The sequence below is a fragment of the Terrapene carolina genome, unplaced genomic scaffold, assembly GCF_002925995.2.
Source record: "Terrapene carolina triunguis isolate 2854851 unplaced genomic scaffold, T_m_triunguis-2.0 Scaffold838, whole genome shotgun sequence".
Taxonomy (NCBI): Eukaryota; Metazoa; Chordata; order Testudines; family Emydidae; genus Terrapene; species Terrapene triunguis.
In genome coordinates this window covers 2,372,892-2,440,249 of record NW_020665189.1, presented here as the reverse complement: position 1 = coordinate 2,440,249, position 67,358 = coordinate 2,372,892, and the positions used below count along the sequence as shown (strand labels likewise).

Genomic DNA, 67,358 nt, shown 5'->3' with positions numbered 1-67,358 from the left:
CAAGCCCAGATTAATGGTGTTAAATTTGCAAATGAATTTTAGTTCTGTTGTTTCTCTTTGAAGTCTGTTTCTGAAGTTTTTTTGTTCAATGATAGTGACTTTTAAATCTGTAATAGAATGACTAGGGAGATTGAAGTGTTCACTTACTGGCTTATGTATGTTACCATTCCTGATGTCCGATTTGTGTCCATTTATTCTTTTGCGGAGGGACTGTCCAGTTTGGCCAATGTACATGGCAGAGGGGCATTGCTGGCACATGATGGCATATATAACATTAGTGGATGTGCAGGTGAATGAGCCCTTGATGGTGTGGCTGATGTGGTTGGGTCCTCTGATGGTGTCACCAGAGTAGATATGGGGACAGAGTAGGCAACGAGGTTTGCTACAGGGATTGGTTCCTGGGTTGGTGTTTCTGTGGTGTGGTGTGTAGTTGCTGGTGAGTATTTGCTTCAGGTTGGGGGGTTGTCTGTAAGCGAGGACTGGCCTGCCTCCCAAGGTCTGTGAGAGTGAAGGATCATTTTCCAGGATAGGTTGTAGATCGTGGATAATGCGCTGGAGAGGTTTTAGCTGGGGGCTGTATGTGATGGCCAGTGGTGTTCTGTTATTGTCTTTGTTGGGCCTGTCCTGTAGTAGATGATTTCTGGGTACTTGTCTTGCTCTGTCAATCTGTTTCCTCACTTCCCCAGGTGGGTATTGTAGTTTTACGAATGCTTGATAAAGATCTTGTAGGTGTTTGTCTCTGTCTGAGGGGTTGGAGCAAATTCGGTTGTATCTCAGGGCTTGGCTGTAGACAATGGATAGTGTGATGTGTCTTGGATGGAAGCTGAAGGTATGTAGGTACGTATAGCGGTCAGTAGGTTTCCGGTATAGGGTGGTGTTTATGTGACCATCACTTATTTGCACTGTAGTGTCCAGGAAGTGGATCTCTTGTGTGGACTGGTCCAGGCTGAGGTTGATGGTGGGGTGGAAATTGTTGAAGTCCAGGTGGAATTCTTCAAGGGCCTCCTTTCCGTGGGTCCATATGATGAAGATGTCATCAATGTAGCACAAGTAGAGGAGGGGCACTAGGGGACGAGAGCTGAGGAAGCGTTGTTCTAAGTCAGCCATAAAAATGTTGGCATACTGTGGGGCCATGCGGGTACCCATAGCAGTGCCACTGACTTGAAGGAATAAGTTGTCCCCAAATCTGAAGTGATTGTGGGTGAGGACAAAGTCACAAAGATCAGCCACCAGGCGTGCTGTGGCCTCATCAGGGATACTGTTCCTGACAGCTTGTAGTCCATCCTCATGTGGAATATTGGTGTAAAGTGCTTCTACATCCATGGTGGCCAGGATGGTGTTTTCAAGAAGAACACCAATGCAGAGGCTCTGCTAAAACCAGGAAACAATGCTGACTGTGCCTGTGTCATATACACGACCTGGCACTGTCACAAACCAACTATACATCAGTCTTGCAAAACTCTGCTCACCCTTAGTGGGGCTGGAGATTCTCATGCTAGTTTTGCAGAGCTGATACATACACATACAGAGACCATGTGTGTGTTTGGTGTCTGAGTGCTTCTAGGGACCCTGTCACCATAGTCCTTCTGCGCTCCCGGTCGTCGTCGGCAATTCTGCGGTGGGGGGGTCCTTCCGCGCTCCTGGTCTTCGGGGCACTTCGGCGGTGGGTCCCGGAGCGAGTGAAGGATCCGCCGCAGAATTGCCGCCGAAGATCCGGAGCAAGGAAGGACCCTCCGCCGCCGAATTGCCGCCAAGGGCGGCAAAATGCCGCCCCCCCCAAATCCTGGTGCCCTAGGCAACCGCCTAGGTCGCCTAAATGGAAGTGCCGGCCCTGTTGCCAAGTATTTAAAAAACAGACATGATGACACATTTTTCTCTATCTTCCAGGTCTGTATGAGAAATAGCTTAATTAGGGAGTGTTCATGCTTGCTGTAGGGAGTGGGTGGGTGTGTTTGCTGCATGTGAACAACTTATTCATGAGAAGCTAAGTAGAAGAAATGAGTTTTGCATTCATTTTGAGTGCAATGTGGCCTATAGTCATTCTTCTCACTTGTGGGAGTGAATTTCAGGTCCAGCTCCTGTGAAAGTTCTGTCCCTGGCACTCACAAGTCTCTCTTAGGCTCCCCAATACTCACAGATCTGCTGGCTGACACTTGCATTGTTTGGCTGGAATGCAGCTGTTGTGGGAGGGTGGGGAGGTTTTTTAGGTAGTGAGGGCACGTGCATGGAGGGCTTTGACCATGACAGCAGAAATCCTGAGCTGGACTCTGTATTCCATAGGGAGCCAGTGCACAGTGTGGAGTGCTGGGGAGATATACTCCTGGCAGCCTGTGCTGCTGTGTTCTGTACTAGTTGGAGCCATTTCAGGGTGTGAGGCTTCATTCCTAGGTAGAATGAGCTGCAGTAATCAAGTCTGGAGATCATGAATTCATGGGTTATTATGGCCAGTTCTGTATCTGATAGGATGAGGCACATTCTTCTGGTCCGTTGCAGATGGGAATGGGCACTTTTGCCATTGTGGTATTCGGGTACTAATAGCATTAAGTCCCAAAGGACCCCAAGGGGGCAAAATCACACAACAATGAACAGGCAGATGCCTTTGATAGTGGGGAATGTTTGAAAGGAGGCCAGGTGTGATGCTGGCGGACCAGGTGCCAAAGCCCCAGGTCTCACTGAACACCATGGCTGGAAGCCATGCCAATTCCCTTCTGTATTAGTATAGCTCAAAGAGATTGTTAAATATATGAGAATGTATTTGGTGTTTAAACTTCATGAAAATTAATGGATGCTGCATGCATTGTTTTTCCTTATCTGTATCCCGTTATAAAGTAATAGCAAACATTTACATTGCATATATCCTGTAACTAAATAACCCATCAAATGAGAAAGAAGCCTTGGGTAATGCAAATGAAGAACTTTAACAGAAAAGTGCTAATTCTTGCACATTTCAAAGATCCCCGGAGTTATTCAGGGAAGCCCTAAGAGACTTTTGGGAAACTGGCAGATAACTACCTTTCTGCTACCATTTGGGAATTAGAGACTGTGACTCACCTGCACATATATTTTACCTATTGTAACCTCTCAATAACTCCCATTTATTCTTCCTAGCTAATAAACCTTTAGTTAGTTTACTATAGAATCGGTGACCAGCATTGTCTTTGATGGGAGATCTAGAATACAAATCGATCTGGGTCAGTGACTGGTCTCTTGGGACTGGGGGTAACCTGAATATTTGTGATTTTTGGTATAAGTGACCATTTATCATATAGTCCAGCTTGCCTGGGTAGCAAGATAGACTGGAATGTCTAAGGGGACTGTCTGTGACTCCATTATAATATTACTGCAGTACTTTAGGAGTTCACATTTGTTACTGGCTTGGAGAAATCTAATTATAGAACCAGGTTGGGATGTTTGCCCTGCTTCTGACAGTGTGCCCTGAGGTGGGTACGCATGGTTGTGAGCCCTCCAGACAGCGGGACACCAGGTCTTCCAAGTGCTTCCCTATTTGCCCCCTCTTGGCCAGGCTCAGCTCTAGACAGCTGCTGTTCACTTGGACACTGGATGTGTAGGAGATGTGGAGTTCGATGTCCACTGTGAGCTGCTGGCATTCACCTAGGTTGTCTCACCAGCTCTCTTGGTGGCTTCTTATATCATGTTAAATACCATGGTGGGGAGGGCTGGGCCCTGGGGGACTCTGGGGACAGGACCAGTTCCCAGGACAACCTTCTGGGTTCGGTCTGAGAGGAAGGACCCAGAACTGCTTCAGAATGTTCCCAATCACGAGTGCAGCCTTGGCAGATGGGACAAGAGTGTTTGGTGACCAACAGTATCACAAGCTGCTGAGAGTTCAGCTGGGTGAGTCTGTGGCTGGAGTTCCTTGTCTAGGGGCAGTGAGAGTCATCTCTGTACTGGGCTTTGACTTAAGGCCTGTCTGAGAGGGAACCAGGATTCTCACATCTAAGGGTGTGTCTACACTACGAGAGTAGTTCGATTTTACTTAAATCGAATTAGTGGAACCGATATTACAAAGTCGAATGTGTGTATCCACACTAAGAACAGTAATTCAACTTTGTGAGTCCACACTAACGGGGCAAGCGTTGACATTGGAAGCGGTGCACTGTGGGCAGCTATCCCACAGTTCCCGCAGTCCCCGCTGCCCATTGGAATTCTGGGTCGAGCCCCGAATGCCTGCTGGGGAAAAAAATGTGTCGAGGGTGGTTTTGGGTAACTGTCGTCATTCAACCGTCACTCCCGCCCTCCCTCCCTGAAAGCGCCGGCGGGCAATCAGTTCGCGCACTTTTCTGGTGAGTGACAGCGGACTGCGAGCATGGAGCCCGCTGCGACCATCGCTGCAGTTATGGCCATTGTCAACACCTCACACCTTATCATCCACCTTTTTCAGAGGCAGATGCTGAGAAATCGGGCGAGGAGGCTACGGCAGCGTGGTGAGGGCATTAAGTCTGAGAGTGGCACAGACCTCTCGCAAAGTACGGGACCCCGCGCCGTGGACATCATGGTGGCAATGGGTCATGTTGATGCTGTGGAACGGCGATTCTGGGCCCGGGAAACAAGCACGGACTGGTGGGACCGCATAGTGCTGCAGGTCTGGGATGAATCACAGTGGCTGCGAAACTTTCGCATGCGTAAGGGAACTTTCCTTGAACTTTGTGAGTTGCTGTCCCCTGCCCTGAAGTGCAAGGACACCCGGATGCGAGCAGCCCTGACTGTCCAGAAGCGAGTAGCCATAGCTCTCTGGAAGCTTGCAATGTCAGACAGCTACCGGTCAGTCGCGAACCACTTTGGCGTGGGCAAATCTACCGTGGGGGTTGCTGTGATGCAAGTAGCTAACGCAATCGTTGAGCTACTGCTCTCAAAGGTAGTGACCCTGGGAAACGTGCAGGTCATCATAGATGGCTTCGCCGCGATGGGATTCCCAAACTGCGGTGGGGCTATAGATGGAACTCACATCCCTGTCCTGGGACCGGAGCACCAGGCCAGCCAGTACATTAACAGAAAGGGCTACTTTTCAATGGTGCTGCAAGCACTGGTGGATCATAGGGGACGTTTTACCAACATCAACGTCGGATGGCCGGGCAAGGTTCATGACGCTCGTGTTTTCAGGAACTCTGGTCTGTTTAGACGGCTGCCGGAAGGTATTTACTTCCCGGACCACAAAATAACTGTTGGGGATGTGGAGATGCCTATAATGATCCTCGGGGACCCAGCCTACCCACTAATGCCCTGGCTCATGAAGCCCTATACAGGCGCCCTGGACAGTGAAAAAGAACTCTTCAACTACCGGCTGAGCAAGTGCAGAATGGTGGTGGAGTGTGCTTTTGGACGTCTCAAGGGGAGATGGAGAAGCTTACTGACTCGCTCTGATCTCAGCGAAACCAATATCCCCATTGTTATTGCAGCTTACTGTGTGCTCCACAATCTCTGTGAGAGCAAGGGGGAGACGTTTATGGCGGGGTGGGAGGTTGAGGCACATCGCCTGGCTGCTGATTACGCCCAGCCAGACAGCCGGGCGATTAGAAGAGCCCAGCGGGACGCGCTGTGCATCCGGGAGGCTTTGAAAGCTAGGTTCCACAGTGAGCAGGGTAACCTGTGACTATTAAGTTTGTTTAAAGAGAAGCTGAACCTGACCCCGTTTCTTTACCCACTTAATGTTGACTATCCTCTCCAGTTACATACCCCCTTCACCCTGTTGCCCCCCTTCCAACACACCTTTAAAAATAAAATAAATGGAACTTTGTTCATTAACACCATTTTCTTTATTAAGGGTTTCGTGGTAAAGGGTTGAAACTGGGACGCAGACTGTGGTGGGGAGCGGGTGTAGTGATGGAAAGGACGCTTCTAAACTCGAGGAATGACAGGCTCCTGCTCCTAGAGCTGTCCGCAGTGGTGGACTGGTTGTTTCAACTGAGCCTGCCACCCCTCCTTTTCGGGACTCTGTGTGTGGGGGCTATGTGACTTTGTGGCGGGGGAGGACGGTTACAGATCCCCTGCTGCGTGGCTCTGTCATCCAGGCTAAGGACCGGTGCATAAGATCTGTAACCGCCCTCCCCCGCCACAAACTCACATAGCCCCTCCCCCCCCCGAACATGAAAACCACCTCCCAGACTGACCAGGGTGCCTAGTGACTGCAATGTGTGTGTGACCTGCTGCTGAACCTGCCCCCATGTCTGTACTCTGGTAAAGGTGACTGTCCTCTCCAATTACCAACCCCCTTTCCCTCCTTCAGACACAGTCTCCTCTAAAAGAACCTGACGGAAAAAGTAATTAACAGAAACGTATTTTTTATTAACAACTACACAGTTAGGGGATGACACTGGGACGGGGGTTTGGGTGAGGTGCTTTTGGAGTGAAGGAAAGGACTTATCAAAACTTTGGGAGTGAGAGCCGTCTGGTACTTGAGCAGTCTGCAGGGGTGGAGTGACTGTTTTCACGGCCCCTGCCGCCCCTCCTTCTTGGGACTTTGGGTGAGGGGGGGATGGGACTTTGTGGCGGGGGAGGGCAGTTAGAGATAGACTGCAGCGGGGCTCTGTCCTCCTGCCTCCGGTCCTGCAGAACATCTACAAGGCGCTGGAGCGTGTCCGTTTGCTCCCTCATTAGTCCAAGCAGCGTTTGAATCGCCTGCTTGTCTTCCTGCCACCACCTGTCCTCCCGTTCGCTGTGTGATCGCTGGTATTGCGACATGTTCTCCCTCCACTGGGTCTGCTGTGCCGCCTCGGCTCAGGAGCAGCCCATAAGTTTGGAGAACATCTCGTCCCGTGTCCTTCTCTTTCGGCGCCTAATCTGCGCCAGCCTCTGGGAGGGGGATGCTGGGGTAGGTCGGGAGACACTCGCAGCTGTGGGATGGGAAAAAGGGAGTGAATTCCTCACAAAGATACATTTTTGTGAACAATAAACATAGTCTTTCTCTGTGAACAAGACCATGCACAGCACCTATCACATGCGCACTCAGGACAAGGTCGAATTTTCGGCCTTCCCATTCAGTGCCTGGGGTCTTGGAGTACAGATCACAGAAGCGGGGCAGGACAGCGGAATTCGGGTAGCAGGCAGACATGGTAAGCCGTAGACTTTTGGCTGCTGAAAGCTTAATTTATAGCAGTGCCCTCCTTTCACGTTCAAAGCAATGCCCCTAGAATTGGCCAGTTCCTGCTGCCGGCAATCCAGACAGCATGAATTCTGCCCCTGTCCCACCCCCCTCGCGGCTGTCCCCGGGAAAGATCCTGTATGCTGCCCCTGTCCCGCCTCCATCGTGTGGCTGTAAACCGCCGGTCACACTTATGTAAAGGAACAGGCAATCAGTCCCAATACTAACATTCCCCTAATTTAAAGCAGGTCACCATGAGTGATATCACTCTGATGAGGATCTCGGACACAGAGAAAGACCGCATGCTGCGTGAATGCCAGCAAAAACCAGGGCCGTATGTGGCCATGCTGTGCGAGGCACTGATCCCGGAATACTTGCTGCTAGCCTGGCACGGAAAAGTTTCCTACCATGGAGGACGCAATAAGGCCGCTCTCCCCAGGAACCTAATGCAAAGGCTTTCAAATTACCTCCAGGAGAGCTTTGTGGAGATGTCCCAGGAGGATTTCTGCTCTATCCCCGGACATATTGACACAATTTTCCAGTAGCTGCACTGGCAAGGACTAAAAAGTAAAGCGCCTAGGGCAAAGTAATCATGAAAAACCCATTGTTAATATTCCATTCCTGTTCTGATCAAAATAAATGTTAACATGTTTAAAACACTTACGGACTGATCCTTCCCCTGATTCAGGGTCAGGGTTAACGCCTTGGGAGGGTTGGTAAGGGATCTCCGTGAGGGTGATGAAGAGATCCTGGCTGTCGGGGAAATCAGCGTTGTATGCGCTGTCGACTGCCTCATCCTCCTCATCTCCTTCCTCATCTTCCCCGTCCGCGAACATCTCCGAGGAAGCGGCCGTCGACAATACCCCATCGTCAGAGTCCACGGTCAGTGGCGGGGTAGTGGTGGCGGCCGCACCTAGAATGGAATGCAGTGCCTCGTAGAAACGGCATGTCTGGGGCTGGGATCCGGAGCGTCCGTTTGCCGCTTTGGTCTTCTGGTAGCCTTGTCTCAGGTTCTTGATTTTCACGCAGCACTGCGTTGCATCCCGGCTGTATCCTCTCTCCGTCATGGCTTTGGAGATCTTCTCGTAGATCTTCGCATTCCGTTTTTTCGATCGCAGCTCCGAAAGCACGGACTCATCGCCCCACACAGCGATCATATCCAAGACTTCCCGATCAGTCCATGCTGGGGCCCTCTTTCTATTCTGCGATTGCATGGTCACCTCTGCTGGAGAGCTCTGCATCGTTGCCAGTGTTGCTGAGCTCGCCACGATGTCCAAACAGGAAATGAGATTCAAACTGGCCAGACAGGAAAAGGAATTCAAATTTTCCCGGGGCTTTTCTTGTGTGGCTGGTCAGAGCATCCGAGCTCGGACTGCTGTCTAGAGCGTCAACAGAGTGGTGCACTGTGGGATAGCTCCCGGAGCTATTAGCGTCGAATTCCATCCACACCTACCCTAATTCGACATGGCCATGTCGACTTTAGCGCTACTCCCCTCGTCGGGGAGGAGTACAGAAATCGATTTAAAGAGACCTCTATGTCGAACTAAATAGCTTCGTTGTGTGGACGGGTGCAGGGTTAATTCGATTTAACGCTGCTAAATTCGACATAACCTCCTTGTGTAGACCAGGCCTAAGAAGTTGTTTTTATTAGGCTAGACACCAGGCAGTAATTTGTGAAATCTCTGCCATCAAAAGAGCACATTACTGCTGTCATAATCCTGCACACACACACACCCCATGAACATGCACACATGCAGGCGTGCACACATGCACTGACAGACACAATCTGGTGCTATTTGCTGTCATAAATATACCCGCTAGTGCAGATAAACTCATGTGTCTCCTCAACCCCCTCCCCACCCTACCCGCTGCAGGTACTGCCACCCTCTTGCTAACTAGTATTTGCAGCATTGTCCTTTCAAAATGTCTCTCTAGATGGAGAAGTGCTGCTGTGGAAGGACAGGGGCTGTAGACATGGAGGCGATCGCTATTGTTTCGGCGATGTTACACGGCGTACCTGCCTCCCCACCCCATAGATGTGTGCAGCCTGCAAATCCAGGCTCTCTCTTATATGCTCCTGCCAGCTGCTGCTGGCTTTGTCCTGGGGGGAGCTCCCTGACTCCCCACCCCCTGAACTTCAGTGGTTTTCTGGGTGTCCGAGAACAGGCAGGTGCCCCCTGGGAGTCGGGACAGACAGCAGAAGGCTGCTCAGAGGGACAGAAGCAGCCCGGAGCCTGTTTGGGTTGTTCCTTCCCGAGAAGGAGAAGGATGCTCCCGGCCGTAGCCAGCGGCAGGGATGCTGGGTTGCTAGGAGACAGGTGAAGAGAGAGGACCGATGTGCAGAGGCGGGAAGCTCAGGTACCTGCTGCCCTCTGGCAAACGCTGCCCAGGAATGGCAGGAGGGACAGTGGCGGCTGCGCCCGGGCTGCTGAGGCGGCCTGGAGCCCGAAAGCAGCCGGTTGCAGGTCGGGGATTCCGGGGCAGGCCCGGGGCGGGGAGCTGCGGCGGATGCTGAAGCCCAAGCAGAGCCCCGCCAGGCTGCGGGAGGCTCCGGGTCAGGCAGACGATGCTTGAGCTGCCGGCTCCCTTTGCTGCTCCCGAGCCCTGCCGGTGCTAACCCCACTCCCCGGGGCTGACAGTCCCCTCTGAGCCCCGCCGCTGTAAGTACCTGCCGCGGCCCGCGCTGGGAGCGCCAGGGCGGCTGCTGCAGGGCTGCGGGGCGGCGAAGGGGCCGAGGAGAGAGCGAGGCACAGCGAGCGCTGCTCTCCGAGCTGCAGAGCCTGAGCGCGGAACCGGTGCCCTTGGGGCCCCGCAGCTGCGGCCGGAAAGGGCAGCCGGAGCGGGGGGAACGAACCCGCCAGGAAAGCCGCAGCAGGGCCCCGAGGGAGAGACACACCTGGGAGGGCTGAGTGCGGGGCTGCTCGAGCCCGAGGGACGGAGCCTGCGGCTGCTCGGAGGGGGGATGGAGCGAGGCGTGCAGGGCTCGCGGTGTCCTTGGGAAACCCGCAGCAGCGCAGGGAGCGAGGAAATGCAGAGAGACTCGGACAGGTAAACAAAACAAGAGGCAGAGGCTCCCCGGGGTTCCTCTTACTCCTGCCCTTGTGTCTGACCTTTCCCAGAGCAGCCGCGAGGAGCGCTCCGTGTTCAGGAGACCCGTGGGGCATGGGGTGGGGGGAGGTTCCAGACTGAGGCTTCCACCCCTGGCCAGTTACTGATGCTGCTGAACCCTGAGAAATGCCAAGCTGCTTCTCAGGAGGGGACTCTGTACTGATGGTGGCACCAGCCAGAAGGAGAACTGAAAACCAAGTGGGAAAAAGGAAAGGCCGTCCCATCCCAGTACCTGTACAGCGAGGCGGTATGGCATGGCAGAGGGCAGTGTGCCAATAGCGGTATGGCGAGGCGTGATGGAATGGCAGAGCACAGTGTGTCGGTAGCAGTACAGCACGGGGGTACGGAATGGCAGAGGGCAGTTTGATGGTAGCAGTAAGGCGAGGAGGTATGGAATGGCAGAGGGCAGTGTACTGGAAGCGGTATGGCTAGGCAGTATGGAATGGTAGAGGGCAGTGTGCTGGTAGCAGTGCAGTGAGGTGGTATGGAATGACAGAGGGCAGTGTGGCGCTAGTGGTATGGTGAGGTGATATGGCGTGGCACAGGGCAGTGCACCGGTAGCAGTAGGGTGAGGCGGTATGGAACAACAGAGGGCAGTGTTCCAGTAACGGTACAGCGATATGGTGTGGAATGGCAGAGGGCAGTGCAGGTAGCGGTATAGCAAGGTGGTATGGCATGGGCGAGGGCAGTATGCCAGTAGCAGTTCAGCGGTACGGAAATGCAGAGGGCAGTGTGCTGGTAGCAGTATGGCGAGGCGGTATGGCATGGCAGAGGACAGTGTGCCAGTTGAGGTACAGCGAGGTGGTATGGCATGGGCGAGGGCAAGGTGGCGGTATGGCGTGTTGGTATGGAATGGCAGAGGGCAAGGTGCCGGTAGCAGTATGGCAATGCGTTATGGAATGGCAGAGGGCAGTGTGCCAGTAGCGGCACAGTGAGGCAGTATAGAATGACAGAGGGCAGTCCCAGTGGTTGTACGGTGAGGTGTTATGGAATGGCAGACGGCAGTGCCAATGGCTGTACGGCAAGGTGGTATGACATGGCAGAGGGCAGTGTGCCAGTAGTGGTACGATGAGGCTGTATTGAACGACAGAGGCCAGTGTGCCAGTAGCGGTATGGCATATCGGTATGGAATGGCAGAGGGCAATGTACCAGTAGTGGTATGGCAAGGCGGTATGGCGTGGTAGAGGGCATGTTGCCGGTAGTGGTAAGGTGAGGCTGTATGGAACGGAAGAAGGCAGTTTGCTAGTAGCTGTTTGGCGAGGCTGTATGGAATGGCAGACTGCATGGTGCCGGTAGCGGTATGGCAATGAGTTTTGGAATGGCAGAGGGCAGTTTGCCAGTAGCGGCATGGTGAGGTGGTATGGTATGACAGAGGGCAGTCCCGCTGTCTGTATGGTGAGGTGGTATGGCATGGCAGAGGGCAGTGTGCTGGTAGTGGTATGGCCAGGGCCGGCTCCAGTCACCAGCATTCCAAGCAGGTGCTTGGGGTGGCAATCTGCAAGGGGCGGCAGTCCGTGTGTTTTTGCCGCCCCAAGCAGCGCGCCGAATTGCCGGGGGCAGTCCATGTGCCATTAGGGCGGCACGCATGCGGGGGCGGCGGCAATTCAGCGGCAGCTTTTATGTTCAGCTGCCTGCGGCTGCAATTCAGCAGCTTCTGTCTTCCGGATGAAGACAGAAGCTGCCGCCGAATTGCCGCCACCGCGGAAACGCGCGTGCCGCCCTAACGGCACACGGACTGCCCCCGCCGTCCGTGATGGCAATTCGGCGCACTGCTTGGGGCGGCAAAAACAGTAGAGCCGGCCCTAGGTATGGTGAGGCGGTATATCATGGCAGAGGGCAGTGTGCCGGTAGCGGTATGGTGATTCGGTATGGAATGGCAGAGGGCAAGGTGCCAATAGCGGTACGGCAATGCATTATGGAATGGCAGAGGGCAGTGTGGCAGTAGCAGCACAGTGAGGTGGTATGTAATGACAGAGGGCAGTGCCAGTGGCTGTATGGCGAGGCGGTATGTAATGACAGAGGGCAGTGCCGGTGGCTGAATGGCGAGGCGGTATGGAATGGCAGAGGGCAGTGCCTGTGGCTGTACAACAAGGCTGTATGGTATGGCAGAAGGCAGTGTGCCAGTAGTGGTACGGTGAGGTGCCATGGAATGGCAGTGGGCAGTTTACTGGTAGAGGTACGGTGAGGCAGTATGGAATGGTAGAGGGCAGTGTTCCAGTAGTGGTACGGAAAGGCAGTATGGATCAGCAGAGGACAGTGTTCCAGTTACAGCATGGTGAGATGATGTGGAATGGCAGAGGGCAGTGCTGGTAGCGGTATGGCGAGGCGGTATGGCCTGGGCAAGGGCAGTATGGCAGTAGTGGTACGGCGAGGAGGTATGGCATGGCAGAGGGCAGTGTGCTGATAGTGGTACGGTGTGTCGGTATGGAATGGCAGAGGGTAATATGCCAATAGCGGTAAGGTGAGGCGGTATGGAATGGAAGAGGGCAGTTTGCCAGTTGCGGTACGGCTAGGCGGTATGGAATGGCAGAGGTCAGTGTGCCGGTAGCGGTACGGTGAGGCGGTATGGCACAGCAGAGGGGAGTGTGCCGGTAGTGGTACGGCAAGCCAGTATTGCACAGCAGAGGGCAGTGTACCAGTAGTGGTATGGCGAGGTGGTTTGGAATGGCAGAGGACAGTTTGCCCGTAGCTGTATGGCTAAGCGAGATGGCAGTTTGCCAATAGTGGTACGGCTAGGCAGTATGGAATGGCAGAGGGCAGTGTGCCAGGTGTGGTACGGTGAGGCGGTACCGCATTGGCAAGGGCAGTATGCCGGTAGTGGTACTGTGAGGTGGTATGGTATGACAGAGGGCAGGGTGGCGGTATGGCGAGTTGTTATGGAATGGCAGAGGGGAGTGTGTCAGTAGCGGTATAGCGACGCGGTATGGCATGGCAGAGGGGAGTGTGTCAGTAGCGGTATGGCAAGGCGGTAAGGCATGGCAGAGGGCAGTGTGCTGGTAGCGGTAAGGTGAGGCACTATGGAACAGAAGAGGGCGGTTTGCCAGTTGTGGTACGGCTAGGCAGTATGGAATGGCAGAGGGCAGCGTGCCGATAATGGTACGGTGGTATGGCATGGCAGAGGGGAGTGTGTCAGTAGCGGTACAGCAAGGCGGTATGGCATGGCAGAAGGCAGTGTGCTGCTAGGGGTATGGTGAGGCAGTATGGAATGGAAGAGGGCGGTTTGCCAGTTGAGGTACGGCTAGGCGGTATGGAATGGCAGAGGGCAGTGTGCCGGTAGTGGTATGGAGAGGTGGTACCACATTGGTGAGGGTAGGGTGGCGGTATGGCGAGTTGTTATGGAATGGCCGAGGGCAGTTTGGCAGTTGCGGTACAGCAAGGCGGTATGGAATGGCAGAGGGCAGTGTGCCAGTAGCAGTACAGAGACGTGCTACCTAAATGCAGAGGGCATTGTGCTGCTAGCGGTATGGTGAGGTGGTGTGGAATAGCGGAGGGCAGTGCCAGTTGTGGTACAGTGAAGTGATATGGCATGGCAGAGGTCAGTGTGCCAGTAGTGGTAGGGCAAGGTGGTATGGAATGGCAGAGGACAGTTTGCCCATAGCTGTATGGCTAAGTGGAATGGCATGGCAGATGGCAGTATGCCAGTAGTGGTATGGCGAGGCGGAATGGAATGGAAGAGGTCGTGGTACAGTGAGGTGGTATGGCATGACAGAGGGCAGGGTGGCGGTAGAGCAAGGTGCTATGGAATGGCAGAGGGCAGTATTCCAGTAGCGTAATGGGACGGTGGTATGGATCGGCAGATGGCAGTATTCCAGTAATGGTATGGTGAGGCAGTATGGCATGGCAGAGGGTAGTGCCAGTAGCGGCATGGTGAGGCAGTATGGAATGGCAGAGGGCAGTACTGGTGGCTGTACGGTGGGGCATTATGGAATGGCAGAAGGCAGTGTGCCGGTAGTAGTACGGCGAGGTACTATGGAATGACAGAGGGCGGTGTTCCGGTAGCGGTACAGGAAGGCAGTATGGATCAGCAGAGGGCAGTGTTCCAGTAACGGTATGGCAAGGCGGTGTGGCGTGGCAGAGGGTAGTGCTGGTAGCAGTATGGCGAGGTGGTATGGCACGGCAGAGGGCAGTGTTCCAGTAGTGGTACGGGAAGGCGGTATGGATCAGCAGAGGGCAGTGTTCCTGTAACGGTACGGTGAGGCGGTGTGGCATGGCAGAGGGTAGTGCCGGTAGCGGTATGGCGAGGAGGTATGGCACGGCAGAGGGGAGTGTGTTAGTAGTGGTATGGCGAGTCTGTATGGCATGGCAGAGGGGAGTGTGCCTGTAGTGGTACGGCTAGGCGGTATTGCATGGCAGAGGGCAGTGTGCTGGTAGTGGTATGGCGAGGCGGAATTGAATGGTAGAAGGGAGTGTGATGGTAGCAATACGGCGAGGTGGTATGGCATGGCAGGGAGCAGTATGCCCGTAGTGGTACGGTGAGGCAGTATGAAATGGCACGGGGGGTGTCTCAGTAGCGGTACAGCATGGCGGTATGGCGCAGCAGAGGGCAGTGTGTCGCCAGCGGTATGGCATGGCAGAGGGCAGTGTCTTGGTAGCGGTACCGTGCGGCAATATGGAATGGCAGAGGGCAGTTTGCCTGTAGATGTATGGCTAGGCAATATGGCAGTGTGCCGGTAGTGGTACGGAGAGAGGGACTGGAATGGCAGAGGGGAGTGTGCCGGTAGCAGTACGGCGAGTCAGTATGGAATGGCAGAGGGGAGTGTGCCTGTAATGGTATGGCGAGGCACTATGGCATGGCAGAGGGCAGTGTGCCGGTAGCGGTCTGGTGAGGTGGTATAGAATGGCAGAGGGCAGTGTGCCAGTAGTGGTATGGCGAGGCGGTATGGAATGGCAGAGGGCAGTGTGCCAGTAGCGGTATGGTGAGGTGGTATAGAATGGCAGAGGGCAGTGTGCCAGTAGCAGTATGGCAAGGTGGTATGGCATGGCAGAGGGCAGTGTGCTGGTAGTGGTATGCTGAGATGGAATGGCAGGGGGCAGTATGCCGGTAGCAGTACGGCGAGTCGGTATGGAATGGCAGAGGGCTGTGTACCGGTACCGGTACGGCGGAGTGGTATGGCATGGCAGAGGGGAGTATGCCAAGGGGTGAATGTCAGGGCTCTGAGTCGTCTTCCCTGCTTTCTCCTAGATCCCTATGTCGGAGCAGAACAGCACCAGTGATGGGGATGCGGATCCCCATCACAGCATGTCTATGCTCTTGCTACTTGTGCTGGTCTTCTTCATCATGGGACTTGTGGGGTTCCTGATCTGCCATGTCCTGAAGAAAAAGGGCTATCGCTGCCGGACCTTTCGCGATGAGCTAGACCTGGAGCACAAGGAGGTGCTGACGGAGCTGCAGGCCAGTGAGTAATGGGGCAGCAGGGTGTGGGAGGGGCTTTCAGCTGGACCCGTTCTGCATGTCTTGGCAGCCCCAGCTCACTGACAGACTGGAGTGTTGAACCTGGGGAGCCTATGGACGCCACTGGTGGGATAAGCTATACAGCGAGTGTGAGTGGGTCATAGTGCGTAAATGGCAGTTTAGTAAATGGCAAGAAGCATGTGCACCATACATGTCACATGAGTGGGAGGGGCCGGGGGAGCAGAAGAAGCAGCCAATATCAGGGTGGAAGATAAAGGGCCCTCATTTTAACATGTCACCAGTAGGGTAAGTTCAGCCCTGGTGTAACTGAGTACGAGTCCCACTGATTTAATCACGCCTGCTTTCGCTAAGGGCTGAATGTGTAATTTACACTCCTTTTCCACTCACACTGACTGCCAGATCGTGGCAGTTCCACTTAACGTTCACAGCAGCCGTGTAACTTACACCATCATTATGTCACCACTGACTTTGGCCCTGAGAGTAGAACTCTCTTTGACTGTGTCTGGCTCAGAGATACAGCAGTGACATGCCTGGGGGATTAACAGGGCCAAGATCACGAGGGAACGAAAAGCAGGGGTGCATTGCCTATGGGCCCGTCTCTGTTTGGCCATTCCAACCCTGCCACAGGAAAGGGAGAGCCACACACCTCCACTATCTTAACTGAGAGAGATCTCTCGGCATATCTGAGGCCACCAGCACTGGTAACAAATGAGTGCCTGCATCTAGAGCCTGCTGGGCGCTGGGTCAGGATGACAGCACAAGGTTGCTTTCATAATATAATCCCACACACACTTTGTAAAGGCAGAGCTGCTGCAGAGTGTGTTGCTCTGTAGCAGTGTTAATATCACAGATGGTTCTTAATGGAAGCTGGAAACTCGGTTAAGGTTCCAACACCTTGTTTCTGACTCACGTCCCCATCTATTTTTTAATCTACAAGCAGGATACCCTCATCAGCTGTATGTTTCTATAGCCTACATGTACCCTTCAGCCTAGATCATGAGAGGGGGCATTTCTACTATGGTTCAGGAGGCTGCCAAAGCTGTCTGTCTGTGAGATCTGGACCCCAGGCTGGAAAGGGTCCTCAGATCTGGCAGTGCAGACCTGAAGGCTGCTAGAGAGCCCTGCCCTGCTGCCCTGTACCAAGCAGGACTCAGACTGAGTGGGCAGAAGAGCACGTGAGGGAGCTACAAGGTGGCTTGCCATCCCCCTAGGTGACTTGGTGTGAGAGCTGAAGGAAGGGGATTTAGGGCAGAATCAGGTGCTGCCAAACAGGGCCCTACAGACAGCAGCTCGCGTCTCCAGCCATGGGGAGAGGAGTAGAAGTAAAACCCTGCTTGGTATATGAAGTGCTCTGGGTATGCTGCTGTGTATGTAGAGTGGGTGGGATAAAGTTGGATTTCTGGCTGGAATGTGAAAGATGGCGTCTCCCATCCCTATGAGCAGGGTGATCAGGTCAGGTGTAATAGGGCTGCTAGTACATTTCTGGGGCATGTAGTCTACTCTCTAGCCCCAAGTGGGACAGCAGCTGAGGGAGGGGATGGTCTCCAGATCGCAGGTGAGGGATAAATGCAAGATGATGCAGTCTCTGGCTGGGAGCAGGAGGGTGGGCTGGAGGGTGACTGAGCCTCTGGCCTGTCTGGGGGGAGCAGGTGCAGAGGGAGGGTAGGCATGACATTGGGGAAAGGTCCATCTTGCCAATGGGGAAGGGTGAGGGGGCAGCATTAAGTGGCTCTGGTTTGGAGGTGGAGGAGAGGATAGAGTTAAGGTTGGTTTGGAAGTATGGAAGTTTCACTGAAAATCTCCTGTATTAATTGTGTTTAGTCAGACACTGAGCCATTCTGTTAGTGCTGTTCTAAGGGGGGATGTATTATCAGCCAGAGCTCAGCCTTAGCCAGGATTGTTTGGTAATTTCCTTAGCTCAGACTGGCTGAGCAGCTCTTGCATAACTGCAGCGAGTCCTGCATTTCAGCAGTGGGTTTGGGAGAGCTGCGGGCTCAGACTGCACAGAGCATCTCTAGCTGGCAGTGCTTACACCTTCCATAGAGCACATGTGGCTCTCACCACCATCGAACCCCCTCCCCCAACTGCACTGGTGGACTTTCCAGGAAGCCCCAGACCCAGGTTTGAGTAGCTTGGCTTAATGGAAACATATCTGGGCTTCCCTGAAATCATTAGCTTTGTACGCTCAGCCACTAGAGGGCTCAATCCAAAGCCCATTGAAATCAGTAGGAGTCTCTCATTTGCTGGATCGGGACCAGAGATTGCAGCCGTGGGAAATGCTTCATTTCAGGCCTCCCTAAAGTTACAAGCTCTGCTGGCATAGTACTCAGGGGTCCGCACTTCATGATACAGCTCAGCTTTTAAATAACTAGAAAAGTTTTCACAGGGCTCAGAATCCAGGGCCCCTATGGGAACCACTGAGGAGGCCCCTCCTTGACATTTCGTTCTGCTCATTGCAAGCAGAACACGTGAGGCTCTGAGAGTGGCCAGGCAAACCTAGCACCCCTACATGAGCGTGGCCTTGGGAATGCATCCCAGGAAATGTTTGTGATGTCTGATGACAAATCGCTCAGGGGCGCTCGTTCAAACCAGGTCTTAAATCAAAATAAATCATATGGTGTATCATGGGAAACTGAACTAAAATTACAGAGCTAGGATTTTAAATGTTCTGGGGTTTCCCAGTCCTGCTGGCAGCCGAGGGGGTTCTGAGGGCCATGTGTGAGCAGCAGTCAATTCAGCAGCCAGTCAGCTACAGTAATGCAGGGGGAGCTGTGCCGCTGGTTTAGGGAGCAGCCTGCTTTGTCTCTGCTTTTTGGAGTTCCTGTGTGCTGTTGTTCTGAATTGTAAATAATAAAGTAGGGTTAGATTGCAACCACCTAGCAGGAGCATTAGTTTGTTTAGTTAACGTCTGTGTATGTGTGTGTGTGTGTGTACACTAGGAACATAACAACCCTTCCTCACTCTAGGTGGGGAAGATGGGGCAGGCTGGGCCCAAGGCCAAAGCATCTGACACCATGTTCCCCTTGACTTAAGGAAGAAGAAGTCCAGCTTCCTGTGCTGGGCTTCAGTGATGCCCTGCAGCTGCCTGCCCTGGTCCCCAGCACACTGAAAAGCCAGGAGCGAGATCGACAGTGAAGTGTGCATGTCGCAGGGGGGCTGGGTTCTGGGATTGTATCTGAAGTTGTTTCTCTTGGACGCTGTGACATTCCTGCCTTTTGAACTCCAGTGGGGTTAGGAGCCACTGCCACGGGGAGCCACTGTTCCCCATAGGATGAAATTAGAGATGAGTATTCCACCTCCATCTGCCTCCTTGGCCATAGGCATGAAGGCCCAGATCCTCAAAGATATTTAGACTGGGGGGGAGAGGGAGGGCTTAAGTACTTTTGAGGATCTGGGCTGAAGCTCCTACCACCACATGTCTTCTAAGAGGGGGATGTGAAGATTCTCTCCCCTGCTCCCTCCCCGCCGCAGAGGAGAATGAAGTACCAGAGCATCTAGTTCCTGGTGCTGCTAGGGGGTTCCTGTAGCATTGAGGCTGGAAGGTGGAAGAGAATGCCCAGACACGTGGGATGTCAGCCCCAGGGTACGGTGGCAGGGGAGCTCTGCTTTCAGGGCTCTCCATATGTAGCTGAGGAGCACTGGCCTTTACTCTGCTGTACTTCAGAGCTGGGGCTGGCTGTGGATGGTCTCCTCACCAGGTGACTGCCTGAATTCCTTCACCTGCTGCCACTTTCTCTCCTTCCAGACGAAGAGGAGGAGCTGAATGAGGACACAGTGGAGAAGATAGTGAGATGTATCATTCAGAATGAAGGTGGGTGTTTCCTGGCTCCAGCTCGGGGGGCTTTCCCAAGCACCTGGCTCCCTCACGCATTTTCTCTTTCTTCTCTTTGCCAGCAAATGTGGAGGCCCTGAAGGAGATGCTGGGGGATGGTGAAGGGGATGTGCCAGTGCCCATGCTCAGGTGAGGCATGCATCCACCATTCTGTGACTCTTGTAAGGTGTGCAGGAGTCGACTGGGTGCAGCATAGAAGCTTTTTCTGCTCTAGCAGCCCCTGCTGGCAGCCACTCCAGTGCTGTGGTGATCTGCCTCTTCTCATGCCTCGGCTCTCCAGCCAGGTTACAAGTAGCCCCACCCTCCTGTGTAGCAGGAAGTCCCATACCACAGAAGTCCAACGTCCTTACATCAGGTCTTTCGCCCCAATTCTGGGCCCCATGCTCCTTGCGTCCTCTTATCTCAGGTCTCTCAAAAGTCCTTATCCCCTTATATCATGGGGCTTCACACCACCTTCCCTGGTGACTGGCAGGGAACCCAGGCCTGCTCTGTACACTGGGTTCCAGTCCAGGGACCTATAACCAGCAGCCCAGATCTGCTCCATCAGCCTCTCAACGTTCACCCTTCTTTCAGGGCCAGGACTCACAAGCTCCTCCCCTGGAATCCACCAATAAATCCCAAACCAAAACCAACCTCTGCCCTCTACGAGCTTCACCTTTCATTCTTCTCCTTCCCTTGCACTGCTCCTCCACTAAACACCTCCCAGAGCTTTCTCCCCCAGACGCTGCCCTTTTACCAGGGTTCACCGCCACAGCCTGCTTCACCTTGCTGGCTGCTCCATGTCTCTCCTGGCCTCTTGCCAGACTTCTCCACTCAGGACAGGATCCCTGGGCCAATTCTCCCCCAGGCTTCCTTCTGGTCCCTGCCAGTCTCTGGTCTCTCTACTGCCAAGAGAGGGACTACAGAGTTTCTCTCTGAAGCCCCTTTCTGCCCCAGACTTCCTCTCTTTAAACTTAGCAGCCAGCTCCTCCCACCGAGAATCATCCTTAACTGAGCCTGGTGTCCCATCCTGGTGTAACCTGATGAGCTAATTGGCCTTTCCAGCTCCAGTTAACTCTTTCAGAGCCCATCACACAAAGATCTTAGGGATCAGCAGTGCCATGGGAGGCACTCCATTCTGAGGCCCTCTGAGTTCGCTCCAGCTCCTTGGCCAGTCCCACTCAGACTCAGTGCCTGACTGGAAAGTATCTTGCCATTGATGAGGATGAGGAGAGATTGAGGCCTTATGGCTCAGCCGTGGAGGAGCCAGATCCTCCAGTATATGGGGGCCTCATTTCTTTGACTCCATGTGGATGCTGCCCTGCCGGCAGGCTGGCGCATGCCTTCCCTGCCTCCGTCCTGTTACTCTCATGCTGTGAGATAAAGGGGCATTTCCTCAAGAGCTGCTGCCTCTCAGAGTACAATGACCTGAAGCCAGGCTGAAGCGAGGAATGGAGTCCCCCAGGTGAAAGGAACTGACTGTCTCTTTGTTTGGTCTCCTACTGCAGCCTTTGTCCACATCGTAACAGCCAGGATGGGGGCCTGCCACATCACCACACAGTGCACCTTGGCTCCACACAGGCACCATGCATTCACTGCAGCAAGAGGAAGAGGCCCCCACTGCACCGCCAAGGCAGATCCAAGGACGGCAAAGGCAAGATGCACCCTAGAGAGACCACGGTCTTCTCCGTGGGCAGGTACTTGGTGAGACTGACCACCACATGTCTGTCTGCACTGGTGCTGTAGCCAGGTTGGCCCTAGGTTCTGAAAGAGACAAGGAGGGTGAGGTAATATGTTTTATTGGACCAACTTCTGTTGGTGGAAGGTGTGTAGCTCGAAAGCTTGTTCCTTCAACCAACAGAAGCTGATCCAATAAAAGATGTTCCCTCCTGCACTGTGTCTCCACCACATTTCTGTCAGCCTTAGCAGACAGTTATTGTTTGTGACGCTCTCCTCAGGGAGCCCAGAACCGTAAGCCTCTGTGTTACTTCTCTGCCTTAGCAAGGGAGAGCTTTGCTGGTGCTTGAACTGTGTGTCAGCCCCCCGCCATGCCAGCCTGCCTTACCACCGGCTCCTCGCGACTCTGCCAGTCGAAGCCTCGCCTTGCAGTATCTGTCAACAAACCCCAGCTCCTGAGTTCCCCAGCAATGTCCCAAGCACTGGGCACTCACTGCCTGCAAAGAGACAGTACACCCCACTAGCCCGTTAGCCCAGCCGCGGACACCCACTTCATCTTAATCCACAGCACAGAGGCAGTTTATAGTAAAACTAAGAATAAGTTTATTAATAAAAAGCAGAGATTTAAGTGATACTAAGCAAGAGAAAAAGACAGGTCTGGTTACAAACAAAAAACAGTCTTTCTAGTGACTACAGCTTAACTTTAGCAAGCTATAATCTTTTCCTAAGCAGGTTTCTCATTTCCATCAAGCTGTCAGCATCGCCTGGCCCTGAGGCAGAAGGCTCCACCGTTCACAGGATCAGAGGGTTCTGACCCCTTTGTTCTCTAAGTCAGCGTGTCTCAAATTGGTACTCCAGGGGGTCCGCGGTCCCCGCTGATCAACTCCTCCCCGTTCTTCCCAGTGCCTCCTGCACACCGGGAAACAGCTGTTCTGTGGTGTGTAGGATGTGCTGGGAGGGAGGGGGAGGAGCGGGGATGGGGTGCACTCGGGGGATGGGTGCGATCAGGGAAGGGGGGGAAAGAGGCAGGGAAGAGGAGGGGCAGGGGAGGAGTGGGGGCGGGAAGAGACAGGGTGGGGCCTTGGGGGAAGGGGTGGAGTGGGGGCAGGACCTGGGGCTGAGTGGGGGGATTTTGGGGGTCCCCAAAAATTTTAAAATCAAAATGGGGGTCCTTGGGTTGCTAAAGTTTGAGAACTGCTGCTCTAAGTGATGGGTAACTAAGGGCTTCTCTCCACTGCTTTTTATCATCCACGAAACCTTTGCAATATATTCCTTCCAAGTGCACAGCGCAGACAGAGTGCTTCTCCCCCGCTGGCATGCAGACGCCATGCTGTCATCCTCATCCCCTGCCCAATTTGCTTTTCTGATTGGCTCAATCACTTTGTTTCCCTGAGCCATCAATGTATTTCCATTGCCCTTTGCTTGTAATCAAGCCATGCCACCAGGTAAATCTACCTCCCTTTCCCAAGGGCAGGCTTGTTTAGCAGCTGCCTCCAGGACATATTTTAAGAAGCTGTTTCCAGCCCACATACACAGCTCTTTATCTGCAGCCTGTCCATGCATCACACACTGAGCGCCGGCACCAGCAGGTCATGCGATTTTACACAATACCATAGGCGGTACTGTTTGGATACAAGGGTTTGTCCAGGGGCGGCAGGTTTGTATAATTTTTGGTGGTGTCCAGAATGGGTCCAAGTCCTGCCCCACCACACCTGCCTTGTAAGCCAATATATAATTTAAAAAATAATGTAAAAATGTGAGGGCTCTAGGGTGGGGCTGGTGATGAGGGGTTTGGGAGGGGCTCAGGCAGAGGGTTGGGGTGCAGGGGAGAGGGCTGTGGGGGTGGGGCTGGGGATGAGAGGTTCACGGTGCAGGAGAGGGATCAGGGCTGGGGCAGAGGGTTGGAGTGTAGGGGGGTGAGGGCTCTAGCTGGGGATGTGGGCTCTGGGATGGGGCAGGGCTGGGGATGAGGAGTTTGGGGTGGAGGCAGGCTGCCCCGGGGCTGGGGCCAAAGAGGAGGACTCCCCCCAGCCCTCTCCCCACTGGCAGCAGCGAGCTCCAGGGGAGAGGCCTCCCTTTCCCCCCCAGCAGCACACTCACCTCATGCCACTGTCACTGCACGTGCTCCTAGGGCCCCTCTCGGGTCCAGGAAGCCCCCACTTGTGGTGGGTGCCAGGGTAGGGGGGAGGGCTGCCATCATGTGTGCGCCTCCTCCCTTGCTGCTGCCCCTCACTGTAGCCTCACTGGGGGTGGGGAGTGGGGCTGCCCCTTGCGCAGCGTGGGGCAGGAGTCATGACTGTGGGCAGGGGAGCCCCCTGTGCTGGTGGAGGTTTCTGCCGGAAAAGGGAAGGGTCCGAGGCGGAAGGGCAGGGTCAGAGTCAGCCTGCCCTGGCACTAGTACCCTGCGGCAGCAGTTGATGCTGGGAGCCGGCAGAGCAGAGCGCAGCGCAGAGCTGCAGGGGGCAGCCGCCCGCTTGAGGCAGGGACATTCCGGGGCCCAGGGGAGGCACGTGGGGGCAGCAGGTGGGGGCCGGGGAGAGACCCAGCCCTGACCATTGGTGGAGCTGGGGCCCTGAATATCGCTGGAGCCTGGGCACCACGGGCCCATATAACTCACCACCTCTGGGTATGTCCTGTGGCAGTTGGAGTAAAGGGGTTCTTAGGGTTCACAGTGGAAAGGGAGAAAAGAGGGGTCCTGGGGAAAGTCTCTCTCCTGCCCCCTTACTCCTCCCCTCTTAGTTAATGCAGCCCAACAGGTTCCTGGCAACATGAGCATTAGGGGCCCCCTACTTTATGGCTCCACACCACAGCACTGTGTCTATGCAGAGAGAGGGGTGTCCATCCATGGCAACACTGGCCTCTTACATTAATATCAATTTGAGGAAAGAGAGAGGACAGGTTCTCACCCAAAGTCACCCCATGAGCCAGTAGCCGAGCAAGATCAGAGTCCAGGTCTCCTTGCTCTCAGGCAAGTGCCCCTACCCCTTGCCTCTTTACAATCCATATTGGCAGAGAGAGAGCTTCTCCTCTGCCCAGCGCCCAGTGACTACTTGCCTTCCATAAAAAGCCAAAGGGAAGCCGATCCCGGTGTCCTCTCCCCCTAGGGAAAGTAGGCAATTCCAACTTCCCTGGCTTGGCTCTGCTGGCTGAGTGATGCATGCTCGCCGATAGTCAGCACAGTGCCCTTTGCTCACAGGCCCAGTGACCCAGCAGCAGGTGACTTGTGCTCTCCTGATATGCAGGAGCAGGAGACCCCTGACACCACTGTTGGTGCCAGGGGTCTTCTGGGGTCGGGGGCGAAGGGACCTAAGGCAGGGCCTGAGGACAAGCTGCCAGCAGCCTCCATTGACTCTTGCAAAAGGTAGAGTGGAGCAGCACTAATAAATGGCTGAATGTGTCAAGGAAGGGCAATGCTGGGCCCCTCTTCCATCAGAGGCTGGCTAAGCCACACGGGGAAGCTCTATTCAAAGTTCATGGCTTGCAGGGCCACTGGGCACTGGGGAGGGGAGAAAGGTCTAATGCTCCATTTGCTAGAGGAAATGTCTTCTCTCCAGAAGCTGAGCCATACAGGGCAATGCACCATTTGGAAATCACGTGGGACTGTCCTATGCGTGTCAGTAGGAAAGTTAACTGGATGATCTTTATACCAACTGGTGTGAGGGATAAACAAATGGAGAGAGACACACGCCTTCTCCCTTGAGAGGGTATTCCCAACTGAAATGGTACCCTCTTTGGAGGATGATTTCAGGCTGGTCTCATCTTACACCAGGAGGTTAAAACGGGCGGCTGCTGTCTGTCAGCCTCTCAGAGCTTTGTGTCCAGCTAGCAGGACAAATATGACAGCATCAGCCATTCTGCAAAGCATGAAGGGAAATGTGTACAAAGAGGAGGATCAGGGTTAGGGAGGGCAGCATGTCCAAGGGGCAGGAGCAAGGAAATCGGGGTCAGGAGGAGCATGGCTAAGGGGCAGGAGCAAGGTGTGGGGGGTTCAGGATGTGCATAATGAAGGTGTTTGCATGAAGAGGGTCAGAGGTCAGTTGTCAGCATGCTGAAGTGGTGTGGAGGGTCTGAGGTCCAACATCAGATGGCCTGTGGAAGTCAGAGGTCATTACTGACATCTGAAGGGGTTGGTTTGATGGGGTCAGACGTGAGTACCAGCATGAAGAAGAGTCAGAATGAGAGTTCAGGATTCAATTACAGTATGTTGAAAGAAAATATAAAAAGAGCTAGGGGTCAGAGACTGGAGGGGGCGCCGGCACAGCGATAGGATGGGAATGAGGGGTCCAAGGCTGGAGGGCGGCACCACGATGGAGATAGGATGGTGTGGTGGTGTGTGCACACCCCGTCTCCCTCTGGGGGGGGATTGTGAGTATGCTGACACTGCAATTAGTCTACCTAACTGTCCTGGGCCTCAACAGACAATGGCCAGAGTCAAAGCAGTGGCCCTTTGGTTCTGGGCTGCATTGTTACACGCACAAAATTCTCTGTTACTCACACACACTAGGGGGCACCGTCCTTTACCCAGTTCCTAGGGCTCAAGGTGTAATCCTCTTAATTTAGACACCCCCCCCTTATCCAATTTCTAGGGCTCAGGGCGTACTCTTTGTAGGTCTGCAGGACCTTTTACCAGTGAAAGAGCCTTACACAGTAATATCCTTATCCTCTATTTATTAACAATTACCAAGCAGAATACACGTGCTAAGCATACAATGCTATACTCACCAATCCTGATCAGGCAGGTGGACTTTCCCTGATGACCAGGCAAGGTCAGTCTCATCTGGATTCTGGTTGCTGCACGTCACGGTCGTTCAGAGGATTCTTAGCAGCTTTGATCTTAGTCTGTGTCTTACAGGTGAGTTCTTCTTCCAGGTCTTTCCTTCTTATTATTCTTATGTTCCTTCTGCTGGTCTCCTTCTTGGACCCCAGTTTATATAGTGAAACTTGAGTCCTGCTATACCTTAACCAAACATTTTATTAAATCCTAACATATTGTAACAAAATTCTCTAACCTAATCATACCCCACCACCTTAATTAATTTACACCTAGCAAACTTAATTATGTAATAGACAGAAACAGTTAAAGAACCAGACAGATCATATAGAGAAACAATAGAGAAGTGGGGACCATAAAGATAAAACAATAAAGAGGATTTCACAACCACAATTATTAATAAGTGATTTCTTGCCAGACAGAATGCTATCAAACTAAATTTTCTTTAACCATCTTAAGCGCTGTTTCTTTATCTGGTGATGGTGGGTGCTATTAGGACAGGACCACCTTCTTAACAGCCCTATATTACTGTGTTTTAATGTAATTTAGATGGAATGTGAGGATATGACTTCCTGCTTCTTAGTTAATGTCTACTGCTCTCCTAATATGGCTGCAGACAAAGGCTTTTGGCCTTACAATAGGGCTACAGGAAAAGGCCTTATCCTTACAGTCCCCTCCTTAGTGATGCTTTTACCAAAGCCATCATTACTATTACAGGAGTCTAATACTCAGACCTAGAATATCAGGGTTGGAAGGGACCTCAGGAGGTCATCTAGTCCAACCCACTGCTCAAAGCAGGACCAATCCCCAAAAAGATTTTTACCCCAGATCCCTAACTGGCCCCCTCAAGGATTGAACTCATAACCCTGGGTTTAGCAGGCCAATGCTCAAACCACTGAGCTTGGGCTTGCCTCCTTGGTATAATTAACAAGAGCCTTATTTGACTTTGCATGCCAGCTTCCTGTATGCTTCAGACAGATCTCTTCATGCAGCAAGCCAAAGCTATTATGCTCACTAATAAAGCCAACTGGATTCCAATGATCACAATGGGGTGAACCATTATATTTAGCATACTAGTTGCAGAAGGTGACCACCCTGTAGTGGGTTAGCAGTGATCCCTCCTTCTCTGGGTCAGTTGGAGGCCACTCCGCTTCACTACGTCGCAGGGCGTTGCTCACGGTTGGGGAATTAGCTGAGTCACTCTCGGCCTGTAGCTCTGGTTGGCAGTCCGGGTAGAGTGATAGGCAGTTAGGGTCTCTATTCCACAATCAGGGCAGTGAAGGGTCGGTGGCTTGGACCTATACTCAGGGGCGAGTGGCAAATAAACAGTAAACTGAGCCCTTAGTCAGGGCGGGGCGATACAGAGTCTGGGTCTCGGGTCTGCACTCAGGTCCAAGCCGCAAACCAACAGTTCAGAGCCCAGGCCCTTAGGGCGGGACAACAAATCCTCTGGGCTCAGGCTGAGGCAGAACCCCCAAACACAGTCTAGGGCAGGAGTAGAGCACCCAAACAGAGTCTAGGAGAGCTCAGGCAGGGTTAGAGCCTAGTGTTCTCACTCGGTGGACAGTAGGCGGATGCAGGCCTCCTGGCCTACGGAGGGGGAGTACTGTCACCCCAGGGTGGGGTGGGGTGGAGTGGCGGGGGGGGGATGCAGGCCTGCCCAACTCCACTGCGTCCCAGCCCAGGGCCCTAGGAGTGGTGGAGGGGTCCACCACTGGGTCAGTGGGGATCCTCCCGCAACACGCTGACCTGGTCGCAGGCCAGCTCTCAACTAGACAGTTGTCTAGTTCCCCTGGGCTACTTCCTATCTCCCTCTCAGGTCGTACCTGGGTCTGTACGGGGTCCTCTGCATCATCCGGGTAGAAGGCCAGCAGCAGTCCTGGCAACTCCTCCTCGGCTTGGTCAGTGTGTGGCTCTGGCAGCGTTGGCCAGTCCTCAGCACCGCTGGGGTCCGCAGCAGTCTCCCAGTTCAGGAGCAGGCAGGAAGTGTCTGGCTCCTTCAGCGGCTGCCACCCAACTGAGCTTGCAGACTCGCCTTTTGTATGTCCTGTCCCGCACACTGGCTTCCAGTGGGAGGGATGAGTACGGCGTGGCTCCACCCACCAGGGCTCTGCAAGTGGCCCCTCCCTCTCTGGGTCTGTGGGAGGCCACTCCGCCTCACTACGCACCCTAATAATGTTTCCCACCAGGAGTGATGTCTTGCAGCTGCAATAGTTTTCAGTACATGAGTGATTTCTGTATTATCATGTTGTACTTCAATACGTATTTGTTCTCCTGTCTGTGCAATATCTTGTAAATGCAAATGTAACAATTTTCTTATCATGGTCATAGTCATGCATAAGGTTACAGGTGTTACATTGTGATACAATTGTGGTCTAAACTTCAAGTATTTTACAGTCCATACAGGTACATAGTATTCAAAATCACAACTTTTAATCTTTGTAATATTGCAAAAACATCTAACAACTAAATAAGTCATAAAATACAATTCCTTATCTTCTATTCCTACCATTGGACAATGACTTCTAAAACAAACACATCTCCTTCCTGCATATACAACAGCCAACTTTTGTTCAGTGAATATATCAAACATACATCTTCGGGTTCTTTTGTCTTTAACATAGAAACATTCATCTCTTTCTTGCAAATTTTGATCGTCAAACACATATCCCAAATTTTCATGGGCTACACACTGAAACATGTCAATGGTTTTCCATTGTTGGTTTTCTTTATATGCCCAGGAACGGTGATCAGCAGAATACATAACCAAATATTTTGTTAACTGGATTCCCACAGGTACCACTGGATATATACCAGTAGTGAGACTGGGGTGTACAGTTACTGCATATGCTCCTAAAACCATTTGATCTTTATTTAGGGTAAAATTTACCAATTTCCACCATGCCATTAATTGTCTTTCCCCTTCTGTAACATTTTCCCACAACAACTTTTTTATTTTCAAAGGCAAATTTCCTCGCATGCCTTCCCGGATTATTTGAATGACCAATTGCTAATTTATTCCTGGGCCTCTGTACAGGCTAATGCTAGGGACACATTTTCTTGTATTGATTCCATAGTTCCTTCTAAAAGTAACAAACCCTTTTCACCTTGCTGTTGCCATACAGGCAGTATTTTAGAAAATAATTATTGCCCCATTCCTAATTTTGATAAGGATGCACTGATGGGTTTTCCCAATTCTTGTATTTCAGCTATAACATAACTTAGTTTGTTTACCATTACTTCTGTGTTAGTAGCATCCAGTACTCCAACTCCTAATCCAGTTCCACCCAAAACAGTTTCCAATATACCCCTTGGGGTTCTTTTCCATATGGATTTTTCAATGTACCATAATTTTAACCATGCTGCCCACCCCTTATAGAGCATTTGTACATATGGGGTATGACCTTGGACACATTTAACCCAGTGAGGTCCAGCTCAATTTGCATTAGAGATTGTATTGGTGATATAATAACTTGTTTCCTATGATCCAATTTTACCACATGTGGTTCATTTAATAGATGTCTTCTTGATTTTTGCATATCAGGTTCAGTGGCAATTATTTTAAAATTTAAAATTACTCAGATGTTTTGCAAAACATATTCACCTAGTTGGGCAGGGATATTATGAAAATTAGTCAGACACTGATATTGTAATTGAACTTTAGGTTGTTTTTTAGTACATTCACTGCCCTGGGTTTCTTTAATCCATTCTGGGGAGTCCCATTTCACCTATATCTTGGCTATCCACCTGCAAAGGTGCATTGGTGCAGTTTCCTGATATTTGAAATTGTTGTCCTGAGGAAATAGTGTGCTGGGCCTTGATTCCCAGATTTGAAGCAGGTGAGGCTTATTAAACCCCATTAACATCCTAATATCAATGTCCCCTCCTGTCTGCCAAGCAAACCCTATGACCTTCAGTATCCCACATTTTGGGGTTAATACAGCGATCCTAAGAGGATTGACCCCTTCTTATTCCTGTGAGTTTAAGACAGTCAATATTATATATTGTGGCTTTTGGTCCCATGCAATTTCCCATCATAGTGTTGGAGTATCCAGTCATTAATGACAACCTAGATTGGAATGGGGCTTCTGGTGATAGCCCACCAGCCATTATGTTATAGTAATGGGCAAACCTCTTTTCCCAACACAAGCAACAGCTGGTGTGATTGAATACTGATGGATTAATCCAACATTGTACCATCATCCAGAAATCATTTCTCCATACATTTACTGCGTCAATGTCTACAGACCAGCAAATTGAGTTTGCTAACAGACAAACAACATGTAACATAACACAGATACACACACAGTCACAACAGCAGCTTCTTAATCACGGTATCCAGGTCACTTGTGTTCTTCTGAACTCTGAAAGACAAAAAAATAAAAAATTCTAATGCCCCCCTCCCCTTGGTGGGGCTAATTGGAGGTTACTGCTTGAAATCCCCTTTCTGTGGTTTAAGCTGTGACAAAAGCTAATGCGATCTTGGGATGCATAAGGCGAGGTATTTCTAGTAGGGACAGGGAGGTGCTGCTTCCGTTATACAAGGCGCTGGTGAGACCTCACTTGGAGTACTGTGTGCAGTTCTGGTCTCCTATGTTTAAAAGGGATGAACTGAAACTGGAACGGGTACAGAGAAGGGCAACTAGGATGATCCGAGGAATGGAAAACCTTTCCTATGAAAGGAGACTCGAGGAGCTTGGTTTGTTTAGCCTAACCAAAAGAAGGCTGAGGGGGGATATGATTGCTCTCTTTAAATATATCAAAGGGATAAATACCAGGGAGGGAGAGGAATTATTTCAGCTCAGTGCTAATGTGGACACGAGGACGAATGGATATAAACTGGCCGTGGGGAAATTTAGGCTTGAAATTAGACGAAGGTTTCTAACCGTCAGAGGGGTGAAATTTTGGAACAGCCTTCCGAGGGAAACGGTGGGGGCGAAAGACCTCTCTGGCTTCAAGATTAGGCTAGATAAGTTTATGGAGGGAATGGTTTGATGGGATTATGTGATTCTAATCAATTAGGCAATAACGGCCATCGCTGGTAAAATGAGGGTCTGGCTAGAGAATCTTGCCTGTATGCTCGGGGTTCTGCTGATCGCCATATTTGGGGTCGGGAAGGAATTTTCCTCCAGGGTAGATTGGCAGTGGCCCTGGAGGTTTTTCGCCTTCCTCCGCAGCATAGGGCAGGGGTCGCAAGCTGGAAGATTCTCTGCGACTTGAAGTCTTTAGATCACGATCTGGAGACTTCAAAAGCAGAGTTAAGGGAAAGTGGGGGGGTCAGCTATTGTGGCCTGCATCGTGCGGGGGGTCAGACTAGATGACCATATTGGTCCCTTCTGACCTTAAAGTCTATGAGTCTATGAGTAAATGGAACATTTTAACTTTGGTTTGTTTAGCCTTTTTGACCAGATTTCTACCTGGTATACTGTTGGGCTGGCCTTTTCCACAATGTTTACTGGGCCTTCCCATTTCATTCCCAAAGAATGATCTTGTTCTGCAAATTTCCGATACAGCACTTGATCTCCAACCTCCCATTCAACAGGCTTCTTTACCCAGACCCGCCTTTTATCCATCTTTTTTATGTTAACACCCAAGGACAAGTGCAGAGTCCTGCACTTAGGACGGAAGAATCCCATGCACAGCTACAGACTAAGGACCAAATGGCTAGGTAGCAGTTCTGCAGAAAAGGACCTAGGGGTCACAGTGGACGAGAAGCTGGATATGAGTCAACAGCGTGCTCTTGTTGCCAAGAAGGCTAACGGCATTTTGGGCTGTATAAGTAGGGGCATTGCCAGCAGATCGAGGGACGTGATCGTTCCCCTTTATTCGACATTGGTGAGGCCTCATCTGGAGTACTGTGTCCAGTTTTGGGCCCCACACTACAAGAAGGATGTGGAAAAATTGGAAAGAGTCCAGCGGAGGGCAACAAAAATGATTAGGGGTCTGGATCGCATGACTTATGAGGAGAGGCTGAGGGAACTGGGATTGTTTAGTCTCCAGAAGAGAAGAATGAGGGAGGATTTGATAGCAGCCTTCAACTACCTGAAGGGGGGTTCCAAAGAGGATGGAACTCGGCTGTTCTCAATGGTGGCAGATGACAGAACAAGGAGCAATGGTCTCAAGTTGCAGTGGGGGAGGTCTAGGTTGGATATTAGGAAACAATATTTCACTAGGAGGGTGGTGAAGCACTGGAATGCGTTACCTAGGGAGGTGGTGGAGTCTCCTTCCTTGGAGGTTTTTAAGGCCCGGCTTGACAAAGCCCTGGCTGGGATGATTTAGTTGGGAATTGGTCCTGCTTTGAGCAGGGGGTTGGACTAGATGACCTCCTGAGGTCCCTTCCAACCCTGATATTCTATGATTCTATGATTCTATGAATTGTTCTGCTATTTTCTTGTGGATGTCTGTAATGCCTCTTTGGGTTGCCACTCATCTGGAATATCTATATTGAGCCACCACTGTTGGGGTGTTCTCATGTCCCTTCCTGTCATTGCTACAAAGGGAGTATAACCATGACTGGCTGGGACCAACCTTAAGGCCATTAGAATCATAGGCAGTTTTTCATCCCAATCTTTTCCATTTTCTTTTACCATTTTTCTTAGAGCATCCTTTAGAGTGCAGTTAGTTCATTCCGCTTGTCCTGAGGATTGGAGGCGTCCCGCAATGTGTAACCTTTGCTTAATGCCGAGTATTTTACACAGTTCCTGCATAGTTTCCCCAATTAAGTGTGGGCTTTGGTCTGAATCGATTTCCTTGAGCAGCCCCCATTTTTCTCCTGAGCTTTCTGTAGGGTAAGTCCTGATTTCACTGGTCACTCCACCTTTTTATACTCTGGCAGGGGACACTCATGCTCCTGCCCTTGCACTGCTAGGCCGTATGGTACGGCGGGTAGTACCTTTCCCTTTTCTACAGCTGTCCCTTGATTTACAAGGGCCAGAGTCCAGTGTGCCAACCTAGGATTAGATACCTGCCCCTCCTGCACTTTTCCTGATATGTATTTCAATGGGGAATGTACTATTTGTACTATGACTTTGGACCTTCCAATTATATACTCCCAATGCTGCAAGGCCCACACTAAGGCCCAGCACCCATTCTCACAGGGGGGAAAATTTTGCTCAGTGTAATTCAGTGTTTTGGACCTATAGGCCACAATTTGTAATTTCCCTGTGCTTTGCTTCTGTAACAGCACTGCTCCCAGCACTACATCAGTACTAGCCAGTTGCAGGATGAATGGTTCTCCCAGCTTTGGATATGCTAAGGCCTGGGCCAAATCCTGTTTCAGGGTCAGTAATGCCTTTGCTTGATCAGGCCCCCACTCCCATTGCTGTCCTTTCTTTAGGAGAAAATACAGCGGGCGATTCTTGTCAGCAGACATTTCAATAAAATCTCTCGAGAAGTTTAGGGTTCCCAAAAGAGCTCTTAAGGTTGCCATATCAGTAGGGGCGGGAAGTTTTCCAATCAGTTCTACCAGTTGTGGATCTGGGGTTCATCCTTCCTTTCCCAATATGATCCCTAAATATTTTACCTCTTGCTTTACCAGTTGGGCCTTGGCTCTGCTAGCCCTGAATCCGGCATCTTGGATGATTTGTAACACCTGCTCAGTGATCCTACCAACCTCCTCCCTATTGTCCCCATGCACCAATATATCAACATAGGAAATTACTCTCTTTTGGTCTTCAGGTGTCAATTTTCCCCACATCTTAACCACATGGGAGTGACAAATTGCGGGTGCATTATGAAAACCCTGGGGGACTCTTGTGAAACAGAACTCTTGTCCCCTGTAAGTGAAACCAAATTTGTACCAAGACTCAGGGTGCAAGGGAATGGCAAAGAAGGCATTTGCTAAATCTATTGCTGAGTACCACTGTGCCCCGGCTTCTACTGCAGCAACTACTTCTTGGTACTTAGCCACTACTGGAGCAGTGGCAGGGGTTACTGCATTTAATGCTCTAAAATCCACTGGCATTCGCCAGGTTTTCCCATCCCCTTTCAGTACAGGCCAAATCAGGGCATTATTAGTACTAGCCATTTGTACAATACCATCCTGTTCTAACAAGTTTTCAGGGGTAGATTTTATTCCTTCCTCTGCCTCCTGAGGATACTTGTATTGACGCTGTGGAGGGGGGTCAAGCCCTCAAATTAAAACCTCAGCATCAATTTTCCCACACTCCAATTTATGTTTAGCCCATACCCCAAGAAACTTGTCCACCCATGTGCTCTCTTCTTCTGCTTGTCCTCCTTCTGGGGCCTTTACAGACGCACACCTATGTATAGCATTAATGGAGGGGGTGGATGTTTCTGCTGGCTCTTCACTATGTGCCCATAGGAACCCGTTGGCTAAATCCACAATGGTGGATCCTTCATTACTTCCTTCACCCAGTCATGGGAGGTGGGTGAACCCCTGGCTTGGGGAGGCAAGCCCCCCAGCCTTGCCCCTTCCGCCCAAGGCCCCACCCCTTCTGCGTGCACCAGAGCCCAGCACCCACTGTGGCCACTGGCCCCTGCCTAGTGCCCCCCTCCCGCACACACACGGTGGCTGCTGGTCCCTGCCCCAGGCTAGTGTCCCCAGTCCCGGAGCACCAGAGCGCCTGGCAGCGTGGACCCAGCCCCTCCAGGCGCTGCCTGGCCCAATCCCCGACCGGCATCCAGCCACCCCGGGCCAGACCACTGGGCCCAACCGCCGGCTGGCCGGCCCCGCTGCCCCTGAAGGCGCCCCCCGGCCAAGCTGCCAGCTCCAGCGCTGAGCGGGTGGGCAGGCAGCACGGCTGGAGCGGCCACCATCCCCAGCACTGGGCAGGCAGCGAGGCCCCAGTGCTAGGAGGACGGGTGGCGTGGCGCGGCCCCAGGGGTGCACTGCAGCCCCCAGCCTGTCTGCCCAGCCTCTGGCACAAAGGGAACAGTAGGCAGGATGGGGCCTGAGATGGAGCATGGGCAGGGGGACGTCAGGCTGTTTGGGAAGGCAAAGCCTTCCTGTGCCACCCATGCACTCAGTCCCATCTGGTAGCAAGAACACTGTTTATTCCTAACCGCTTCTCAGCACTGCATATTATTGTCCAGGCAGAAGCACTAGTATAGGCCTGGGCTAGAACCTCATAATCTGCTGGCCTCCACCCAGTTTGTGCCAACAGCTTCACCATCCAATCCAGACACGTGTCCCTTTCTAGGAGTCCCAATAACTGAGCAGCCGCCCGTACCTGATCTGGGGTAAAATCAGAAATCTCTGTAATATTTTGCCTTATTTCCCTTCATTGTTGTGCATCATTTGGGTCAAGTTCTGTTCTTGTTACCACCCTCGTGGTAACGAGCCACAAGATTGAGTTGCTGTGCTTTTAATTTCAAATCCTGCAATTCCCTTTTTGCAGGAGCATAGGGCCCTTCAGGAAAAGCATCGGAGGGCATGGGGAGTATGAGCATCCAGGATCTCTCTCTTCAGGATCCATCCAACTATTCCCATTCCAAGTGTCCTCCCAGGTGTCTGTATCCACCGTGCCCACACTCACGCCTCCCCTTACTGCTGCTACTATGCTCCTCTGGGCTCCCAACATGTTTTCCAGTTTCTCTATTCGTTGCCTGCAGACTGTATGGTCACTGCTTGTCTGGGCCTGATCCTTATTTCTTGTAACACCATTCTGACAGCTGCCTGAGCATCCCCCAGTTTCATTTGCAATGTAGATATCTCCCCATTCAAGTTTTCTACTTTCAGTTTCAGTTGTTCACGCTCTCCTGTTTTCACCTGTAGAACTGTTGCATTCTGTAATGCTGAACCTGCACTGGCACACTCGGATGCCTTATACTGAGCCAAATTATCCTTAACTATATCCAAATTGAATTTCTAATCCTCCAGTTGTCTTTCCTGGAGTGCTACCAGATTGGAGAGATTGGTGACAGCTTTCCATAAAGCCCATGCTGCTGCTGCTTTAATAGTCTTTTTCTTTGGTTTTGGCTTCATGCACTTACAGAATGCTTCAAACCCCTTACAAGCAGACTCAAGGGCATCCCTCCCCTGGAAAGAATCTTGTCCCCCCATTCTGCTACCCATTTAGCAAGGAGGGTGGGGTCTTCAGCTAACCCCCACTCCTCCTGATCCCTTTTCTTTGTTTCCTTTCCCTCCTGTTGCTTCAGGGTGAACATTCTGCTCTCCTTTATACTAGCACAGCAGTTGGAACATGCCCAGCAGGGTTTGAGAGGCGGGACTTCCTCTGCCCATTGTGTGGGATTAACCCTTTCCTTCGTAGTTTGGGGTATGCATACCCCATCACAGATGGAAATGACGGGTCCGAGGCTGGAGAGCGGCACTGGCATGGCGATAAAATGGGAACAAGGGGGTCAGAGGCTGTAGGGCAGCACACGCTCCGAGATAGAATGGGAACGAGGGGTCTGAGGTGGAGGGCGGTGCCAGCATGGCGATAGGACGGGAACAAGGGGTCTGAGGTGGAGAGCGGTGCTGGCACGGCGATAGGATGGGAATGAGGGGTCCAAGGCCTGAGGGCGGCATTCGCATGGTGATAGGACAGGAACAAGGTGTCCGAAGCTGGAGGGCAGTGCCGGCACACCGAAGGGCTGGATGAGATTGTAGGAGGGAGCCATCACCACTTGTGACTGGACTCTTTTGCCCTTGTAGGTTTCATGTGACCCACATTGAGAAGAAGCCCATTTTCCCGGAGCAGCAGGATATGTCGCTTCCTGATGGCAGCAAGGAAGCTGGTGACAGAGACCTGGCAGCCCACAGCAATGAACAGCTCCATCAGGAGGATCTGCAAAATGGAACCATCCAGACAGAGGGTTGTCCAAATGGAACAGGCCAAGGGGAGGATCCTCCCAATGCACCAGTCAAGGCAAATACTCCCACCAATGGGCCAGTGGGGAAGAGGTTCGGTAAGACAGGCTCGCTGCAGGACCTTGACCTCCAAGACCTTGCCCCAGGGAATGGATGTGACCAAAGCAAGGGGGAGGGGCTTCAGGCCCCAGCACCCTGTGCTCCTGGAGTCCCTGCAGACTTGCAGGAGGAGGTGAAATGGGCTGAGCCACACAATGCCCTGCAGGAGGAGGCTGTGCCAGGGGCAGCTAATGAAACGGCAGAAGTTAAAGGGAGCCAAGGTGTGCAAGAAGGAGCCCGAGCTGCCATGGCAGGAAACAAGGATGCCAACAGGAAAGAATCCAGAGTGGAGGACATAGGGCAACAGGTAAGGACCCCTCCACTCCTTCCTCATCCCCAGTGCAGGGTATGCAAAGTCCGCGTGGGGCTTCCCGAGCAGTCACTCTGCAGGGAGTCGTGGCTGAGGGGTGTAAAACTACAAGGGGATAAGAAAGTTCGGGCAGATATCAAAGCCTGCACAGCGTATCCAAAGCCTGGAAGTGTTTGGTGCTGCTGAGCAGACCAGGTACCATGAGTCCCCAGATCCACTGGGTTAGTGCAATGTGGAGGCAGCACAGTGTGCGCAGTGCAAGACAAGCAGACAAAGTGTTATGCTGTGAGTCATTGCTCAGGTTTCCTTTAGACTTGGGTTCTGGAGACGGGGAGCAGATCTGCCCACTCCAGCGTAACTGCCCACTGGAGGGGCTCTCTGAGAGCAGCTCCCTCAGCACCAGGCCTGCAAAGGCCCCACAGACTTCAGCCCATTAGTGTGATGGACCTCAGCTCCTTGAGGCAGAAATTGCCCAGACATTGGTAATGTGGATCTGTCTCCTTCCCTGGAGCAGAGCCCAGGGGCTGCGGGCACCTTCTACAGGCCCTGATGGGAGAAAATGGTCCTCTTCTGGGAGGGGCAGGGGAAAGACCAAGCATGTTCTCAGGGAGGGCTGGGGTCCCTGCATGGGGCAGCTGTTACTAGCTTTGCCCGTTACTTTGGGGTATCCTCATTTATTAGGGTTACTCTTCTGGGGGAGGGAGGGGGTTCTGTACTTCTATCAATGTACTGCTTGTGTCACTTGTGTTCTCATAAGGAGCTCTACTTCTCCCTGCTGCAAGTCCCTCCCAATGGAGCTATCCTGCAGGACCTAGGTTCCCCAGGGCTGGGTTCTTCCAGCTCCAGAATCAGACTAACACACACACACACACACACACACACACACACACACACACACTCTCTCTCTCTCTCTGTCTCTCACAGAGTGCATCTGAGAGGACTGGGTTAATCAGCACTCACAAGCTGACTCCTTATATGTCCCTGGACTCAGCAGGCTGGGTCGAGCAGCACTTCCTAGCTGCCACCCTCATATGTCCCAGGTTCAGCACGTCTCTATCCCCACTTTCACATTACAATTGTTCTGGTAGTAACCCCACTTGATGAGCAAACCCCACAGGATTTTTGGGTGCTGCAGGGATCGTTTAGCTTAGGTACGAGGAGCATTGCTGCAGAGCGAATGAGGAACCAAAAAACACCCACGAAGGGGAGAGAGAGAAGCAACCAGCTTAATCTTGAAAGTTATTTATTGCCAGGTAATAACCATAGGGGAGCCAACAAACAAAACATTTATAATATTAAATCTAATTTAAACTTGATTATAAAAGTCAGGTTTAGAAGGCTATACCGAGAGAGAGGAGTGAGAGCTGGGTTCTCACCACTCCATGAAGCTTGAATCGATTGGGGGGTCCCAGGTGGTGGGGTAGCTGCGGGTCCGGAGTGCTGGAGACTGGCAGAGCCCCCAGCATGATCAGTCAGGAGAAGGTGAAGTCCCAATGGAACTGATACAGATTTTGGATCCAGACATCAGAACACTTACTTGAGCATGGATAGGGGTTTTTGTAGAGAAACATAAATGGTTCAAGGGAGAACACTAGATTTGTTTATGTGTAAACAAGGGAAAATACCAAAGTTGTTTTGTTCAGGCTAGACATGGGAGCTGATCATTCCTGGCTTTGGGCTGTGTTCATTGGAGGGAGCTCACAATGCAATTAGGGAGCTTCACTATTTTGGATACCAATAAAGGATTCATTACTAGAATTGGTCTGATAACTACTGAGCTGAGTGTGTGCAGGCATAGGTTCATTAACATCTGGAGCAGAGATCCCCCATCATGCAATGCTTCCCTGCTTTTCTGGTCCCAGAGTTCCGTGCAGTTCTTGCCTTGGAATCTCTGTTCTCCATTCTGTATGCCAATGGAGATGCCTCCTTGTCCCATCTTCAATACAAATGAGGCTAGGGGAGTTTCCTTAATCCTGTCATGCTTATCCCAGGGGTTTAGTTGTGTCTCCCACTGCCTTTTCATTGCTTTTTGTAAGTCTCTCTTCTGATGCAGATTTGGTTCAAGTAGAGGCTGGGGGGGCGGGTGTCTTTCGTGAGTCAGATGGGCTAGGTACTGTGCCCTGGTTCCCCAAGAACACAGAGTTGCTAGGTAACGAGTCCCCCTGTTGATGGGGTGCTTGTGATGAGCGAGTATCCCCATCACATCCTTACTCTGTGGTACCGGGTCTGATCTTCAATCCATTGCAGCCACCGCATCAGTTGCTGGATCCAGCAAACCAGTAGAGCCAGACCAATTGCTAGTATAATTTGGAAACCGATGATCACTACAATGGGGTGAAGCATGATATTCAAAAGACCTGTTGCACTGGGGCTCCACCCAAGCAAAGTCTCCCATCAGGAGCGATGGCCTGTGTTTTTAACTGTGGCTGCTAGCCTAGAGATATCCTGGTTGTGGTGTTGAATCTCGAGTTTGCCATTCTCCCCAAAAGTTCTGCTGCTCAGTTTGTAAGGAGGGATGAGTTAATAGTCCCTTAATGACAGTGAGACCCATTCCCAGTGAAATGGGGGAAACCTCCTTGTAGAGCTCAGGATAGGCTTTTAAATGTTGTATAGTCCATATAGGAACTGTAAACTTAATATTACAACTAACAATAGTGGTTACATTACAGAAATAGCGATTAACGTAAGGCACCGTGGGTTGAATCCAATGTCCATTAATCAATATAATAGTACATCTCGTTCTTACACACACACACATGCTTTACCAACATAGATAAAAACAGACCCCTTTTCCTGGATAACATCGAAGGAACAGTGAGACTTATTCCCAGGTTGTGGGAAGAAGCATTCATCATGGTCCTCCAATGCTTGATCTTCAGAGATCTAGCCCAAACCTTCTTTTCTCCTACACCCCTTTACATTTACTGTGTTACACACATTATCTTTCTGCCAGGCCCAAGTGTTAGGATCTCTGGAGTACATTACTGAGTTATCATTAATCTGTAATCCCAGTGGGACTACTGGGTGGATTACTCTAATTTCTTTGCCTGTCACAGTTATCAAGAATAACCGCAAGCTTTGCTGGTGGTGATTGTACGAAGCGTTACTTAGTCTCCACCGGGGCTGGAGGGCTAATTCTTCCTCCGTTACATTGGGCCGAATCAAGTTGATTGCCTCCATGGGAATTTGTCCTGCTATGGCTTGCCGAATCATTCCCATGGTTACATTCTGGGTGAGAGCCTGAGCTTGCTCACACGCTGAGGTCAATGAGACATTATTCTTGAGGGACTGTACACCAGACATCATTAACTCTTCATCTTTTTCTAGGAGTCTTTCCCACCAAGGAAATACCTTACTTATTAACTGCTGTTCCTCACTTAACTGTTTCAAAGATGCTGTTAATGGGGTTCCCATCTGTCAAGGCTGATTCCCCACTCTGGCGCTTCAAGTGCAGAAGGTGGGAGCCTGCAAGGATTCTAAAAATTAATACTGGCCACTCCAGGCTTGTATTAAACTCCCAAGGTTACAGCTTTTCTCTGACCTTGGATGGGTAGATGCTGCCACCACCCAAGTGCAGAACCCCTTTGAGAGCCCAGGAAGGCGCACTTGGGAATTCCTTCCTGTGGGGTACCCTCAAGCCCTTTCACCTCTCCTCCAGGGAAGAGCTGAGAAAGAAAAACAAAGGAAATCAGCTGTTGCCACCAGCTAATTAAAACAATGTGCACAAACCTCTTAGGACACAGAAATTCAATTCTGTTTTTAAAAAAAGTTAAATTATATTAAAATTTTAAAGGAAGAAAATACATTTGGGAACTTAGGCTATTGCTAGATTTAAAGAGAGCAACTACAACGATTAAGCATCAAGAATAGTTTCTTGAGGTCCAGCGTTAAGGTTATAAGCAAAACAAAAGCATTTGGGGTTAGCACAGAGGAGTCCACAAGCCATAAAGAAATAAAAAGGATAAACCTAATCGTGTCTTCCTAGACATTTCCTGATCTACTTACAGATCTGGGATTTCAACTGAGTATTTTCTAGGTATGATACCGAAGATTTTTCATACCTGGCCCCAAGCTTCTTACAGCATAGTTGCTCCCTGTCTGCCTCTCCCTGAGAGCAACCACAGACAGACAAAGGGGAAATTTCCCCCCAATTTTAAAAAGTTCTAGCCTTCCCATTGGCTCTTTTGGTCAGGTGCCCACTCCCTTCCTTTTACTTATGCATAGTAGGGAGACTTTTTAACCCTTTACAGGTAAAGCAAGTAGAGAACAGCTACTAAGAGGGATTTTATAGCTAACTGGCTGGCTGGGTGTCCATAAGAGGGAGCTACCCCCCCTTTCATTTATCACACCATCTTTTCTATATTTTCAGTGGCATATGATAGTTTATTAGCCAGAACTTCTATGTTTGCAACGTCAACTAAAGAGATTCCTGTTCCTACAGGTGTAATCCAATTACTTAATTCCCTTTTTACTCTATTTACATGGTCAGTCCCTTGCCACATTCTTACCCATTCATCCCAACCCTTATGGCTATTCCAATCAAGGGAGCGCATACAGGTGCTATGTGAGAGATATTCATGCCTTCTAAGTGGATTTGAACCTCCTTCAGAGAAGTCTGAGGTTGAAGAATCAAATGTTGATCCAATTTCAACAGATGGGGTACTAAAATTGGGACTCTTAAACGTCAGAGGGGAGCGAGATTTGTGATCAGAGGGTCAAAATTTAAAACTGTTTTTTGCTGTTGGCCCAATTTCATTCTGTACAATCTGGGCTCATGGAATCCCTCCGAAATGGCAATGTGCCCATAGAATTTAAACCAAATTGTTGGCATGAGCTTGTCACAATGTGTGCCCTTTAATGGAACTACCCAGTCTGGGGTACCTTGCTGAATCAAGTCATGTCCAGCTAAAGTCCAGTTCACAAGGAACCATGTGCTATTCTTGCCTGCTGGCATGATCAGAGACAGCTGCAGTTCATCGCCGGGTAAGGGAGGTGTCTGGGTTCCGACAACAATGATGACACGTAGGGGCATGGTTGCTCTCCAAACAGCAGAGGAAACCAGGGCTATCCTGCACCTTCCGCCACCTGGGAGGCTGTTATTAGTTGCGTTTGATGGTGTACGTCCCTTTCGAGACCACAACGGCTTACAGAAGAATGGGACGGACTTTGGTGTGGTCTTAGTTTCATAGCAAAACTTGAGTGACTCCCCGGTGGCACTCTGTGTGCAATTGGCAATGCTTTCCCAGGGACAACCCAAGGAGTTGCCGACAGCATAGAACTGGTAGCGACGCTGCAGGGCCAGGGGGTTGCTTCCATTCCCATAGAATCCATGCATGTGGAACAGCAATTTTACTTCCTGGGCTCCAGCTGGCAAGCACCTCCAGAGGCTCAGAGGGATCACAGGTACAGCATAGAGCCTGGACAGCATCAGACTCCAGACACTTATGAACAGCAGAGTTCCGGTGCAACGGTGGGATGTCATGGCTTGTGTTTGGGATCAGTGAGGGGGCAGAGAAGAGAGAACAAACTCCCACACTCTCCCCGTATATACTGGGAGAGTCTGGGACCAATATTGCAGGGTGAACATGAAGCAGTGACCTACGTGACGGTGGCCATAATAAGTCGAGGACTTCTCTGGCCTTTTCCTGCCTCAACATTGGAGTAGGCATGGACAAGCCCACCTGAGGCATATATTCCAACGGCCCCAAGCCATTCCTTCTTGCTAACCAAGAAGGGTGGCTGGCAGGATAGAGAAGACAATTATACTATTCCTTGTGGGTCAGGTGATTTACCCTTCCACTTTTTGAGCCGTAAGGAATGAAACCATTTCCACCAGGGTTTCCCATTTTTTCCATTCAGGATTTCTACTTGATAAACACTGGGGCTGGCCCGATTCACAGTAAAGCAGGGGCCATCCCAGGTGTGTGTGTCAAAGAGTGCTCCTTCACTGAAAACTTTCTGTACATTACTAATTGGCCTAATTGTTACCCGCACAAAATTCTCTGTTACTTACACTCGAGGGGCACCCACCTTTACCCAGTTCCTAGGGCTCAAGGCGTAACTCTCTTAATTTAGGTACGCCCACCCTTTCCCAGTTCGTAGGGCTCCAGGCGAATGGCACCCAACTTTATCCCTTTGTGGGCTCCAGGCAAACACCCTTTCCCTGTGGACTCAGGGCTTAATCCTTTGCAGGTTTACAGGGTCTCCCACCAGCAGAAGAGCCCCACACAGCAATATCCCACTCAATCTCCACTTATCAACAATCACCAAAACAGAATGCACACGCCATACACACAATGCTTACCACTTTTAACAAGACAAATGAACTCTTCCTGAGGGCCAGCCAGGATCAAGTCCATCTGGGGGACTCCAGCCTCCACATGGTGCTACCAGCAGAGTGCCGAAGTCTGACAGCTCCGATCTCGGAGCTGTTTCCTGGAGTTGGTTCCCTTAGAGCACCTCCTTTCCCAGGGGCATTTCCCCTTCTTTATTACTCATCTCTTTAACCTGTTGGTTTTCTCCTGTATTAAGCAAGCAGCCAAGGGTTTTTTTTCCCAGCCATCTCTACTTCCCTTATCTCAGTAATGATCCCTACCAAAAGCCCTTTCATGCAGTCCAAGTATTGCTTTAAAATATTTACTTTTAAGGCACAACTCTAACTCCTTATTGCACGGTCCTAGAGTTATTCTAAGCACGATTCTTAACTTAAAAGTTACAGGACATTACCAAATATTCTATGAGAGAGAAAACTCGCTAAAGGAGCTTAGTCTGAAAAAGGAAGAGACAGCAACTACTCAACGAATACCACGTGATTAGGGTCACGTGCTGCCCACGTTCCTCTACCAATTTATTACCAGCTTTGCCCCTTACTTTGGGGTATACTCATTTATTAGGGTTACTCTTCGGAGGAGGGGGGTGTTTTTGTACTTCTATCAATGTACTGCTTGTGTCACTTGTGTTCTCATACGGAGCTCTACTTCTCCCTGCTGCAAGTTCCCTCCCAATGGAGCTATCCTGCAGGACCTGGGTTCCCCAGGGCTGGGTTCTTCCAGCCCCAGAATCAGACTAACACACACACACATTAACAGAGCGCGTCTGAGAGGACCGGGTTTATCAGCACTCCCAAGCTGTCACCCTCATAGGCCCTTGGACTCAGCAGGCTGGGTCAAACAGCACCTCCAAGCTGTCACACTCATATGCCATTGGTACCGCACCCGAATAGAGCACACCTGAGCAGGCTGGGTCAAGAAGCACTTCCAAACTGTCACCCTCATATGCCGCTGGACTCAGCAGACTGGGTTGAGCAGCACTTCCAAGCTGCCACCCTCATATGTCCCAGGTTCAGCACATCTCTATCCCCACTTTCATGTTACAATTGTTCTGGTAGTAACCCACATGATGAGCAAACCCCACAGGATTTTTGGGCGCTGCAGGGATCTTTTAGCTTAGGTACGAGGAGTAGCGTTGCTGCAGAGCGAATGAGGAAACCAAAAAACACTCACGAGGGCGGGGAGAGAGAGAGAGAAGCAACTAGCTTAATCATCAGACTGATTGCTAGATTTTAAAAAGAACTACTTATAAGGGAGGGGGGTATTTTTCTTAAGTCAGACAGGCTGGGTACTGCTCCCCGATTCCCCAAGAACACAGAGCTGCTAGGTAACACGGCTGTGACAGGCTGTCCTGGGGCCATGCACAGCCCACACCTCTGATGGCTAATAGAGCATTTAATATTCACTAAAACGTCATTCTCCCAGTGAGAGCCCAGGAGCCTCCACCCCAGTGAGAAACCGGCCCACCAAGGAAATGCCCCCATTGCCAGTGCCAGCCCTCGGCCTCTGGGGACCCTGTGTGATCATCTGTTAGTATTTCCGTGTGCTGATGCCATGGTCCTATCCAGGCCAGCACCCATCACTGATGCCCACGGGCCCCACCGGGCAGGCAGGCTAGGAGAGGGCAGAGGAGATTGTGAAAGTTGTTCCTCTGTGCCTGTATGGGTCTGCGCTCTAGTGACAACTCCCCCCCCCCCCCCCCGCCAAGCCTTCTGGAGGGCAGTCTGCACCAGAGGCTGCACAACCCCCCTCCTATGGCATCACCAAGCATCGCAGGGTCAGAGCCCCCAGCCTCATGCACAGCACCCGTAGGCTGTGAGCAGGAGCTCAGCGGTCTGCACTGCTGCCCTGTTGGGCCCTTTTGGGACAGAGCCGGCATTTTAATTGTAGAGTGGGATTTTCAGTAGGGCTCCCCACTGGCCTAACTCTTCCCTGAGTCCAGTGGGAGCCACATTAGGCAAACGCTTTGAGAATCCTCCCATGCCCTTATGGCCTACCTACGTGCGTCAGCTCGAGTATTCCCCTGGTTTGTGGGTTCCTCTGGGGATGAATCCACCTTGCCCTTAGGGGACACTAGCACTTGATCCTTTTGGATTATGTGGGCTCAGTCACCTGAGACCTAGGAAGCGAGCCGCTGCTCTGCCAGAAGGCTGGGGAGTCCCATGTCATCTCCTTTGCCTTGTATCAGTCTTCCCAACATCTGTCTTCTCCTTGGCCCTCATTGTCTTGGGAAGACTGGGAAGCAAAGAGACCACCAGTGCCCTGCTCCAGAGGGCTCACCACTGCCTTCTGATCTCCAGGTGTCTACGGGACAAGATGTTCTGGTAAGGGCCCTTTCCTTGGGGAAGCATTTTCCCCGGTGGTCCATGCTGGCCTCACTCTGTTGATCTTCAGGGCTTGCTGCTGGACTCCTCTTGTTAGCTTTCAAGGGTGCTGCTCAGGAGCGGGGGTAGCTCTTTTTCATTAGTACTATGCCGTTTCTTTAGCCATTATACTTCACTGCTGGCTCCCTGTGTATAATGATTGTGAACATAAGAATGGCCCGACTGGGTCAGACCAAAGGTCCATCTAGCCCAGTATCCTGTCTTCCGACAGTGGCCAGTGCCAGGTGCCCCAGAGGGAATGAACAGAACAGGTAATGATCAAGTGATCCATCCCCTGTCGCTCATTCCCAGCTTCTGGTAAACAGAGGCTAGGGACGCCATTCCTGCCCATCCTGGCTAATATGGTCTTGGCCTTCACAACATCCTCTGGCAAGGAGTTCCACAGGTTGACTGTGCGTTGTGTGAAGAAATACTTCCTTTTATTTGTTTTAAACCTATTAATTTCATTTGGTGACCCCCTAGTTCTTGTGTTATGAGAAGTAGTAAACAACACTTCCTTATCTACTTTCTCTACACCAGTCATGATTTTATAGACCTCAATCATATCTCCCTTTAGCCGTCTCTTTTCCAAGCTGAAAAGTCCCAGTCTTATTAATCTCTCCTCATACGGAAGCCGTTCCATACCCCTAATAATTTTTGTTACCATTTTCTGAACCTTTTCCAATTCCAATATATCTTTTTTGAGATGGGGTGACCACATCTGCACACAGTATTCAAGATGTGGGCATACCATGGATTTATAGAGGCAACATGATATTATTTTCTGTCCTATTATCTATCCCTTTCTTAATGATTCTCAGCATTCGGTTTGCTTTTTTGACTGCCACTGCACATTGAGTGGATGTTTTCAGAGAACTATCCACAATGACTCCAAGATCTCTTTCTTGAGTGGTAACAGCAAATTTAGACCCCATCATTTTATATGTATAGTTGGGATTATGCTTTCCAATGTGCATTACTTTGCATTTATCAACATTAAATTTAATCTGCCATTTTGTTGCCCAGTCACCCAGTTTTGAGAGATTTTTTTGTAGCTCTTCACAGTCTGCCTGGGTCTTAATTATCTTTAGTAATTTTGTTTCATCTGCAAATTTTGTCACCTCACTATTTACCCCTTTTTCTGGATCATTTATGAATATGTTGAATAGGACTGGTCCTAGAACAGACTCCTGGGGGGACACCACTATTTACCTCTCTCCATTCTGAAAACTGACCATTTATACCTACCCTTTGTTTCCTATCTTTTAACCAGTTACCAATCCATGAGAGGACCTTCTCTCTTATCCCGTGGCAGCTTACTTTGCGTAAGAGCCTTTGGTGAGGGACCTTGTCAAAGTCTTTCTGAAAATCTATAATCTATTAAATCAGTTGTCAGGAGCACCTGGAGGGTGAAACAGGCTGCTCTTGTGGTCTTATAAATCTAAACAAACAAGTAAACCATCAGCCATCCCATCAGATTATATCAGGGGTCGGCAACCTACGGCACGCGTGGCAAACACGGCACGCGAGCCAATTTTGAGTGGCACGCTGCCTGCCCGGTGAGAGGAGGAGGAGGAGGAGGGGCCGGAAAGCGCCACGCTGGGGGAAGAAGCGGGGGAGGAGGGAAGCTTGGCTGCCGCAGGACCAAGCTTCTGCCTCCTGCCCCGGCAGGGGAGAGCGGTGGGGGGGGTCCTGGCCCCCCGCCCCACTCAGCCCCCCCGCCCACCGCTCTCCCCTGCGGGGGCAGGAAGCAGAAGATTGGTCCTGCGGCAATCAAGCTTCCCCCCTCCCCCATTAAAATCTAGTCAGTGGCCAAAGCCCAGCTCTGCAAAAATATTTAGGTTCATAGCATCCACTGATTTCAATGCTTATATATCTCTGAGGAGCTGGGCCCAGCCAATCCTGGCCAGATTTGGCCTCTACCCACCTCCCTTGGTAGGCTCTAAGGGACCTGAATCTTACCTCTTGGATGCACACAAAGGGCACAGACAGCCTCACTCTCCCACAACTCTGCTTCCAACTGCAGTCTCAGAATCAGAGTTTCTCTCACCTTACCCGCCATGTGCACTCTTCAGACATCACCCTCCTTCCCCTACTGTCCCCTAGGAGCCCAACAACTTAACATCACCCCATCTCTGGTGCTTTTCTTATGCAGACTGGAAGTAGCAGAAAACCCATCTCATTCCCGGCCCCACCTTTCAAATGCAGGTGGGGATCTACGGGCACCCACCTCCTGTAGAACTGCCTTGTGCCCTGTAGGCACAGCCCTATTTTAGTGTGGGAGGAGAACAGGACGTGCCCTGTTGCAGGGGTGTGCCGGGAGGAATGCTGGCTGACATGGCAGCTCCACCTCTCTTTAGCAAATGCAGCATGTATCACCCCGAGCTAGCGGTGCTGCTAGCATGGCTGCGCTCCTGAGACACATTGCGGCTGACCTCTGAGCAGGGCTGAATGAAGGGAGGGCTCCTCAGCCTCACACCTGCATGCAGAGACAGCCCCGCTCTGGCCTCTACGCTGCTCACACTAACTGCACGTGTCCATGGACCCCGCTCACTGCCCTGGGCTGTAAGATCTTCCTCAGAGAGGGGGAAAGAACCCACGTAACCACAGACAATGTGACATTGTTCTTGCTAGTCAGTCAGCACTGTCTGCAACATCCTGGTGTCCCCACTGGCTGGTGATGGGCAGGACCAAAGGTCAACTAATGAACTAACCCCAGCCTTGAATTCAGTTATTTTTGTGAATTTCATGTTTGGTTTTCTAGTTTTTGCCTTTTTTCTTGTCAGCCTTGTCCACCGTCTTACTGACTCAACAAGGGTTTTTGTCTCGGAATTTCCTGATTTTATTTTTAAGGGAGTTGATTTAGATTCTAGACATTTCCCAGAGTTGTGTGTGGTTCTTTCTGACACTGTTTTAAAGCAGTAACTGTCCTGGAAAATGCATAGTGAGGAATACAGACAACTCGTAGGGAATTTCCCCGTGTATCAAACCCAGGAAGGCATTGAAGCAGAATTAGTGGGGGCTGCTTGTCGCCTCCCAGGAGATCTGGGACATGGCAGCAACAGGGCTCCGTTTCGCTAGTTGGGAGACTTAAGGAACAGAAGCACTGGTGACGTCACTCCCTGGGGAGAGACCGTAGGAGGAGACAGTGGCTCCTTTTCGCTCCCAGGGGTGGCAGCAACAAGACTCTGCTTCCTTCCTCATGTGCTGCAAGCACAGGGCCTATTAGTCCCTCTCAGAGCAATTGGTTTGTGAGGAATTGTCCTTCCATGCCCTGGAATATTGGGGAGGACTCCAAGCAGGTGTAGTAACTTAGGGCCAGATCCCCAAAGGTATTTTGGCTTCTAGCTTCCTTCGCTGTCAGTGGAAGTTAGGAGCCTAAATGCCTTTGGGGAATCTGGGATTTTAAAAGGAGGCCTAACATGCCCAGCTCTTAGATTTTCATTCTGTCTGTAAACTGCTACAGCTACCTAAACCTGAACATGATACCACATCTTTCTCCTCAAGGTTCACAATGTCTGGTTGGCTGTTGAAATGAAAGATACTGGGAATCAAGGATTTTTACATTATAGAGCAAGCAAAAGTGGCCACTATAATTAAGATTGTAGAAAGGAGGGGCTTGTACAATGTTGGCTTTAGTCCTTCCTAAGGCAAGTCAGCAAGAACTGGGCACCTAACTCACTGAGGCCCCTTTGAAAGTTCCAGCCTTAATGATTTCCCTGATATTTCTGTCTTCAAATTTAATGACTGACCTTGATGAAGAGCTATTTGAATTCTGAGACCTATAATGCAGGTTAATACCTTCACAGAATATCAGGGTTGGAAGGGACCTCAGGAGGTCATCTAATCCAACCCACTGCTTAAAGCAGGACCAATCCCCAGACAGATTTTTGCCCCAGATCCCTAAATGGCCCCCTTAAGGATTGAACTCACAACCCTGGGTTTAGCAGGCCAATGCTCAAACCTCTGAGCTATCCCTCCCCCCAGTGCAGCTGTTGGCCTTTGATCCTTCAGAGAGCTGTCATGGGTCCATGGTGATCGGAACCAGGTAAATGGCCTGCAGACTTTGTAAGCTTCCTAGCTGCACACACAGAGTGTACCAGCTCTGCAGAATGAAGGCTGAGGGTCTTGTAAAGTCGGGGGGGGGGGGGGGGCTTTTACCTTCCCTGGAGGTACTACTGAGCTGTGATGGCATCCAGCAGCAACCAACCAGCTCAGTGTCTACAAAGCTTTGAGCAAAGCTGATCTTCTCATGGGGAAATAACTAAGGATCATACCCTCAAGGGACATAGAAGGGGGGAGTGCCCACTCCCCTGCATCATTTCCCCTCTTTAGGCTCCACAGGTGCCTCTTTAGGGGGACCCCAGAGGTAGGGTTGAGCATGGTTCTGGGGCCGGGGGGGGTGCTTTTTGCACCCCAGTGCCTCTAGCAAGGAGATTATTGCTGACCACATCAGCCTTATCTCACCCACTGTCCCACAGTCTTGTGTGAACCCTGCCCTCTTAGGGGAATGCTGGGTGCAGGGGCTCCGGCAGGAGGTGCCAGGGAGGTGGGAAACAACACAGAGGCACAGTGCTGCTGTGCAGATGGCCTGGAGCTCCCGCAGACCTCAGAGAAGAGCAAAGGAAAATCCATGGGAGCAAACATGCAGCATTTCCTGCAGAGAGGGGAATATGGCCCTATACAGATTAGGCAGTGGATGAAGCTATTCAGCTGACCTCTGTGCTAAGCCCCCCAGGGCATGTGAGATGAGTCTGCCAATGTTAGCCCAAACCAGTTTTCAAATAGGGGGCACCCATATCTGAATGGCTGTTCAATGCCTGGCGAGAGTTTTCAATCACATGGCTCCCACCCATGTGTCACATTCCCCTTATGCTTTGCTGTGGATAAGCGCCCACAACCTCAGGCCCCAGGGACACTGAGAAGGAGCCAGAGCTTGAGTCAAGCCTAGAAGCTCTCTTCAACCAGATGGTGAAGGCGCTGCTGTGACTCCCCAGTCCCTTACCTACCTCACCGGGGTGCTGGGAGGATTAATTAGATGCTGTTTGGTAAACACTGTGAGATTTCCTGATGGAAGGTTATTGGGAAGGTTAAAGCTCTATTGTTCATTTGTTATCCCAGGCTTGCCCCCCCCCCCAGCTTTTCCAGTGCTCCTCATCGCAACCGATAGCCCCCGCAACTAGGGCAGTGCTCATGTTAATTCATGGGCCCAAAGAGTCAGAGGTGTTAATTTGACCCAGTCACTGTTCAGCACTAAACAGGTTAAACAAGGGTCAGGGTTTGCTACCCAGAGACCCTAGCCTGTTTCGTACCATGGCAACACCCCATTAAACAGCGTGTTATTGAAGATACAGCAAAGGAGGAAAAACAGTTCAAGCATTTGAAATGTGAAGTATTAAGTCAGGCTGTCAGTGTAACCACATTCCTGGGTCCCTTCCCTTTAGCTGGAGAGTCTTTAGAAGGAAAAGCCCCTTGTTGGAGTCTCTTAGATGGTATCAGAGATGGTAATAACTGGCCTTTCGGGGAAAAGAGAAGTTAGCAGAGCTGTTGTTAAAGCCTGATCCTGCTTTCTAGAAAACAAAACAAGCCAAACACACACCAAAGGGGAGAGACAAGAACAGCGAGGGCAGAAAATGCAGCTTTTTGGGGGACAAGAAAAAGTTAATGGAGATGGGTTGGACAGTGTTTTCCCCAGGAATTGAAATGGGGGGGAGGGGTTCTAATTTTCAGAGGGTGGGGTCAGGGCCGATGAGGGCTGAGACTGTGAGGGTGAAGGTGGGCTGTATGGCACCACAGTAAAAACTGAAAAATGCTTCATGACCATTTTATTAGGTTTAACTCATGTTTTAAAATCTCATGTTTTAAAATCATCACACAAATTAAAGTTGGCTACTCAAGCCTTCTATGAAGCACTACATCTACATCCTTCTTGGTTTCTTGTTATAATGTTGCACAACTCTGTTAATGAACTTCTTGAATGCAGTGCGTTCATCTTTGGTGGCTTCTCTTGTGTCCAGTACTTCCATTCCTTTGATTGATATGCTCATCAGTTCATTCAAATGACCAGGCAGAAGGCGACTTCTTTCAGAACACAAAATTCTATTCAATGATGAAAAAGAATGCTCATCTGTAGCTGTTGTGACTGGGAGTAGCAAGAGATGAATTCCTACTTCTTTCATCCCAGGAAACATAGCACAAAGATTGGATCGAGCCACTAGTGATGATAAAAAAGAAGTTGAAGTCAAATCTTCATTCATTCGTCGTATGATATTCCACTCTGTGTTCAAATTCTCTATTCTGTCCTGAGCACATGGCAGCCCCATTGCTGGTAGTGCTTCATTCCACTCAACTGTCGGTGTTTTATAGGACAGGGATCTGTAAAAGCTACATAGAGGTTGAGTAGAATCTAGAAGTCACTGTTGTAGATTTTTAAGAATCAAGTCTGTGTACTTTTTCAGTTGTCTTAACAAACACTTCTTGTCCTCTTCACTTAAGAATTCAATATAAATGCCTTCATTAGTCAACTTCTGGACTGAAGTCTTTGCTTCTTCCAGTACTTTTTCAATGGATTGTTCTCTGATTGATCCAAATGTAGCTTCTACTGCTGGACAAAGATCTACTACTGTTGTAGCAGATGCCTGGATGGCATTGTTTAATGACCCAAGTGGTTTCAACAGTAGACTTACAAGAAAGAGAATGGCAATAGTCTTCTCTGAACATAGTAGCAAATGTAATCCACCAGCCTCACTACTTAGATCCATCCCATTTTGGTAGATACTTTCCAAAGCCAGTAATAACGGCTGGAGTAATTTTAAGACACAGCCAAGGATCGCTCATGAGAAAGCCAGAGGGTTTTCCCAGGTTGGACTAATTTGAACTTCAGTCCCAGTGTATCTTCTATGTTTTCCAAGATATTCAGTCTTTTTGGACTCTTGCTGAAAAAAGAATATAATGAAAACATTAAATGTATAGCTTTTTAAATGTCTTTTGAAGAGTCTGCAGCTCGTACTAGTTGGAGTAGATGGCCTCTGCAGTGTGTATAGGAGAGATTAGGGTTACACTTTTCTCTGAGCAAAGCTTGTACTCCACCATGTCTTCCAGAGAAGTTTGCAGCTCCATCAAAATGCACAAGCAGCCATCTGTTTGGGGTCCAGTTGACAAGCATTTAACTCTTCTAAGATGTGGGTTGTCACAGATGCATTTCTAGATGTTCATGTTATAGAAGACACATCGGCTGCATCTATTGGCCTACCACTGACATCAAGATAACGTACACAATGACTTAATACTTGCCCATTTGCATCGGTGCATTCATCAGCCATGTATGCAATTTTTTTGAATGTGGTGAGAGAATTCTTCACTTTTTCAACTGTTGAGTCTTTCACTGTTGCACCACATGCTTCTAGCCAGTCAGCTGAGTTTCTTGCAGAAAGATAGTGAGCATTTGCTGGTTTTGTTCGGAACCACTGTTCAACTTCAGGATGAACAAGTGACAATGCACTTAACATTGGCCTCCAGTTTGTAGTGTGTGGTATCTACGCCACTGTAACAATGTGGTTCTGGCAGGACCCAACTGAGAGTGCCAGTTCAGGACAAATTGCTTAAAACAGGTCAGTTACAGCCCTAGGCTGGGGTTTTTCCACCTCTAAGGTAAACCAAACCAGCCAGACTAAGAGGACTTTGGTCTCACCCCACTGGCTAACCACAAGTCACACAAGCAATTCCCTTAGACACTCCAGTTTCCCAGTATCACCACCAGTGCCACTCGTTATGGGGACAAATGGTTATGAAAACCAATACCCCAATAAAAGAAAAAAGGTTCTTTTGATCCCATAGGACCAACCCCCAGACCCAGGTCAATATACAAATCAGATCTTACCCACAAATCACGCTGTTGCCAATCCTTTAGAATCTAAAATCTAAAGGTTTATTCATAAAAGGAAAAAGATATAGATGAGAGTTAGAATCGGTTAAATGGAATCAATTACATACAGTAATGGCAAAGTTCTTGCTTCAGGCTTGTAGCAGTGATAGAATAAACTGCAGGTTTAACTCAAGTCTCTGGAGTACATCCCCAGCTGGGATGGGTCCTCAGTCCTTTGTTTAGAGCTTCAGTTTGTAGCAATGTCCCTCCAGAGGTAAGAAGCAGGATTGAAGACAAGATGGAGGAGAGGCCTCAGCCTTTTTATAGTCTTTTCCAGGTGTAAGAACATCTCTTTGTCCTTACTGTGGAAAATTACAGCAAAATGGAGTCTGGAGTCACATGGGCCAGTTCCTGCATACTTTGCTGAGTTGCAAGGCATATTTGCCTTCTCTCAATGGGTCAATTGTATAGCTGATGGTCCTTAATGGGCCATCAACCAGGATAGGCAGAGCTAACACCAACTTGTCTGGGAAGTTTCCAAGAAGCAGAGCATAAGTTTGAAATACAGACAGTATAGAGCCAATATTCATAACTTTAACTACAAAATTGATACACACATATAGACAGCATAATCATAACCAGCAAACCATAACCTTGTCTTAGACACCTCATTTGACCCCCCCTTTATACAAGATTTGGTGCCACTACAGGACTTTGGTTGCAACCATGTTCTATATGGTCCCAGATTATATCAATAACGTCACAGGTGCCTTGAGGTGTTTTTCCCTCCTTTTTATAGCTTCAGTTCCCCTCTTGCAAAACATTTCCATCTGAGAACCAGGAGCCAAAGAGTCCATGTGGAAGGATGTTCCCTGCTGTTTTTTTCACCTGTTTGTACTTCCTTTGTTTCCCCTCCCTGCTTGATGACTCTGTTTACTGCTTACATGCAAATTAAGTAGAGCACACATTCCTTTGTTTAGGACAGCGCTGTTTGCCAGCTTCCATTTGCGCAGAGCTGTGTGGTTTGGAACATGTGTTCATAACATCACACAGGGGAATCTTGTAACTTCTCATACAGTGTTGCCACACATATTTTACCAGGACTGTACTGACCGGCAAATTATGAGTTTTCAAAGGATACAAGGCATACCTTGTACAAAGCCTAGTACCCTCATGTGTGAACACAGGGGTGTATTCTGTCACACAAACCCACACAAAAGGGGAGAGACAAGACCAGCAAAGACAGAAAAATGCAGTTTCTGGCTCTGGAGTTTACTTTCACTTGCAACCTTACTGCTGGAAAACACAGGCCATGATCAGCACCTCTGAGACCTGCCAAACTTGTACCAGTATCAGGCTGTTTAGGGCATTGCTTTGAGCTGCTTCTTTCTGGTCACAGCCTCTCAGCATCATTGCAAAATATACAGGCTTGGCTGAGTAAGGCAGACTTTGATTAAACAGAAGGCAAAAGGGGAGAGAGAGAGGAAAGTGAAGAAATAAGGTGCACATGGGCGGTGGGTATAATAGGCCAGGGAAGGCTATGCTTTCCCTGGCTGTAGCTGCTGCTGCAGGATGCTGAGCTGGGGCCAGGCCGGCCCGTGCTGCTGGGGCTGCTCGGGCTGGGGCTCGAGTTGGTCGGCTGGCTGGGACTGGCCCGGGACTCTGGCGGAGGTGAAGGGGCTCAGGGTTCTGGCTGTTCCGGGGCTTCTCTGGCCACGGAAGTTGTGGGGGGAGGGTGTCTCAGGACTCCGGCCATGGGGAGGGGGGGTCTTGTGCGGAAGGGGCAGGGCCACAGGGCTAGCCTCCATGAAGGGGGGGCGGGTCACCTGCCACCCATGAAGGTGGGGAAGGAAAAGGATGTGTGGGTGGATGATGTCATCCTGGTCCCTCTTACTGGCCCAGTCTAGGCAGGACAAAGGCCCAGCAGTGTTAGGGTCGATTCCAGGGTCCCAGGAGATGGTGTGTGTGTGGGGGTGAGGGGTGACAGCCATGAGGATAAAGCTCGCGCCTTTCCTTCCTCACAGCCAGCAGTTGTTGTCAGACAGCTTCTTCTGCCTTTCCCCCCACAAACGGCCTTTCTTGTGAGACCCCCCAAAGAGGAGGGGTGGGAGGAATAGCCCATCCCCTCAGTATTTTGTTCACCAATTCGGTCTAATTGCCAAGACACCAATTTTGGTTTATTGATTTCCGGTCGCATGCTTCGCTTGTTCACCAGGCCTGACCCTTGTACAGCCCTAGTGCTAGGAGGACATTTTGTTTGGACTTATTTAGTTTTTTTATGTCTCACGTTTGCGCCTTTTTCCCAACAACAGTGATTGTTAAGAACATAAGAACATAAGAAAGGCCGTACCGGGTCAGACCAAAGGTCCATCTAGCCCAGTATCCTGTCTACCGACAGTGGCCAATGCCAGGTGCCCCAGAGGGAGTGAACCTAACAGGCAATGATCAAGTGATCTCTCTCCTGCCATCCATCTCCACCCTCTGACAGACAGAGGCTAGGGACACCATTCCTTACCCGTCCTGGCTAATAGCCATTAATGGACTTAACCACCATGAATTTATCCAGTTCTCTTTTAAACTCTGTTATAGTCCTAGCCTTCACAACCTCCTCAGGTAAGGAGTTCCACAAGTTGACTGTGCGCTGCGTGAAGAAGAACTTCCTTTTATTTGTTTTAAACCTGCTGCCCATTAATTTCATTTGATGACCCCTAGTTCTTGTATTATGGGAATAAGTAAATAACTTTTCCTTATCCACTTTCTCCACATCACTCACGATTTTATATACCTCTGTCATATTCCCCCTTAGTCTCCTCTTTTCCAAGCTGAAGAGTCCTAGCCTCTTTAATCTCTCCTCATATGGGACCCGTTCCAAACCCTTAATCATTTTAGTTGCCCTTTTCTGAACCTTTTCTAGTGCCAGTATATCTTTTTTGAGATGAGGAGACCACATCTGTACGCAGTATTCGAGATGAGGGCGTACCATCGATTTATATAAGGGCAATAATATATTCTCAGTCTTATTCTCTATCCCCTTTTTAATGATTCCTAACATCCTGTTTGCTTTTTTGACCGCCTCTGCACACTGTGTGGACATTTTCAGAGAACTATCCACGATGACTCCAAGATCTTTTTCCTGACTTGTTGTAGCTAAATTAGCCCCCATCATATTGTATGTATAGTTGGGGTTATTTTTTCCAATGTGCATTACTTTACATTTATCCACATTAAATTTCATTTGCCATTTTGTTGCCCAATCACTTAGTTTTGTGAGATCTTTTTGAAGTTCTTCACAGTCTGCTTTGGACTTAACTATCTTTAGCAGTTTAGTATCATCTGCAAACTTTACCACCTCACTGTTTACCCCTTTCTCCAGATCATTTATGAATAAGTTGAATAGGATCGGTCCGAGGACTGACCCTTGGGGAACACTAGTTACCCCTCTCCATTCTGAGAATTTACCATTAATTCCTACCCTTTGTTCCCTGTCTTTTAACCAGTTCTCAATCCATGAAAGGACCTTCCCTTTTATCCCATGGCAGCTTAATTTACATAAGAGCCTTTGGTGAGGAACCTTGTCAAAGGCTTTCTGGAAATCTAAGTACACTATGTCCACTGGATCCCCCTTGTCCACATGTTATAGATTAGTTGCATCTGAAGAAGTGGGGTTTTACCCACAAAAGCTTATGCCCAAATAAATCTGTTAGTCTTTAAGGTGCCTCTGGACTCCTCGTTGTTTTTGTGGATCCAGACTAACATGGCTACCCCTCTGATAATAGGTAGTGTGACGCTTTACACACTTTCACTCACTGGTCACAGGTGAGCTTGTATGTAAGCAGGGTCTGAATGAATGTTTCCCTGACAGCTAGCTGGGAGGGGAGGGGGAGAGACTTGGGTGTGTTTATGTAAATACAGTTTGCTCCTGCTCCGCTTACATATTCAGCAGAATACAGTGGTGTCAAACTGATGTTGGGTACAAATCACCTTAGTACTGAATGCACGGGTAGTGAAATATGGTTTCCAATGTTGTAATTGCCGTAGGAATACAGGAAAGCAGGACTGTGCTTAACCTGTCCCAAATCGGGGGGGGGGGGGCACCCTCAGTTGAAAGAACCTCATGAAAGCAGAGGCTTGAATGTCAGAGCCCTGTGAAAATAAAAGGGGTAGGGGACAGGAGTTCTAGTATTCTAGCTAGGAGGCTGTATAACCTCTTTTTTGGGGGGTTCCACTCTAGACTAGCTTAACCTGTTCTTCCCCACTATTTGAAGACTGGAGCTAAATAGGCTTCATTAGGAGCGTCTTTTGTTATTTTAATTACTCAATCAGAGCTGAAACCAGTTGTGGAGGACTGCATTTCTATCCTGCCTGCTAAGAGCTAAAATCACTGGAGATGGGGCAGAGTTTCTACCCAACAACCCAAAAGTCCCTTTCATATGCCTGACCCTTCTCTGCACTCTACTCACAGTTGCTGCCCTTGGTCAGTGCAGAGCCAGAGCTCACAGGTGCATCTGCAGAGTTCAGCTTCCACACTGGGGGGGGGGGGGGGGGGGGCGGAAGAGGCATCTTGTTCTGCTCACCACTCTCATTGTGCCTCTCCACCGTGGCCCTGCTGGCCACTCATCATGACTTTTTGCTCTGACCCATTCACCAGCTCACTGTCAGTCACCTTCTGCCTCTCTGTTATGACCTCTGCACATCAGTCTCTCAATGATTTTCGGCTCTTAGCAACCAGAGCAGAAATACAGACCTAGACAACTGGTTTCACTTCTAATTGACCAATTAAAATCACAAAAGAGGCTCCTAATGAAGCCTATTTAGCCCCAAACTTTGAACAGTGGTAAAAAACAGATTAAACCAGTCTGGTAAAAAAAAAATCACCAGAAAGGACAGTATACAACCTCCTGACCACAATGCCAGGATTCTACCCCTCTATTTTCACAAGCCTCTGACATTCGAACCCCCTGCTTTCACAAGGTTCTTTCAAGTGAGGGTGCCCCCCCCCTTTGGGACAGGTTAAACATAGTCCTGCTTTCCTGTATTCCTACAACAATTACAACATTGGTAACCATATTTCACTACCCCTGCATTCAGTACTAAGGTAATCTGTACCCAACACCAGTTTGACACCACTGACGTAAACAGAGCAGGAGCAAACTGTATTTACATAAACACACCGAAGTCTCTTCCCCTCCCACCTAGCTGTCAGGGAAGCATTCATTCAGACCCTGCTTACATGTACATTGGTGAGCAAATTTATCGCACCAGTCCTCACGCAGCGCCACCACTGCACCTGACTCTTGACACAGCTTGTTCACTGCAAGGGGGCCCCTGCACACCTCTGCCAGTGTCCCCCATCCTAACCTGCAGCAGTCCCCATCTCCTTTGTGTAGCATGACCTACAAAATGCTCTCTGGTCTTGTCTCTCATGTTTCTGTCTGCCTTTCCCTCAGGAGCAGAACTCTGCAGCGCAGGACCCAGGAGTGACTGTGTGACGTAAGTACCACCTTCTAGCTACTGGCAGCAGGGACCAGAGCAGAGTGTGTGTGTATGTCCATGCGCATGTGTCCATGTGTGTGTGCGCATGTTTGTGTATGGTCATGTGTCAATGAGGCAGGATATAACTCTGACGGGCAGCCACACTATCTCAGGTTGTGAGTCTCGCTACTGTCACATGCTGAGCAGGCGCTGGCCTCGCAAACACCTGCGTAAGAGAGCTCCAAGGAATTCCTGGGTGCGGCAAGAAATGGAATTGCTGACGCAGTAGGCACACACCTCCCTCAGGCAGCACTGAACCCCAGTGCCCTCGGGTAGCTGAAGTGGGGTGGTGTAACGCTCTTGTGGTGGTTAAAGATGTCCTTATACTTTTCTCAGGAGTAGGAAAATCAGCCGCAGCTTCCTGGCCCAATTCCAGCTTGTGTAGTTACACTCTCTTTCTCTAGACCTGCCACTGCATTTTCAGCCAGACACAACATTCTCCATGCCCGTGTGAGGCTGCTGTATGCCATTCCAGAAGCAGCTGCAGTTCAGTGGCAAGTGAAGTGTTGGGGACGGAAGGAAGCCATAACCAAAGTTCCTGGGATCCCTCTGGCTGGAAGCCATCAGAGTTGCGCACTATAGAGCCAGAGGCTCAGTGCAGGTTGGATGCAGGCGAAGTGCCAGCAGTGGGCTGCATGTCTCTGTCCCTCTAACATCCTGTGTTCTCTTTGCTGTTGAGGCACCTGAACCATGAGATAAGGGCAGTAGGAACCACATCAGCAGCTCAGGCCAGGCCTAGCTAGGGCGGGGTGTTCTGAACAAGAATCCCAAACTACGTCACGGGGGGGTGGTTGGTTGTGATAGCAGGGGAGCGTGTGTGTGGGCTGAGATTGCCGAGGCAGACAAGGGGCTTCTCTGCCTTCACACTGTCAATCCCCGTCCTCACCATTCCCATGTGCCTTCCCCATAGCAGCCTTACAGCTGTGTTGGCATAAGAACCCAGAATACACCTGAGCATGGCAGGGCCCAGACAGAGCACAAGCACTGGGCATACCAGCATGGCGGGTGGGATGGTCAAAGCTAAAGGAAATTACTTAGCAGATAGGAACCTCCGTTGTCTGGAGACACAACTTTATGGGGAAATCCATAGAAGTTAGGAGCCTAAATACTCTCAGGATCTGGGCCCCTGTGCCTGCCGGCCCTTCCCCTTGTGGGGGTCTTGTTCTCCTAGATCCCTGTCTCCACAGATTTCCTCCTATTGCAGGCACTCTGTGCCCACAGATTCCTAACTCTGCTGTGCATGCCATGCCCTTAGGCCTTCCCCCCAACCCTGCCCATGGGCGCCTGTGGAGCCAGCAGAGGTACTGGTGTTTGCAGCACTGAGAAAGGTAGGCTGGAGAGCTACAAGGGGTGGGGGCATTGAATTCCTCCTCCCCACATCCTGGCCTACAGAAACTTGGTGTGATTTGCAAGGCTAGGGCTCAACTGGCTCTAGGCCTTCTTGGGAAAGAGTCAAGGTTCCTGAAGGGTGTTGCCTGGGGGCTGGGGGGAGAAGTACCCTGATATGGGTCAGCAGGGGCCAGACACTAGCCTAGCTTTGCTCACCACTGTTCTCTCTGATAGAGCAGGGGCCCTGCCAACCAAAGGGCAAGACAAGAGCCAGATGAAGGTTGGCATGGGTGGCCCAGTGCCAGTAGCAAGAGGAAGCAGGATAGGTGGGAGTGATGGCCAGGCTTGGAGGAGGATTGAATCCAGGTTTACAGCTTGGAGCACCCTGGGAATTCCCTACTGACTGGCAAGACATGGCCCAGGACAGTCCTGCCTCTCCAGGGGTTTCTCAGGTGCCAACTTTAACCAGCACCAGCCAGAGCATCAGCACGTGAGACTCCAGCTTCTGAAGGGCCAGTGGCAGTGCCAAGCTGGCAGCCCCGGGGAGGAGAGGGGCCCGTCTGAAGCCAATGCCTGATATGTCTCTCTTCGTTCTCTCCTCTCGCAGCTCTCTCTGCTTCCACGCAGACACAACCAACCCAAGGTGGGCTCAGCGCGAGGAGCCAGCAGGGCCCTAGAGGCGAGCCCTGGCCCAGAAGAGCTAAACTGCGCTTGGCATGGCCAGAGCGACGCATGGATGTGCTGCTTCATTAAACAAATGACTGTACTTGGTAACAGACTCATAACCATCGGCAATAGTCACCTGAGCTCCCAGCCCCCCATCAGCCCTCCCTCAGAGTGCAGGCCCTCTGGAGAACCCCTCCACTTCCCCAGCCAGACTGGCACTGGTAGGAAACCACCAGCCCCATGAGCCTGGAGTTGGTGCGCTGGGCAGGCCCAGCTCCGCAACCTTCACCCTGCTGCTATACAGATCTTCCCAGCTCCACCAGCCAACTGGGCAGGACGCCCGCTCTGTGAGCCTGCCTAGCTGGGGCACTTAGAGCGGTTCAGGCCTGCGCTTCACCCTGGGGCTTGAGGGACAGTCTGAGCCATAGACACTGGGCTCCAGTCCCAGCTCCACATCGCAGCCGTGGTGCTTCAGCAATGCCCTCCCAAAGGGATGACCCAGGGCCCAGTGCTTCTGAGTCATTCGTGGTGCTGAGTTTGGAGCTCACCCCCTGGAAGAACTGCTCTGCCCTCTCCTAGCTTCTGCCATTTCAAGCATAATCCTTGTTGTCTCCAGCAGCCCAGGGTCGGGTGCCCCCCTAGGAATCGCCATTCTGAGACAGCTAGTGAGTGCAAAGGGGCCAGAGCTGGGATAGTGCAGCCCATGCCAGGCACAGGGCAAGGATTCACACACTGACCAGCGCCAGCTGCTGTGAGCAGCCCCAGCAAGCCAAGCCCAGCATGGCAGCAGCAGTGTGTCTGCACCAGCCCCTGCCTGGAGAGCTAAGTGCCATGCAGAGCACAGCATCTGGTGCAGCTCAGGCAGGATCTGTCTGCGTATGGCCCCACCAGAGCAAGCTGAGACAGTCAGTCACCACCTCTGGCAGGGGGCACTGCCCAGACCACTACCAGCCAAGGACTGGCAGAGCTGGTACTGCACCATCTCCTGTTCTGAGCAGCTCCTTGCACAGCTGCTGCCCAACAAGCAGACAGGAGCTGCCTGGGCCAGCTCTGCTGTGTGGCCCCATGGCAAGGGACATGGGCCATGGCCTGGGACAGACCGTGGGGAAGTGGCTTTCACCCAGCCCTGTAGCAGAGGGGCAGGAGCAGCCTGCCCTCCGCAGCCTAGCTAGGAAGAAGTGGCCAGAGCAGGATGGAAGCAGCTTCCCTGTAGCTACATTGGTGTGTATTATAGCCTAGTGGTGACCAGAGCAGCGCGCGGCCCAGCTGCTGGGGGCTGGCTTTGGTGTTTAACCCCACTGCAAATAGACAAGCTGAAACCATTAAAGTTGCTGAGCACACGTGCAGAATGAAATCTGTTTATTGGGGCCCAGTGACCAGGCCATCCCCAGCACAGGCGGAGGGCAGCCGAGGCAGCCAGGGACCAGCCTGAACACACAGCGGCTCAGCAGAAGCAGCCGCTGCTGGGCCCAGCAGAAAGAGGGGCACAGTGCGCTGGCACCCAGTGCAGTTCTTCCCGCCCTGCCCCATGCTCACCTGCAGCCCTGCTCTGGGGACGGGGCACAGGGCAGGTCTCTCGGTGACTTTCAGGGGAATGTGCAGAAATGCCAGTTAGCAGCAGGTGAGCCAGGGAGGGGCAGGATGGGCGCAAGAGATGCTAGATACCCCGCACCGGAAGAGCAGGATTAACCCTCACATGCCCACAGCTGGGAGGGGCCCCTTGGCTCAGCACTTGACAGGGGCAGGGGGTCTGGCAGAACTGAGAGCCAGTTGGAAGTGGGCAGTGAAAGGAGGAGGGAGACAGCACTGGCTACAGGCCCCCAGCCTCCTGGCAGATGCGTTTCCCACTCCAAGCCTAGGGGTGGGAGCACCCTGCTGGCAGCTGCCTGGAGGGGAAGTGGCTGCAGATGTGCTTCTCCATCCCACCGCTGCAGGTCTCCTGGGATGGGGGACCCACTGTCCAGTCCCCTCAGCGCTGGGGCAGTGAGGAACATGCATTCGGTAGTGCTCTGCACTCCCCTGGGACTATGCTCCCCCAGGACTCCTCCAGAATGATCAGCCCATTGGGGTGCAGAGAGGCAGCTTGGGCTGCTGATCAGGCTCTCTGCCGCACTAGGGGTGAGCTCCAGCACCCCCATACCCGCCGTGGGACTGTCCCCGGATTTCTGCTGCCGGCCAGGGAGGAGTGGGAAGGCTTTGAAGCAGTAGGAAGCCAGTGCACCCACTGGGTGGCGAAGTCGGTGGCAGCAGTTTTGCTCGGGTGACACACTGCGCTCCCAGCTGGGTAGCGTCAGCTGATGCGGGGTTCAGGCTCGGGTTCTGGGGCTTTAGCAGGGGGTGGAGGCGGTGCTCGCAGCTGCAGAGAGAGAGAGAGAAAGAGAGATACTGATTACAAGGGGCCAAGGCCCCTGCACTGCACCCACGCGTCCCTGCTCCGTGCCATCTCCACACCCTCCCTCCCCACGCATGGGGCACATGGGGAGCAGGAATACACCCCTCAGAAAGGAGAAGCTGCCCCAGGCAAAGGCATGATTACGGGGGGCCCCTCCCCAGCTTCCAGGCTGAGGGACAGCAATGTCTGTGGTCCCCACAGGAGGACTGTGCTTTACGTTCCAAGCTCAGCAGAGATCCCCGGCTGCAGGCCCTCAAACTGCGGAGCCACAATGGAGAGGCAGGGGGTAAGGAGGGACTCGCTGGGGGAGACTAGGGGAGAGAGGACAGGCTGGGGGGACTAGGGTTGGACGATGGCTGTGGTGCTAGCACGGAGCAGGGTGAGGAGAGTTGGACATTTGGGGGGAGGTAACGGGGTGACACTGCTGGGAGCTGAGGCAGGCTCATGGCCCTCCCCCGAGGAAGCCTTTGTCCTCATACACCACTTTGTGAGCACCAGCCCCAGAGCCCCTGGTTGGGGCAGACGTGATTCATCCTGTGCCTGCAAACGCTTCTTACCGGGCGGATGCGTGCTGCTCCCAGGTCCGGAGAGCTGGGTCCACTGACTGCACCATCCTGCCTGCAGGCTGGGAACACAGACCGGCGTTAATGGCAGGACACTAGGCTGCTCTCCACATGCCTGCACACCAGCCCAGCAGGGACCCCCCAGATGCTGGGCCCAGCCTCTTTTCACCCTCACCAGTTCCCTCCCTATCCCCCCAACCCCCACAACACAGACACCCCAAGCGGCTCTAGCTGCCATCGGGGGCTCCTGCACAGAGGAAACGCCTGCTGTCTTGCTTAGGGAAAGTATTCCTGAAGGTTTCATCACATGACCATCTTTAATTTCTGGAGATTCCAGGACAATTCTGGAGAGCTGGCAACCCTAGTCTTGCCCCCTTCTGAGTGTCCTGTTTATGCCAATGCCCTGGAGCCATCTGGGAGGCCAGCACTCCATGAGGCACTCACCTCCCAGCAGCACTTCGGGAAGGGGGTGGGAACCCAGCCCGGCACTGGGCACAAGGACCGGAGGGGAGAAGGCCGGAGGAGATGGTGATGGGAGCTCCTGGAAATATAAGCACAGGCAGGCTGCGATTAAAGAATTTTGGGGCCTTCACACTACAGAAATTGCCCCCCCCCACCTTCCTTAGAGTGCCCCCACTCACACAGACCCCGCACGCCCCTCCCACCCACCTGGGGTGCTGTGACAATTTCTAGAGAGGAGGTGCTGAAAGCCATGGAACTGTAACCCTGTGCATGACGGAAGCCAGGCATTCACTTGCCATTACTTCAAGCTGCTGCACGCTCAGCACCCCTAGTTCCAGTGCCCCAGTGTGCCCCACGAAGCTTCCATCAGACCCCCAACATCCCAGCCACACATCCCAATCACTGCAGCCCCCAACCTCACTCCACAGCTCCCTCAACACTCCCCATAGCCCACCAACAACTTGTCCACACCTACTTCTCCTAGGACCTTCCTAGCCATTTACTGGTCCCCTCTTTCCCCCCCCCGGCTCAGCAGTCCATTCCCATCTCAGGCTAGAGTGGCTCCTTCCATCACCTGCCCCACACACCCACAGCCCAGCGCAGACAAAGTCCCCAGGCTAGGGGAAGAGTCTCCCCATGGGAATTCAGTGACCATGAGCCTGGAGCAGAGCCTGGAAAGGAATCTTTATTCAAGGCAGAGCCCCCTCCTAGGCGTATAGGGGAACTCAATCCACACCCTGGTTTGGTCCTGGGAGGAATAGGGAACACAGGTCTTGTCTACACTAGGGAACTTCAGTACTTCTGAAGCCAGCTGCCAGCAGCCATGTTAGCTGAGGAGGGCTGGGGACAGGGAGCCCTTGTCTGCCCTTACAACTGCTCTAAGCCACTGGCACGATGCTGGGAATTGGGGCCTGTCTCTCTGTCAGTCTATCCTGGAGAGGGGGACACAGACAGCCAAGCCCGAGCACGGCGAAGGGGGAAGTGGAGACCAACCTGCCCAGCCACTCCTATGACTCCAGTTATTTCTTCCACCACCAGTGAAGGGAAGACCCCAACGCGCCCGTTGAAGTCCCCTTTCCAGAAGCCATCGTCCACTTCCCCCTCCTCTCTGGGGAGCACTCGGATTATGGCTCCCTCGGGGAAGGTCAGCTCCTCCACACTCTGCCCCTCGTAATCGTAGAGGGCTCGCACCAGCCATGCTGCAGGCAGCCAGAGAGAGCAGGCAGAGCTGGTGCCAGCCGGGCACACAGCTGCTCAGCACATACAGACATTGAAAAGCCTTCACCCGGCATGGGATGGGCTGAGCCCATTCTGCTGACACTGAGGGACACTGAGGCAGAGGTGCCAAAGCTCGGGGCACTAGGCAAATGCTGATCCCAGCTGGAGGCACTGGGGTTTTCAGAGGTGCTGGGAGCCCCCATCAGCTCTGCAGGTCAGGGGGAGCTGCGGGTACCGATCACCCCAGGAACCAGGCCCTGCACATGCCCCATGGCAGGCCTGTTGCATCAGAGGCCACTCTTGGAAGCGCTGGCCATAGGTCCCGGGGGAGTCAGGCAGGAGCGAGCTCATGGTCCCAGTCCTATGGCCAAGCCAGCAGCCAGCCCCCCTCAGCCACGCTGCAGGCAGAGCTACTGGTCCCCAGTCACCCAGGGACGGACCCTGGGAACTGAACTCCTTCCCCAGCTGCATGTGCCCAGGGCACCCCTCTTCCCACATGCGGACACAGCCCCATTGTCCCAGTGCACCCACACGCAGCCCCAGGGCTTGCCACATACTTCCTGGCTCCAGCACCAAGTCCATGGTCATAATGCTAGTGAGCTCCCTTTCCAAGGCGGTCTCGGAGGGGCCTTCCTGGCAGTTCCCGGTCAGCGCCCTGCGCTCACTCCCCACGGCGTCCAGGAACAGCAGGTACTTCTCAGGGACATAGCCCACCTGCCCCGCCTGGTTCCGAGCCTGCAGACAGCCGCCGAGGGCAGGAGAAGCCAAGTTAGGAGAACCCAGCCAGCTCCCGGGGCCAGGCAGAAAGGACTCAGCCCTGAGCCAACCAAACTCCTGCATGAGAACCCAGGGCAGCCACCCCCAGGCTCCCCGGTCCAGGCCATGGGCCAGCTCGCGGGAGGGAGGGAGGCCCGAGGGAGTCAGTGCCCGGGAGGAGGGAGGCCCGAGGGAGCCAGCATCCACAGCCCTCTCCAGCGCTGCCTCTAGCGAGGGAGGAGACTAGCCAGCTGCTGTGCTGGAAGGGGACGTTCCCACTGTGTTTCTTCCCCTCCCTCGTCATAGACACATCCCCACTGCCCCACGCCCACCTTGACCCATTCTTCCACATCGCCGTCCTCAATGACCTCCAGCTCCTCACCCTGGCGGATGGACAGCTCGTCAGACTGGCAGGCCTGCACAAGGGACAAAAGCCATGGGACAAGTCGGAAGCAGTGCTCCCTGCAGCCAGCCCCGGCTGCCAAGCCCCTAGAGGAATGCAATGCCCCAGCCTGGGGTGGGGGAGGGAGCAGAGAACCCACTGCCAGCAGGCACTGCTCCAGCCTGGGGCACAGGGCCCTTCACTCAGCACCCAGAGCACCCTGAAAGAGCACTGCACGGTTCAGAGGGCTCCTGGGTGCTAGGCTTGTGTCCCTGGGGTGGGGGCCTTACCTGGTACCCGAAGAACACCCTGCAAGTGGATGGGTAGATGCGGGCAGTGCCAGGGCAGGGACCGGCATCCTCAAAGAGCTCCTCATTGTCGTCATAATCGTCAAACTCTGCCAGATCGAACTCTTCTGCCTGGGGACAAACCCAGCATGA

At 51.6% G+C, this 67,358-nt stretch overlaps 2 protein-coding genes across 3 annotated transcripts in view; one reads left to right on the top strand and one right to left on the bottom strand.

Annotated features, from left to right (window-relative positions):
* The first annotated feature begins 9,135 nt into the window (after positions 1-9,135).
* Positions 9,136-39,130, top strand: RELL2 (RELT like 2). Its single transcript, XM_024211801.1, has 7 exons — positions 9,136-9,167; positions 15,389-15,603; positions 19,366-19,431; positions 19,515-19,581; positions 20,940-21,128; positions 36,498-37,059; positions 39,116-39,130. The coding sequence occupies exons 1-7, from the start codon at positions 9,136-9,138 to the stop codon at positions 39,128-39,130; spliced, it is 1,146 nt and encodes a 381-aa protein (XP_024067569.1).
* Positions 39,131-62,487: 23,357 nt separating this feature from the next.
* Positions 62,488-67,358, bottom strand: part of FCHSD1 (FCH and double SH3 domains 1) — a 24,494-nt gene continuing 19,623 nt past the window's right edge. For both annotated transcript variants that reach the window (XM_026660868.1, XM_026660869.1), the window contains exons 14-20: positions 67,209-67,337; positions 66,869-66,952; positions 66,338-66,515; positions 65,556-65,761; positions 64,545-64,641; positions 64,095-64,162; positions 62,488-63,501 (exon numbers count right to left, since the gene is read on the bottom strand). In XM_026660868.1, the coding sequence (XP_026516653.1) occupies positions 63,436-63,501; positions 64,095-64,162; positions 64,545-64,641; positions 65,556-65,761; positions 66,338-66,515; positions 66,869-66,952; positions 67,209-67,337 (828 nt within the window). In that variant the 3' untranslated portion in view covers positions 62,488-63,435. The remainder of the gene's footprint in view (positions 63,502-64,094; positions 64,163-64,544; positions 64,642-65,555; positions 65,762-66,337; positions 66,516-66,868; positions 66,953-67,208; positions 67,338-67,358) is intronic.

Coding starts and splice junctions, on each gene's coding strand:
- RELL2 (XM_024211801.1), top strand. CDS start 9,136: ATGTGTGCAGCCTGCAAATCCAGGCTCTCTCT. Junction 9,168..15,388: donor TGCAAATCCAGGCTCTCTCT/TATATGCTCCTG, acceptor TGCTTTCTCCTA/GATCCCTATGTCGGAGCAGA. Junction 19,432..19,514: donor ATGTATCATTCAGAATGAAG/GTGGGTGTTTCC, acceptor TCTCTTTGCCAG/CAAATGTGGAGGCCCTGAAG.